The sequence below is a fragment of the Oncorhynchus tshawytscha genome, linkage group LG22, assembly GCF_018296145.1.
Source record: "Oncorhynchus tshawytscha isolate Ot180627B linkage group LG22, Otsh_v2.0, whole genome shotgun sequence".
Classification (NCBI taxonomy): Eukaryota; Metazoa; Chordata; class Actinopteri; order Salmoniformes; family Salmonidae; genus Oncorhynchus; species Oncorhynchus tshawytscha.
The window spans coordinates 41656044-41728132 of NC_056450.1; the positions used below are offsets into that span (position 1 = coordinate 41656044).

At 44.4% G+C, this 72089-nt stretch overlaps 3 protein-coding genes across 3 annotated transcripts in view; 1 reads left to right on the forward strand and 2 right to left on the reverse strand.

Annotated features, from left to right (window-relative positions):
• Nucleotides 1–12356: 12356 nt before the first annotated feature.
• LOC112222310 (dnaJ homolog subfamily C member 5-like) lies at nucleotides 12357–44675 on the reverse strand. The gene is made up of 5 exons (XM_042304304.1): nucleotides 44460–44675; nucleotides 15346–15511; nucleotides 13746–13959; nucleotides 13361–13532; nucleotides 12357–12710 (listed from the first exon to the last, which is right to left on the reverse strand). The coding sequence occupies exons 2-5, from the start codon at nucleotides 15456–15458 to the stop codon at nucleotides 12607–12609; spliced, it is 603 nt and encodes a 200-aa protein (XP_042160238.1). The 5' UTR covers nucleotides 15459–15511; nucleotides 44460–44675; the 3' UTR covers nucleotides 12357–12606.
• A 1553-nt stretch (nucleotides 44676–46228) lies between these two features.
• Nucleotides 46229–58350, forward strand: adrm1 (ADRM1 26S proteasome ubiquitin receptor). Its single transcript, XM_042304285.1, has 10 exons — nucleotides 46229–46368; nucleotides 47885–48141; nucleotides 48535–48651; nucleotides 49503–49626; nucleotides 49719–49887; nucleotides 50337–50479; nucleotides 57058–57189; nucleotides 57447–57604; nucleotides 57740–57842; nucleotides 58056–58350. The coding sequence occupies exons 2-10, from the start codon at nucleotides 47932–47934 to the stop codon at nucleotides 58139–58141; spliced, it is 1242 nt and encodes a 413-aa protein (XP_042160219.1). The 5' UTR covers nucleotides 46229–46368; nucleotides 47885–47931; the 3' UTR covers nucleotides 58142–58350.
• A 3202-nt stretch (nucleotides 58351–61552) lies between these two features.
• The window catches only part of lama5 (laminin, alpha 5), a gene marked incomplete at its 5' end in the record, with an annotated part of 282983 nt that continues 272446 nt past the window's right edge, over nucleotides 61553–72089 (reverse strand). Inside the window, 6 exons of the mRNA XM_042304281.1 lie at nucleotides 61553–61972; nucleotides 64901–65020; nucleotides 65239–65463; nucleotides 65791–65950; nucleotides 69129–69281; nucleotides 69546–69750. Of these exons, the coding sequence (XP_042160215.1) occupies nucleotides 61824–61972; nucleotides 64901–65020; nucleotides 65239–65463; nucleotides 65791–65950; nucleotides 69129–69281; nucleotides 69546–69750 (1012 nt within the window). The remainder of the gene's footprint in view (nucleotides 61973–64900; nucleotides 65021–65238; nucleotides 65464–65790; nucleotides 65951–69128; nucleotides 69282–69545; nucleotides 69751–72089) is intronic.

The following is a 72089-nucleotide window of genomic DNA, read 5'->3' on the forward strand; positions in this document are numbered from 1 at the left end:
ACTACCGAGCTTACCAGTTCAACTAGTTAACCAGTTATTCACTACCGAGCTTACCAGTTCAACTAGTTAACCAGTTATTCACTACCGAGCTTACCAGTTCAACTAGTTAAACAGTTATTCACTACCGAGCTTACCAGTTCAACTAGTTAACCAGTTATTCACTAGCTTACCAGTTCAACTAGTTAACCAGTTATTCACTACCGAGCTTACCAATTCAACTAGTTAACCAGTTATTCACTACCGAGCTTACCAGTTCAACTAGTTAACCAGTTATTCACTACCAGCTTACCAGTTCAACTAGTTAACCAGTTATTCACTCAGCTTACCAGTTCAACTAGTTAACCAGTTATTCACTACCGAGCTTACCAGTTCAACTAGTTAACCAGTTATTCACTACCGAGCTTAACAGTTCAACTAGTTAACCAGTTATTCACTACCGAGCTTACCAGTTCAACTAGTTAACCAGTTATTCACTACCAGCTTACCAATTCAACTAGTTAACCAGTTATTCACTACCGAGCTTACCAGTTCAACTAGTTAACCAGTTATTCACTACCGAGCTTACCAATTCAACTAGTTAACCAGTTATTCACTACCTTGCTTACCAGTTCAACTAGTTAACCAGTTATTCACTACCGAGCTTACCAGTTCAACTAGTTAACCAGTTATTCACTACCGAGCTTACCAGGTCAACTAGTTAACCAGCTTACCAATTCAACTAGTTAACCAGTTATTCACTACCGAGCTTACCAGTTCAACTAGTTAACCAGTTATTCACTACCGAGCTTACCAGTTCAACTAGTTAACCAGTTATTCACTACCGAGCTTACCAATTCAACTAGTTAACCAGTTATTCACTACCGAGCTTACCAGTTCAACTAGTTAACCAGTTATTCACTACCGAGCTTACCAGTTCAACTAGTTAACCAGTTATTCACTACCGAGCTTACCAGTTCAACTAGTTAACCAGTTATTCACTACCGAGCTTACCAGTTCAACTAGTTAACCAGTTATTCACTACCGAGCTTACCAGTTCAACTAGTTAACCAGTTATTCACTACCGAGCTTAACAGTTCAACTAGTTAACCAGTTATTCACTACCGAGCTTACCAGTTCAACTAGTTAACCAGTTATTCACTACCGAGCTTACCAATTCAACTAGTTAACCAGTTATTCACTACCGAGCTTACCAGTTCAACTAGTTAACCAGTTATTCACTACCGAGCTTACCAATTCAACTAGTTAACCAGTTATTCACTACCTTGCTTACCAGTTCAACTAGTTAACCAGTTATTCACTACCGAGCTTACCAGTTCAACTAGTTAACCAGTTATTCACTACCGAGCTTACCAGTTCAACTAGTTAACCAGTTATTCACTGCACTGTATATGTTTTCTTATAAAAAAAATAAAAAAAATGTATTGTCAGATTATGTTTAAGTTTTGAATTAAATGCATTAAATGTTGTATCTCTAAATGCCAGGGGATTACAAGACATCATTAAAATAAAATCCCTTCTTTATTTTGTAAACACTCAACTGAAAATGTCATTCTACTCCAGGAGACTCACTCCTTGCGATCCAGATTCTAGTTTTTGGAAGTCACTGTTTATTATAGTCATGGATCTAACCACTCAGCTAATACTATGATATTTCTTCATACGTTTAGAGGTAATATTTCAGAGTCTTGTGTCCAAAGATGGAAGATTGGTTAAATTGATCTCAAAACTAGATACTGCTTGTTTTATTATATGCAATGTGTATGGGTACAATTCTCACACCTCAAATAGGACTTTCTTTTTGGATCTCGCTGATAAGCTGACTGAGCTGCGAAACAAGTACACAAACAAGTATACAAATTCATAGCTTATAATAGCTGGAGACTTCAATGAAACACCCGATAACTCTTTAGATAGATTTACACCTAGAATAGCTCATCACCTAATTTTGCAGTAAACTGACAGTGGTTGATGCATGGCGTTTCTATAATACAAACAAATACAACCAGGTAGGTGAATGATAGTCAGATTCTCATCCCCCCCCATAAACATGCTTATTTGACTGATCATAAAAATTATATCATTGAAGTTTTGAATGCTCTGAAAAGTCCAGTGGCAATCGATGATACTGGAAACTTATTCATTCACTCCTAAATGATCCATAGAACTTAATCAGGGACTCGTTTAATTCAACTGATTTAGAACCAAAGCATGGAAATATTGGAATTCAAAACTAAGATCTATCTGCATTACATGCAGTAAGGAACTAAAGAAGCCAAAACATGTTTAAAAGAAGATGAGCTAATGGGTAAATGTAATGCTCTTTTAGAAAAGGATTCTCTTTCGGCAGAGGCGGAAACAGATTTGAATACATCTCGAATTGAGCTAGGTAAATGGTTTAGCTCATGGGGCGTTTTTTTAAATAACTAGATCAAACTGGTTTAGCTCATGAGGCCTTTATTAGAACTAGATCAAACTGGTTTAGCTCATGGGGCCTTTATTAGAACTAGATCAAACTGGTTTAGCTCATGGGGCCATTATTAGAACTAGATCAAACTGGTTTAGCTCATGGGGCCTTTATTATAACTAGATCAAACTGGTTTAGCTCATGGTGCGTTTTTTATAACTAGATCACACTGATTTAGCTCATAGGGCCTTTATTAGGACTAGATCAAACTGGTTTAGCTCATAGGGCCTTAATTAGAACTAGATCAAACTGGTTTAGCTCATAGGGCCTTAATTAGAACTAGATCAAACTGGTTTAGGGGGCTTTATTAGAACTAGATCAAACTGGTTTAGCTCATAGGGCCTTTATTAGAACTAGATCAAACTGGTTTAGCTCATGGGGCCTTTATTATAACTAGATCAAACTGGTTTAGCTCATGGTGCGTTTTTTATAACTAGATCAAACTGATTTAGCTCATAGGGCCTTTATTAGGACTAGATCAAACTGGTTTAGCTCATAGGGCCTTAATTAGAACTAGATCAAACTGGTTTAGCTCATAGGGCCTTAATTAGAACTAGATCAAACTGGTTTAGCTCATAGAGCCTTTATTAGAACTAGATCAAACTGGTTTAACTCTTGGTGCCTTTATTAGAACTAGATCAAACTGGTTTAGCTCATGGGGCCTTCATTAGAACTAGATCAAACTGGTTTAGCTCATGGTGCCTTATGCCATTTGGACATGGTTCAACTGACTTTTCGGTTCAGAAGCAGACTTTCTATGATCATATATGGCAAATGGACAACACATAGACCTTATGGACAAACTCAATAAAATAAGACAAAAAAAATGAGAAAAAAACAAAAAACAGTCCAACAATCACTTTCAGTTTGTCTGTGATATGTACGCCGAGGAAGTTAAACACTTTCCACCTTCTCTACTAGTGTCCCTTCGATGTGGATAGGGGGTGCTCCAGCTGCTGTTTCCTGAAGTACACGACCAGCTCCGTTTTGTTGACGTTGAGGGGGAGGTTATTTTCCTGGCATTACTCCGCCAGGGCCCTCACCTCCTCCCTGTAGGCCGTCTCGTCATTGTTGGTAATCAGGCTTACTACTGTTGTGTCGTCTGCAAACTTGAGGATTGAGTTGGAGGTGTGCATGGCCACGCAGTCATGGGTGAACAGGGAATACAGGAGGGGGCTGAGCACGCACCCTTGTGGGGCCCCAGTGTTGAGGATCAGCGATGTGGAGGTGTCTAAGATACTAACAGCTTACAGATGGGTAGGCAATTAAGGTCATAGTTATGAAAACTTAGGACACTAAAGAGGCCTTTCTACTGACTCTGAAAAACACCAAAAGAAAGATGCCCAGGGTCCCTGCTCATCTGCGTGAACGTGCCTTGGGCATGCTGCAAGGAGGAATGAGGACTGCAGATGTGGCCAGGGCAATAAATCGCAAGGTCCGTACTGTGAGACGCCGAAGACAGCGAGACAGGACGGACAGCTGATCGTCCTCACAGTGGCAGACCACGTGTAACAAGACCTGCACAGGATCGGTACATCCGAACATCACACCCGCGGGACAGGTAAAGGATGGCAACAACAACTACCCGAGTTACACCAGGAACACACAATCCCTCCATCAGTGCTCAGACTGTCCACAATAGGCTGGACTGAGGGCTTGTAGGCGTGTTGTAAGGCAGGTCCTCACCAGACCCTACTTGCAACAACGTCACCTATGGGCACAAACCCACCAGCGCTGGACCAGACAGGACTGAAAAAATTTGTTCTTCACTGACGAGTTGCGGTTTTGTCTCACCAGGGGTGATGGTCGGATTCACGTTTACCGTCGAAGGAATGAGCGTTACACTGAGGCCTCTACTCTGGAGCAGGATCGATTTGGAGGTGGAGGGTCCGTCATGGTCTGGGGCGGTGTGTCACAGCATCATCAGACTGAGCTTGTTGTCTTTGCAGGCAATCTCAACGCTGTGCGTTACAGGGAAGACATCCTCCTCACACATGTGGTACCCTTCCTGCAGGCTCATCCTGACATGACCCTCCAACATAATGCCACCAGCCCTACTGCTCATTCTGTGTGTGATTTCCTGCTAGACAGGAATGTCAGTGTTCTGCCATGGCCAGCGAAGAGCCCGGATCTCAATCCCCATTGAGCACGTCTGGGACCTGTTGCATCGGAGGGTGAGGGGCTAGGGCCATTCCCCCCAGAAATGTCTGGGAACATGCAGGTGCCTTGGAGGAAGAGTGGGGTAACATCTCACAGCAAGAACTGGCAAATCTGGTGCAGTCCATGAGGAGAAGATGCACTGCAGTACTTAATGCAGCTGGTGGCCACACCAGATACTGACTGTTACTTTTGACCCCCTCTTTGTTCAGGGACACATTATTCAATTTCTGTTAGTCACATGTCTGTGGAACTTGTTCAGTTTATGTCTCAGTTGTTGAATCTTATGTTCATACAAATATTTACACATGTTAAGTTTACCGAGAAAAAAAACGCAGTTGACAGTGAGAGGACTTTTTTGTTGTTGTTGAGTTTACAATACAGAATGCGTAGACATAATTTACTTGCTAAAAAAAAAGGAGCCACAAATGAGACTTGTTTAAGCATCAGAAACATTTATTTTACAACAGCACATCAGATAAATGACACCCGTCTTCTCTTTCAGACAGAAGATAGGATATATGGTCATCTACTATTTACTTCCACTGTATTTACAGGAGAACTCAACCATTTATTCAAATGACCACACACCTAGTTACATACCATTTAAGCTATATATATATATATATATTCATTTATTTAAAAAAAAGATACAAAATAAAACAATGCTTCATTATTATTCTTACCACTATATATTTGCACTAACATTTTTTGTTGTTGTTTTAAACAGTTTAACACGATGTTGTTTCTTTATCCGGTAGAACTTAGTTTTGTATACACATCACATTCTCTCCGACAAGTTGCATGTATTTCAACACCTCAAAAGAGAAAGAAACCAACAGCAAGGATTTGTGGGTAACAGAAATGTCATTTTCATTTGTCAATGTCTTCATGTTAACAGATATTCTGATAATAGAATCAAATCAAATCAAAATGAGTAAGTAGTGGGGCAGGCCAATTAACCAATTAACTACAACCAATTAAAAATGTTTGACTTGATAATTGAACCTTCTAAGAAAGAAAAGAAAAGGAATGTAAAGGAAGATGCTCTCGGACGGATTTTTACTCTTTCTTACACTGGAGCTCAACAAAATGGAGGCTGGTCCCAGACCTGTTTGTGCTCCTGCCAACCCCATTAAAATGTCCTTTTCAAGCCGAGTGCCAATGAGTGACGAGGAGTTGGTATGATAGCACAAACAGACTGGCACTCAGGTTAGGACAAAATGACAAGTGGATAAAATTTTGGATTGACACTGAAAAGTCTTGAGTATAACACAGCCTGCTAACATGAGGTAAAACAAAATCTAACAACAATATATATATAACATCTAAAAACACAAATGAGATCCATCAACGCATTACATCACACATACAACCAACATGCTGCTCAAAGATGATTGGCTAGCGAGTCGGCGTGACTACTGAGGGTGTTGGAACACCCAGAACCTGATGATGCAGCTGCTGCTTCATTGTAGTAAACTGGTCTTTTAGCATGAATCACAAATGGCACCCTATTCCCTATATAGTGCACTACTTTAGACCAGGACCCTATAGAACCCTATTCCCTATATAGTGCACTACTTTAGACCAGGACCCTATAGAACCCTATTCCCTATATAGTGCACTACTTTAGACCAGGTCCCATGAGTAGGGCTCTGGTTAAAAAAAACGTGTTTTTTTAAAGTGTGCCCTACATAGGGAGATACAGCCATACTCTCATATTCAGTCGGACTAAATACAGAGATATAGCCAACAGGCATAACCACCACTTTGGATATATAGAATGTTATTCTCTATTTCGACGACATAAATAAGAAACAAAACAATCTATTGGAGAGAAAAAAAAAAGAGAAAAGAAATCTACATTTTTTTTTTTTTAAACTCAAATATACACAACTTAATAAAATCTAAACCAATACACTTCTCATTACTTCCTCAAAGACAAATCTAAAACCAAGAGTTGAATCGATTGGTGGTAATAGGAATACAGAGGGAGAAGTTCTGAGCACTTTTACCCACCAACACTGAACTCGAGGGCTCCTGGCACAAGCATTCATACACACGTACTCGTGTGCGCAGTATTACGCACACACAGAGTTGCTAAGAGACGAAGTTCAATTGTGTTAGTAAATCCTTCAGAGCTCAAATTAATGTCAAGTTTCAGTACGGACAAACAAGACTGGATTGGACAGAGAGGAGGGTAGAGAAAACAGAGGGCAGTAGCAGTAGTAAAAGTATTGAGAGAAAAGAGGGAGTAGTAGTATTTGAGAGAACACAACAGAGAGCAAGAGGAGAACGATGTTGATGAAGAGGAGAAAGTGGAGGAAGAGGGAGAGCATCCACATGATGACACTGAATTAAACTGAGATACTTTTTCCTTTAAAAAAATGTATGGAAATCATTCTGTCTTAAAGACACTGTCCGTATTCTACTGCAGAGAGCATCAACTAGATTCAACCGCAGGTTCAGATCGTGTGTTTCATCTACAGCAGGGAGCATCAACTAGATTCAACCGCAGGTTCAGATCGTGTGTTTTATCTACAGCAGGGAGCATCAACTAGATTCAACCGCAGGTTCAGATCGTGTGTTTTATCTACAGCAGGGAGCATCAACTAGATTCAACCGCAGGTTCAGATCGTGTGTTTTATCTACAGCAGGGAGCATCAACTAGATTCAACCGCAGGTTCAGATTGTGTGTTTTATCTACAGCAGGGAGCATCAACTAGATTCAACCGCAGGCAGATTATTATTTTTTTTAACTGACGGTCAGGGTGCCAGAACATAATTACAAATTACTTGTACAGACATAATAATTGACTATAAAACATCATTATTTCAAACGTTGGTTACATTTGTATTACGATCACATGTCAACCGCAAGTTGGTGGAACCCTGCTATACCGTAACAGTATAGCAGGGTAACGGTAACAGTCTAGGTAGGTCTAGGTGTAATCAGTGTCAGAACCCTGCTATACTGTATCCATGGTAACAGTCTAGGTAGGTCTAGGTGTAATCAGTGTCAGAACCCTGCTATACTGTATCCACGGTAACAGTATGGGTAGGTCTAGGTATAATCAGTGTCAGAACCCTGCTATACTGTATCCACGGTAACAGTATGGGTAGGTCTAGGTATAATCAGTGTCAGAACCCTGCTATACTGTATCCACGGTAACAGTATGGGTAGGTCTAGGTATAATCAGTGTCAGAACCCTGCTATACTGTATCCACAGTAACAGTATGGGTAGGTCTAGGTATAATCAGTGTCAGAACCCTGCTATACTGTATCCACGGTAACAGTCTAGGTAGGTCTAGGTATAATCAGTGTCAGAACCCTGCTATACTGTATCCACGGTAACAGTATGGGTAGGTCTAGGTATAATCAGTGTCAGAACCCTGCTATACTGTATCCACGGTAACAGTATGGGTAGGTCTAGGTATAATCAGTGTCAGAACCCTGCTATACTGTATCCACAGTAACAGTATGGGTAGGTCTAGGTATAATCAGTGTCAGATCCCTGCTATACTGTATCCACGGTAACAGTCTGGGTAGGTCTAGGTGTAATCAGTGTCAGAACCCTGCTATACCGTATCCACGGTAACAGTTTAGGTAGGTCTAGGTGTAATCAGTGTCAGTACCCTGCTATACCGTATCCACGGTAACAGTTTAGGTAGGTCTAGGTGTAATCAGTGTCAGTACCCTGCTATTCCGTATCCACGGTAACAGTCTAGGTAGGTCTAGGTGTAATCAGTGTCAGAACCCTGCTATTCCGTATCCACGGTAACAGTCTAGCTAGGTCTAATCAGTGTCAGAACCCTGCTATACCGTATCCACGGTAACAGTCTAGCTAGGTCTAGGTGTAATCAGTGTCAGAACCCTGCTATACTGTATCCACGGTAACAGTCTAGGTAGGTCTAGGTATAATCAGTGTCAGAACCCTGCTATACTGTATCCACGGTAACAGTCTAGGTAGGTCTAGGTATAATCAGTGTCAGAACCCTGCTATACTGTATCCACGGTAACAGTCTAGGTAGGCCTAGGTGTAATCAGTGTCAGAACCCTGCTATACTGTATCCACGGTAACAGTATGGGTAGGTCTAGGTATAATCAGTGTCAGAACCCTGCTATACTGTATCCACGGTAACAGTCTAGGTAGGTCTAGGTATAATCAGTGTCAGAACCCTGCTATACTGTAACCACGGTAACAGTCTAGGTAGGTCTAGGTATAATCAGTGTCAGAACCCTGCTATACTGGATCCACGGTAAGTCTAGCTAGGTCTAGGTATAATCAGTGTCAGAACCCTGCTATACTGTATCCACAGTAACAGTATGGGTAGGTCTAGGTATAATCAGTGTCAGAACCCTGCTATACTGTATCCACGGTAACAGTATGGGTAGGTCTAGGTATAATCAGTGTCAGAACCCTGCTATACTGTATCCACGGTAACAGTCTAGGTAGGCCTAGGTGTAATCAGTGTCAGAACCCTGCTATACTGTATCCACGGTAACAGTCTAGGTAGGTCTAGGTGTAATCAGTGTCAGAACCCTGCTATACCGTATCCACGGTAACAGTCTAGGTAGGTCTAGGTGTAATCAGTGTCAGAACCCTGCTATACCGTATCCACGGTAACAGTCTAGGTAGGTCTAGGTGTAATCAGTGTCAGAACCCTGCTATACTGTATCCACGGTAACAGTCTAGGTAGGTCTAGGTGTAATCAGTGTCAGAACCCTGCTATTCCGTATCCACGGTAACAGTCTAGGTAGGTCTAGGTGTAATCAGTGTCAGAACCCTGCTATTCCGTATCCACGGTAACAGTCTAGCTAGGTCTAATCAGTGTCAGAACCCTGCTATACCGTATCCACGGTAACAGTCTAGCTAGGTCTAGGTGTAATCAGTGTCAGTGTCAGAACCCTGCTATACTGTATCCACGGTAACAGTCTAGCTAGGTCTAATCAGTGTCAGAACCCTGCTATACCGTATCCACGGTAACAGTCTAGCTAGGTCTAGGTGTAATCAGTGTCAGAACCCTGCTATACTGTATCCACGGTAACAGTATGGGTAGGTCTAGGTGTAATCAGTGTCAGAACCCTGCTATACTGTATCCACGGTAACAGTCTAGGTAGGTCTAGGTGTAATCAGTGTCAGATCCCTGCTATACTGTATCCACGGTAACAGTCTAGGTAGGTCTAGGTGTAATCAGTGTCAGATCCCTGCTATACTGTATCCACGGTAACAGTATGGGTAGGTCTAGGTGTAAATCAGTGTCAGAACCCTGCTTTACCGTATCCACGGTAACAGTCTAGGTAGGTCTAGGTGTAATCAGTGTCAGAACCCTGCTATACCGTATCCACGGTAACAGTCTAGGTAGGTCTAGGTGTAATCAGTGTCAGAACCCTGCTATACCGTATCCACGGTAACAGTCTGGGTAGGTCTAGGTGTAATCAGTGTTTACCCTTCATTAAAACACACATCTTTCATAGTGTGGTCCACTGCTCCCTTTCTATCTAGTCACATGCTTCTCATATTTCACTAGTCTTATGAAAACTACAAACAAAAATCCTAGGAAAAACGCAACAAAGAAAACCAAAAATCTGTAAGCAGCGCAAGTGTTTAGTCCATAAGCAGAATACCATGTGCCTTTTATCAGTACATGGTTAGGGAGGCAATGGTTCACACGGTCTACAGTACACAACGATAAACTAGTCAACGTTCTTTTGAAGCTTTGGTGTGTGTTTCTGTATAAGATAACCTGTTGACATGGCAGCTGTGGACCTACGAACCGTGGCAAGTCGCAACACAGATATCTTGTCGCTGCCCGAGGAGGGCACCGTGTCGAAACACCTACAGCGGTCAAATCATGGTCCAAACTGAATGGTAGAACATGGCTCAGAACTCAGGAAGAATATCAGACCCACCACTTCTCTAAAATGTAAAAGTGAAGTTGATCGAGCCACTGATGGACAGGTGACCCAGTGTTAACGAAATGTGATTGTTAGTTATGGTCTCTACACAGTCTAAACTCGTACAATATATACTTAACAATTTTTTTTTTTAAAGGCAACATGTAAAATGTTGGTCCCATGTTTCATGAGCTAAAAGAGAAGATCCCAGACATTTTCCATGCGCCAAAAAAAAAAAAAAGACGCGTATTTCTCTCAAATTTTGTTCACTAATCTGTCTACATCCCTGTTACTGAGCATTTCTCCTTTGCCAAGATAATCCATCCACCTGACAGGTGTGGCATATGAAGAAGCTGATTAAATAGCATGATCATTACACAGGTGTACCTTGTGCTGGGGGACAATACAAATCCACTCTAAAACGTGCAGACCCCATGTATGGCGTCGTGTGGGCAAGTGGTTTGCCCCATGGTGGCGGTGGGGTTATGGTATGGGCAGGTGTAAGTTTACGGACAACAAACAAAATTGCATTTTATCGATGCCAATTTGAATGTAGAGAAATACTGTGACAAGCTCCTGAGGTATCTGTGACCAATAGATGCATATCTGTATTCCCAGTCATGTGAAATCAATAGATTAGGGCCTAATGAATTTATTTCAATTCACTGATTTCCTCATATGAACTGTTATTCAGAAAAATCATGTTGCATTTATATTTTTGTTCAGTATATAATACACACACAATGTGGAAGCCGACGTCATGTCCATTAATGCATGTCCAGGTCGCCCTACACTCCTCTCCCCACCCCACCGAGAATGACCCAGTTAAAGTGACCCTACTATCAGAGCATGGTGGCATAAGACTCCTTCTCTCTGGTGGATAGAGAGGAGACGGAGGGGTCGGTGGCTGGGGAGGAGACGGAGAGGCTGGGGAGGAGACGGAGAGGCTGGGGAGGAGACGGAGGGGCCGGTGGCTGGGGAGGAGACGGAGGCTGGGGAGGAGACGGAGAGGCTGGGGAGGAGACGGAGAGGTCGGTGGCTGGGGAGGAGACGGTGGCTGGGGAGGAGACGGAGGGGCCGGTGTCTGGGGAGGAGACGGAGAGTCTGGGGGGAGGAGACGGAGAGTCTGGGGAGGAGACGGAGAGTCTGGGGAGGAGACGGAGAGTCTGGGGAGGAGACGGAGAGTCTGGGGAGGAGACGGAGAGTCTGGGGAGGAGACAGAGAGTCTGGGGAGGAGACAGAGAGTCTGGGGAGGAGACAGAGAGTCTGGGGAGGAGACAGAGAGTCTGGGGAGGAGACAGAGAGTCTGGGGAGGAGACAGAGAGTCTGGGGAGGAGACAGAGAGTCTGGGGAGGAGACAGAGAGTCTGGGGAGGTGACAGAGAGTCTGGGGAGGAGACAGAGAGTCTGGGGAGGAGACAGAGAGTCTGGGGAGGAGACAGAGAGTCTGGGGAGGAGACAGAGAGTCTGGGGAGGAGACAGAGAGTCTGGGGGGAGACAGAGACAGAGAGTCTGGGGAGGAGACAGAGAGTCTGGGGAGGAGACAGAGAGTCTGGGGAGGAGACAGAGAGTCTGGGGAGGAGACAGAGAGTCTGGGGAGGAGACAGAGAGTCTGGGGAGGAGACAGAGAGTCTGGGGGGGAGACAGAGAGTCTGGGGAGGAGACAGAGAGTCTGGGGAGGAGACAGAGAGTCTGGGGAGGAGACAGAGAGTCTGGGGAGGAGACAGAGAGTCTGGGGAGGAGACAGAGAGTCTGGGGAGGAGACAGAGAGTCTGGGGAGGAGACAGAGAGTCTGGGGAGGAGACAGAGAGTCTGGGGAGGAGACAGAGAGTCTGGGGAGGAGGGAGTCTGGGGAGACAGAGAGGTCGGTGGCTGGGGAGGAGACAGAGAGGCTGGGGAGGAGACGGAGGGGCTGGGGAGGAGACGGAGGGGCCGGTGGATATAGGTGATGGTGGGAATTATGCTTGTTTTTGTCAGAGTGAAATGGGGTTTTGATGATAATATCAGGCTAATATTTCAAGTGTCAGCCAAAGAAACCTTCTCTCGGGCAGGACCGAGTCTTGAAGGGCGTGGGGTTTAGGGGGTGTTTAGTTGTATCCGGTGTCGGTCCGGTAGCTGGAGTGGCTGTCTGACGTCAGCCTGGTGGACTCTGTTCCGGACGGCTGCACCATGATGGGATCACCACCAACGTCTGGGGGTAGGGGGGGGAAACAACACACACGTTACAAACCTAAATAATCTGTACGTGTGACAGGCAGGCAGCGGTAACTGAATGTGATTTTCCTGTGTGTTTTATATATATACACATTTCCACATTGAGGTTGGAATAATACTGTGAAAATGATAATGCCCTTTTAGTGTAAGTGCTGTTTGAAAAGATGGCCTGAAATTTCAGCCTGTTTTTGGTGGGATGGAGATTTGGCCTGGCTGGTGACATCATCAGGCGATAAATTAGATAGATCGATCGATCAAAAAAAGAGAGTGCCAACAACTCTTCTTCACTCAGACAACTCCCAGACAGTCCTAGCACAATTCTTGCTTGAGAAATTGCTCTAGGCTAAGAAGCTATTTCTAGTTATTTTTGATCACAGTAGGGTACTTAATTGGTACCCAGAAAGGATTTGATTTAAACAACAGCCTCAGTAAGTCTCTCCATCTCTATTTCTATTGGTTGATGAAGCGCTCTCACCTCTAATTCTATTGGTTGATGAAGCGCTCTCACCTCTAGTTCTATTGGTTGATTGAGTACACTCCTCACCTCTCACCTCTAATTCTATTGGTTGATGAAGCGCTCTCACCTCTCAACTCTAGTTCTATTGTTTGATTGATTAAACTCCTCACCTCTCTCGTCAGGCTGCATCTGTGCCTCCAGGTCTTCAGGGGAGACGTAGAACTCTGGTTCCTGGTCCATGGGAGGCCGCGGTTTACACTTCCCACAGCAGCAGTTACAGCAGCAGCACAGACAGCAGCAGAAGTAGCAGCCAGTCGCCAAGCCACAGAAGATGAACAGGCCCTGCAGAGAAAGGAGACCGTCAGGGAGAGGGAAGGAGGTGAGACGCACAAACTGATGACCATTTTATTGATCTTGAGGGGTGACATTTACTGGGGACTCCATCATAACTCAATATGTCTATAACTACATTTACTGGGGACTCCATAACGACACATCTATCGCTAAAATTTAGGTGTTGACATTCTCCTCTCCAAACACGAGATGTTGTCTTACCTTAGCCCACCAGGAGGAGAGGACAAAGTAGGTGTTGACGTTCTCCTCTCCAAACTGCTCGGCCACGTAGAGTCCCAGGGATCCGTACTTATCATAGATGTTCCTCTTGGTACAGTCGTTGAGGATGGCGTGGGCGTTATTGATTTCCTTAAACTTATCAGCAGCCTCGGGGTTGTCTGGATTCTTGTCTGGGTGGAACTTCAGAGCCAGTTTCCTGATTGGACAGAGAACAGGAAGAGGTTTATGACTGGTGTCTGTGTCAAACATTCCATTCCGTAGTTCTAGAACCCTCATGTAACGACATCACTTCAGCCCTATCACATACACTAAGTGTACAAAACATTAGGAACACCTTCATAATATAGAGTTGCCTTCAGAGCAGCTTAAATTCGCTGGGGCATGGACTCTACAAAGTGTTGAAAGCATTCCACAGGGATGCTGGCCCATGTTGACTCCAATGCTTCCCACAGTTGTGTCAAGTTGGCTGGATATTCTTTGGGTGGCGGACCATTCTAGATACACACGGGAAACTGAGCGTGAAAAACCCAGCAGCGTTGCAGTTCTTTCCACAAACCTGGCACCTACTACCATACCTCATTCAAAAGGCACTTCAATCTTTTGTCTTGCCCATTTACTAGAGGTGGAGAAAGTACCCAATTGTCATACTTGAGTAAAAGTAAAGATACCTTATTAATAGAAAATGACTCAAGTAAAAGTTAGTCACCCAGTAAAATACTACTTGAGTAAAAGTCTAAGTATTTGGTAAAAAATATACTTAAGTAACAAAAGTAAATGTATCCTTATGCTAAGCAAACCACAAATTCAAAATGTAATGTGTACTTTTGGGTGTCAGGTAAAATGTATGGACTAAAAAGTACATTATTGTCTTTAGGAATGTAGTGAAGTAAAAGTTGTCAAATATAAATAGTTAAGTATAGATACCCCCCCCCCCAAAAAAACAACTTAAGTATTTTTAATTAAGTACTTTTACACCATAGCCATTTACCCTCAATGGCACACATACACAATCATTGTCTCAATTGTCTCGAGGCTTACAAATCCTTCTTTAACCAGTCTCCTCCCCTACATCTACACTGATTGAAGTGGATTTAACAAGTGACATCAATAAGGGATCATAGCTTTTCACCTAGATTCACCTGGTCAGTCTATGTCATGGAAAGACTAGGTGTTCCTAAGTTTTTAGTACACTCAGTGTCATTCAGCAACAGCAGCACACCAACTCTCTGTTGACCTCTAGTGGATCTTATCTCACAGTGAACATTTAAAAAAATAATTTAAGTCCACATTCTCTTGGTTGTGTCCTGTGGCGCGTGCCTATAGGACTTCCTGTTGTCCTCTGGCGTGGCTAGCGGTGCTGTGTAGTTACGGTGTGCTGTAATATGTGGTGTAGCGTGCCTATAGCGTTACCTGTAGGACTTCCTGTTGTCCTCTGGCGTGCTAGCGGGGCTGTGTAGTAACGGTGACCTGTAATATGTGGTGTAGCGTGCCTATAGCGTTACCTGTAGGACTTCCTGTTGTCCTGGTATAGTGGTGTATAGTGTTACCTGTAGGACTTCCTGTTGTCATGGTATAGTGTTACCTGTAGGACTTCTTGATGTCCTCTGGTGTGGCGTTCTTGTTGATCCCCAGGACCAGGTAGAGCGAGTCTCCTGACGTAGACAGAGAACGCTGTCTCTGCGCTTCAGCTGCCATGACGACCACTCCTTCTCGCTCTCTCCTTCTGTCTCTCACACTCACTCACCAGTCTGAGAGAGGGGAGGGGGGGGGGGAAACTCAGTGACGGTGAGATTCTAGAAATATCTATGATCAAATAAAACATGACTCTACACTAGCAGACAGACAGAAAGTACACACTAGCAGACAGACAACTGGCCAGGCCACACTAGCAGACAGACAACTGGCCAGGCCACACTAGCAGACAGACAACTGGCCAGGCCACACTAGCAGACAGACAACTGGCCAGGCCACACTAGCAGACAGACAACTGGCCAGGCCACACTAGCAGACAGACAACTGGCCAGGCCACACTAGCAGACAGACAACTGGCCAGGCCACACTAGCAGACAGACGGCCTACCTGGTTAAATAAATAAATAGCCCAGGGTTCCTAAACCTTTTCTTGACAAGGGAACCCCCTCACCCAGGTATACTGGCGAACCAGGGACCACATAGGCTAGGCCTTGTTTTCTTCTTCACGTCTTATCAGGTAAAAGACAATGGCGAGGAGAAGTAAATCAACATTTAAAAATGTATAGATTTGGTAAATAGTTTATTTTGACGTCCCCGTAGTTTTTGGACCCGTGAAGACCTCTAGATCCAACGAGTATCATTTGCTCAATATTAGGAAGTTGAGAAAGTAGACATCACAGCTAGCGATTTTTCACAAAAACATTCAAATAATACAACTTTTTTTTTTTAGTTCTTGAACAGTCATTTTGATAGCTAGTGACTGGCTAGCTAGGTTTTCATCTGTGTCTGGTGTTAGCTAGTGACTGGCTAGCTAGGTCTTCATCTGTGTCTGGTGTTAGCTAGTGACTGGCTAGCTAGGTCTTCATCTGTGTCTGGTGTTAGCTAGTGACTGGCTAGCTAGGTCTTCATCTGTCTGGTTGGTAGCTAGTGAACACCAGACACAGATGAAGACCTAGCTAGTCAGTCACTAGCTACCAACCAGACAGATGAAGACCTAGCTAGCTAACACCAGACACAGATGAAGACCTAGCTAGCCAGTCACTAGCTACCAACCAGACACAGATGAAAGGGGAACATAAGTATCTTTGCCATTAATTAATAGGGTAAACTTTTAATCATGTTAGCTGACACCCTACAGTCAAATATTGGCACCGGTAGAGTAGCTATCGAGCTATATAAACCACGGCCCTCTGCAAACATGCCTTCTCCCGATGTTGACTACAATACGGTACTTATTTAAATTAGGTAAGAGACGGTTCCTATTGGTGTATTAAAATGAGAGTTAGGGTGACGTCACTTTGTCCCTTTAATAATGAATCCAGGTGTTTTAACATGAGGGAAGGGAACCAGTAGCAAGAGTCCCTTTTCCATCATACTTTGATCTTGTTTCCTTCAAATATCCTCGAATTTCATGGAAAAACCTCCCCGCATCTCAGACAAAATAGTCACACGGATTACACACCTAATGCATCATAACAACCTCATAGCATTTGGCCTACATAACATATCCTTGTGAGAGAGAAAGATGCATGTTGGTCTCTGTGGAGGGAGCAAGGCTGCATTCCAGAGAGGTGTGCTTCCTTGCCAAAAGGAGGGGACGACAGTCTTCCTACTAACGAATTGACACACTTCGACCACATCGGTTTCCGGGTCACGGAGGAGAGGACGGATTTTTGCCCCCTTACGAGAAAACCCCAGGCAAACCCTGGCTAGCTGCTGGTAGAAATCACACTTCATCTGTGGCACAGCGCCAGTCGGCTCAACCCCTCACAGCCACCGAGGGCCAGCCGGCTCACCCCTCACAGCCACCGAGGGCCAGCCGGCTCACCCCTCACAGCCACCGAGGGCCAGCCGGCTCACCCCTCACAGCCACCGAGGGCCAGCCGGCTCACCCCTCACAGCCACCGAGGGCCAGCCGGCTCACCCCTCACAGCCACCGAGGGAGTAAACAGAGGAGAGAAGTTGAGAGATCAGTGAAGAGAAATGATGGAGCAGAGGGGTAGCTAGGACTACGAGCCATGGTGTGTGTGTGTGTGTCACGCCGTGGGGCTCGGAGAGACAGACTATTCTCCTCTTCACTGACTGATTGGCACACACAGGAAGAGGCCAACCCCTGGTTCATTGGTTAATTTAGGAACCTGGGAACTCATTCAGGCCAACTAATCTAATCTAACATTACTATGTGTTACTGACTGACTGGTTCTACACACTACCATGGTTCCCTTCCTTTCATCTCTGGCCTGGAAGGCCTCCCACTGATCTACCTGTTCTCCTAGAGAAGGCCTGTACACTTGTTGTTTGACAGTATAATCTGATGGGTCACAGGACTGGTTCAGCTCATGAAAGCCATGCAGCCTATTAGCCAACAGACAAAGGAGTTGACCTTTCCTCACACTTTAAAAAAACATTTTTTTATAGCAAGTCCAAACTCCATGACCCTCTCCCTCTGGGTAATTTTTTTAGGCTATTCATGGCCTCTGTCTCACTTTGCCTGCCTGTTCTGACAGGGCTTGTGCACGAAAATAACCCCGACAGGCAGGCAGTAAGAACAGCCTCACCACCAAGTAGCAGGAGGACAGCCCGCTGGTTCAGGATAATCTGATCATTTCCTCTGAAAGCCCTGTTGGGATTAACCAAGGGTGGAAAGCCCTAGACACTGACTGATCTGAGATCATTATTTTATATGCCTCCATAGTGGTAAGGGTTTAGGCTATGGGTAAGCTAAACTGGTCCTAGATCAGTGACTAAAGGCTAGTGTGTGTGGGGGGCCCATAGCGCTTAAGGGGGAGGGGTTAAAGTGTGGCACACCACCTCAGGTGATATCTGGGCAGAAAGCCGCTTCCTTAATTACACCGTTGCCTCTTATTGATGTGTCAATGTGAATTAACCTACTACCCCCCCCCTCCCCCATGTACAGAAACACACCATGAGTAGCCAGTCATAGCAGCTACCAATGGGGTGGTTGACAATTCTGCCTGGTTAGCAGCTACTCAAGTTAGACGGTGTCAAGCGATGCCATGTTCTGAATAAAGGGAGGTGATATGTGAGAGAAATCAGGTGTTGAGGATAAAAAATAATAAAAAATACGAGACCGTGAGGGATAGATGTAGAGTTGCCGTGGTTACAGAATCCTGTTGCCACAGCTGCCATTAGGAGTCTGTGTGTGTGTGTGTAAGGGCCTGTCCACTAAAACCCTCACCAGATGGTCGACACCCCGTCACGTCGCCATAACAACCCTCACTAGGCCTAAAACACACTGATACAACACAGCTCCAATACACAGACCGAACCAAGCGGAGGCTCCGCTGCCTAGATGGAGCCACTAAAGCCATGCCATTAAACCAGGCATCCTGTCAACCAGCGGCATGTGTTTCTGTGTTTTACAGCTTTCAGACAGTTAGTATGTGTTAGTGTTAGCTATGGGCAGGTCAGTACGCGTTGGTGGTTAGCTGTGTGTTAGCTATGGGCAGGTCAGTACGCGTTGGTGGTTAGCTGTGTGTTAGCTATGGGCAGGTCAGTACGCGTTGGTGGTTAGCTGTGTGTTAGTGTTAGCTATGGGCAGGTCAGTACGCGTTGGTGGTTAGCTGTGTGTTAGTGTTAGCTATGGGCAGGTCAGTACGCGTTGGTGGTTAGCTGTGTGTTAGTGTTAGCTATGGGCAGGTCAGTACACGTTGGTGGTTAGCTGTGTGTTAGTGTTAGCTATGGGCAGGTCAGTATGCGTTGGTGGTTAGCTGTGTGTTAGCTATGGGCAGGTCAGTATGCGTTGGTGGATAGCTGTGTGTTAGTGTTAGCTATGGGCAGGTCAGTACGCGTTGGTGGTTAGCTGTGTGTTAGTGTTAGCTATGGGCAGGTCAGTACGCGTTGGTGGTTAGCTCTGTGTTAGCTATGGGCAGGTCAATACACGTTGGTGGTTAGCTGTGTGTTAGTGTTAGCTATGGGCAGGTCAGTACGCGTTGGTGGTTAGCTGTGTGTTAGCTATGGGCAGGTCAGTACGCGTTGGTGGTCAGCTGTGTGTTAGCTATGGGCAGGTCAGTACGCGTTGGTGGTTAGCTGTGTGTTAGTGTTAGCTATGGGCAGGTCAGTACGCGTTGGTGGTTAGCTGTGTGTTAGCTATGGGCAGGTCAGTACGCGTTGGTGGTTAGCTGTGTGTTAGCTATGGGCAGGTCAGTACGCGTTGGTGGTTAGCTGTGTGTTAGCTATGGGCAGGTCAGTACGCGTTGGTGGTTAGCTGTGTGTTAGTATTAGCTATGGGCAGGTCAGTACGCGTTGGTGGTTAGCTGTGTGTTAGTGTTAGCTATGGGCAGGTCAGTACGCGTTGGTGGTTAGCTGTGTGTTAGCTATGGGCAGGTCAGTACGCGTTGGTGGTTAGCTGTGTGTTAGCTATGGGCAGGTCAGTACGCGTTGGTGGTTAGCTGTGTGTTAGCTATGGGCAGGTCAGTACGCGTTGGTGGTTAGCTGTGTGTTAGCTATGGGCAGGTCAGTACGCGTTGGTGGTTAGCTGTGTGTTAGTATTAGCTATGGGCAGGTCAGTACGCGTTGGTGGTTAGCTGTGTGTTAGCTATGGGCAGGTCAGTACGCGTTGGTGGTTAGCTGTGTGTTAGTATTAGCTATGGGCAGGTCAGTACGCGTTGGTGGTTAGCTGTGTGTTAGCTATGGGCAGGTCAGTACACGTTGGTGGTTAGCTGTGTGTTAGCTATGGGCAGGTCAGTACACGTTGGTGGTTAGCTGTGTGTTAGCTATGGGCAGGTCAGTACACGTTGGTGGATAGATGTGTGTTAGTGTTAGCTATGGGCAGGTCAGTACGCGTTGGTGGTTAGCTGTGTGTTAGTATTAGCTATGGGCAGGTCAGTATGCGTTGGTGGTTAGCTGTGTGTTAGCTATGGGCAGGTCAGTATGCGTTGGTGGTTAGCTGTGTGTTAGTGTTAGCTATGGGCAGGTCAGTACGCGTTGGTGGTTAGCTGTGTATTAGCTATGGGCAGGTCAGTACACGTTGGTGGTTAGCGGTGTGTGTGTATATAGCAGGCTTAGGGAAGTATGTGTTGATTGTTAGGGCTGGGATAATACCAGTAGCTCAAATATTGCAAATCTTTCCATGGCAGAAAAAAACCTGTCCTTTTAAAAACCTTCTGTACGTAACATAGTGTTCTATAACCTGGAAAATAAATACATGTGACTCTGGATGACATCATAATGTCTGGATGACATCATAATGTCTGGATGACATCATAATGATGTTTTGTTTCCAACACCAGGGATGTTATCCTGAATAAGTTAGATCTGCTGTGTGTTTTGTTTCCTTGCCAAGACACTAAAGAGCATGGCGATGTGGCTCGGATCCCGCTCTAGTGACCGTGTCTGATATAGACAGGCCCTTGTATATGGACTGCTAAGTGTGTTTGGGGCAGGTCAGTGTGTTCTCGGACTGTCGTCCTGCGTTACGGTCACAGGCTCAACCCTTCGCTCCATCTCCAGGTTCTTCGTCTTCTACTAACACAGAACAGGGAGATTTTCAGAACTAACAGTGACAGTCAAACAGGGGAGGCCACGTCCTCCTAAAACATGATGACAGCAGATCAGTTTGCCCTTTGTCACACACTCTCCGTATACTAAGCACGGGTATACAACGCACTCTGTACTCACCGTTGCGTACTAACCTCCAGAAGGAGAGGTCAGTGCAGGTGCATCAAAGCTGGGACCGAGAGACTGAAAAAAAGCTTCTATCTCAAGGCCATCAGACTGTTAAATAGCCATCACTAGCCGGCTTCCACCCGGTTACTCAACCCTGCACCTTAGAAGCTGCTGCCCTATATACATAGACATGGAATCACTGGCCACTTTAATAAGGTTTACATACTGCTTTACTCATCTCATGTGTATATACTGTATTTTAGTCAATGCCACTCCGACATTGCTCATCCTAATACTTATATATTTCTTAATTCCATACTTTTAGTTTTGTGTGTATTGTGGTGAATTGTTAGATATTACTGCACTCTTGGAGGTAGGAACACCAGCATTTAGTTCGATATTACTGCACTGTTGGAGCTAGGAACACCAGCATTTAGTTACATATATTACTGCACTGTTGGAGCTAGGAACATTTAGTTAGATATTACTGCACTCTTGGAGGTAGGAACACCAGCATTTAGTTAGATATTACTGCACTGTTGGAGCTAGGAACATTTAGTTAGATATTACTGCACTGTTGGAGTTAGGAACACCAGCATTTAGTTAGATATTACTGCACTCTTGGAGGTAGGAACACCAGCATTTAGTTAGATATTACTGCACTCTTGGAGGTAGGAACATTTAGTTAGATATTACTGCACTGTTGGAGCTAGGAACATTTAGTTAGATATTACTGCACTGTTGGAGCTAGGAACATTTAGTTAGATATTACTGCACTGTTGGAGCTAGGAACATTTAGTTAGATATTACTGCACTGTTGGAGCTAGGAACACCAGCATTTAGTTAGATATTACTGCACTGTTGGAGCTAGGAACACCAGCATTTAGTTAGATATTACTGCACTCTTGGAGGTAGGAACATTTAGTTAGATATTACTGCACTGTTGGAGCTAGGAACATTTAGTTAGATATTACTGCACTGTTGGAGCTAGGAACATTTAGTTAGATATTACTGCACTGTTGGAGCTAGGAACATTTAGTTAGATATTACTGCACTGTTGGAGCTAGGAACACCAGCATTTAGTTAGATATTACTGCACTGTTGGAGCTAGGAACACCAGCATTTAGTTACATATATTACTGCACTGTTGGAGCTAGGAACATTTAGTTAGATATTACTGCACTGTTGGAGCTAGGAACATTTAGTTAGATATTACTGCACTGTTGGAGCTAGGAACACCAGCATTTAGTTAGATATTACTGCACTGTTGGAGCTAGGAACATTTAGTTAGATATTACTGCACTGTTGGAGCTAGGAACATTTAGTTAGATATTACTGCACTGTTGGAGCTAGAAACATTTAGTTAGATATTACTGCACTGTTGGAGCTAGAAACATTTAGTTAGATATTACTGCACTGTTGGAGCTAGAAACATTTAGTTAGATATTACTGCACTGTTGGAGCTAGAAACATTTAGTTAGATATTACTGCACTGTTGGAGCTAAGAACATTTAGTTAGATATTACTGCACTGTTGGAGCTAGGAACACCAGCATTTAGTTAGATATTACTGCACTGTTGGAGCTAGAAACAACAGCATTTAGTTAGATATTACTGCACTGTTGGAGCTAGAAACATTTAGTTAGATATTACTGCACTGTTGGAGCTAGGAACATTTAGTTAGATATTACTGCACTGTTGGAGCTAGGAACATTTAGTTAGATATTACTGCACTGTTGGAGCGTAAGCATTTCACTACACCCGCAATAACAATCTGCCAAAAGGTGTGTATGTGACCAATACATTTGATTAGATTTTTAGCACGTGTCATTTAGTTAAAAGGATTATACCAGGTCCACAACACAGTAGCGGCTCCTGACTGGCCGAGTACGCGGGGCGGGGGCCGAGTGTTCCAAATTTAACAGACATGCATTGCATTGCATTTTCCAGCCCGATTTCCAATTCGATTATCTCTGAGTAGAACAGGAACAGAGTTATAGGCAGACTATCACATCAGACCTCTAGCCTACCCTAGACCATACAGCCCCATCTGTCCGATTTTTAGAAAAGGACGGAAGACAGAAACAGATCATTTGGTCTCATCTAAACATATTTAAATACTGAAATCAAAGTGCTGTAACATATAAATGAAACTCCCAAATCATTCAAAAAAGAAGGTTACAATCAAAAGGTTAGTGCACAGTAAAATGTGGACAGTCGGGCACATCAGAAATTCAGAACCGCTGGAGCAACATAATAAACTATCATCTGCACACTTCATGTTTCATCAAAAGGAGACATCTTTACACTTCCTGTTTTATCAAAAGGAGACATCTTTACACTTCCTGTTTTATCAAAAGGAGACATCTTTGGCCTCCCGGGTGGCGCAGTGGTCTAGGGCACTGCATCGCAGCGCTAGCTGTGCCACCAGAGACTCTGGGTTCGTGCTCAGGCTCTGTCGCAGCAGGCCGTGACCGGGAGGTCCGTGGGGTGATGCACAATTGGCCTAGCGTCGTCTGGGTTAGGGAGGGTTTTGGCCGGTAGGGATATCCTTGTCTCATCGCGCACCAGCAACTCCTGTGGCGGGCCGGGCGCAGTGCACGCTAACCAGGTTGCCAGGTGCACTGTGTTTCCTCCGACACATTGGTGCGGCTGGCTTCCGGGTTGGATGCGCACTGTGTTAAGAAGCAGTGCGGCTTGGTTGGGTTGTGTTTCGGAGGACGCAAGGCTTTCGACCTTTGTCTCTCCCGAGCCCGTACGGGAGTTGTAGCGATGAGACAAGATAGTAACTACTAACAAGTGGATACCACCAAATTGGGGAGAAAATTGGGGAGAAAAGGGGGTAGATATTTTTTCTTATTTTTTATTTTATTTTTTACACTGACCATTGGGAATCAGATCAGAATGAGGCTTGATCCATAAATCAAGCCCCATAAATTAAATAGGATAGCCTAGCCTACAAAACTAAAAACAGTTTTAGTCTCAACTGTGGGAGTCTCCAGTTCACACCCCCAAAAATGGAGTCATATTGTATCTGATGGATATTCAGACGTCTACAGGAAGGAATAAAAAAATATTTGAAGGTGTCGTTGATCCCCGTAGGGTCAGAAATCAAGCTATGAGAGCAATCTTTAAATTTGGGGAAATCAGACGGGCAGTTAGCGCTGCGTTTTAATAGGTGTGCTAGCAGCCCTGTCGCATTGTTCATAGTAGGTACCATGTGAATGCAATAGAAACCGTTCTGCATCTGTACAAGAAACAAAACATCTGGACAAGAGATTCAATTCAGACCGTAAATTCAAAACGTTGCTTATATTAGATTATTATGGAGATGGAGTCAAGGCATGTTGGTGGGCTAAGTCAAGGACGGCTTTAGATAGTTCTTCTAGTCTAGCTTTCCCTGATTTGTTTAAATGAGAAGAATAAGAAATAATTAATCCTCTAAGATAGAGTCTTAAGTTATCCCCATAAGAAAGAGAGGTTGAACCCGTCTGATTTGAAAAAACATAAAAAAATAAACAGTTGAATACTGGGCGTCCTAGCGGGAGTCGAACTGCAGCTCCCCCCCGGCTTTGAACAGGTCATGTTCAAAGCCGTCAATTCGGCGGCCTTGTTCATCCGCAGCGGATCGGACACCATCCAGAGCGGCGTCGATGGCAGTTTGGAGCCGAGTGGCAGCTGTAATTTCAGAGACCAGAAACGTACGGAGGTTCTGAAGATCTGTGTGACCGTATGAGACTAACGGTTAGACTGGAGTCGGCGCTGTTACCATTCACTGTTTGCCATCGCGGATTGAAACGTTAGTTACTGGTCTTCTGCTCCTCAACTCGTGTGACCTTTGAATCAAAAAGATAACTTAGGAACTCATCAATCAAATCTGAGCAAATTTAAGAAAACAGGAACGGAGAGGAGAAAAAAACCCGCAAGGAAATCAAGTTAGCAGTGGCAGCTGTACAGATAGAGAAATCAAAGCCATTTGGATGAGCTAACACTACAGTATATGATGTTCAGTCTCCTTATTCGAGAAATGATTGATAAAAAAATAAAAAAAATAAAAAAAATTCATACACTGTACCCCCCTGGCCTGAGGATGGAAGTTCAACATGTCACTAGATTAATGTTAACTAGCTGGCCCGGCGCATTGTTGCCCCGTGAAAGGAAGTTAGGCTAGCGAGTAAGTAATTTAGCCAGGTAGCCTAGGACAGCAACAACAGCAAAAAGTGTGTACTGTATGACAATTGTTTTTGGTATCTTTTGAGATGTCACTCTATTAAGCATAGATGATAATGACACTGGAATAGTGGAGGCAGCTCAATAGTAGTAGGCAGTAGACCGAACACGTCATAAACATTAACTTGCTGTAGGTCATGTAATGGTTTGTTACATACAATAATGCTTTGTGGACTTCACAGGACAGAGGTTGCGCTACGGTTTTGTGATGAAAACAAAAAGGTGTGGTTGAATTTATTCTGCCACTGTGTCTTCTTATGGTCTCTGCCTCTAGGCCTGTATATCACGGTGTCGAGGCATATGAACTAACAGGTTACAGAGTAAACAATGAAATTACCACAGCACATAGGTTGTACTATGGCTTTTATTGAGGGGGGTAAGATAATGTGACGTTTTTTCAAGTCATGTTTAAAAAAAATAATAATCTGAGCAGTTGATCTAGGCTTGCATTTTGACTCAGAAAAGGGATCTTAACTCAGAAAAGGTTGGTGACCACTGTTCTAGAGTTATACCTGTTAACACTATCAACATTTCCCTTTACTGTGGCAATTGTGATCTAATCAACGCAATATTAGCCACTTTCAATGCAACATAACGAACAACGCAAGAGATTTTGTCATAGGCAGAACTCATCGGAGTGGGATTCTACTGTGCATGACTCAGCCCATACTAGTCGACACAGACCAATGCGGCATAACCAAATCAGAGCTGCAGTAGGCCTATATGCAAATACCATTGCCATATATGGACCTGTGACATTTACTTTGAACTGGACTGTGTTTACAGCATGAGCGGTCGTAGGTAGATGCTCTTGTTTTGAATCACAGCAAGAGCTGCATGTAGCCACGTGTGCACATTTTGTTCATATCTGTTGCAAGTTAGTGAGTTATTAGCCCCGTTAGTGAGTTATTAGCCCCGTTAGTGAGTTATTAGCCCCGTTAGTGAGTTATTAGCCCCGTTAGTGAGTTATTAGCCCCGTTAGTGAGTTATTAGCCCCGTTAGTGAGTTATTAGCCCCGTTAGTGAGTTATTAGCCCCGTTATAGATCATTTGTAGTCAGCAATAGGGGAGTGATCGTTTCATACAAGAGCACAAAACATGTACATTTCTAGACACCTTTGAAAAGCAAGTTAGTTAAATTATATATATATTTTTTGTCTTAAAGGGGCAGAGATGTATTTTGAGAAGGCTTAGGAAGAGGCTAGCATAATAAGTAGGAAGAGGCTAGCATAATAAGTAGGAAGAGGCTAGCATAATAAGTAGGAAGAGGCTAGCATAATAAGTAGGAAGAGGCTAGCATAATAAGTAGGAAGAGGCTAGCATAATAAGTAGGAAGAGGCTAGCATAATAAGTAGGATAATGTTACAGGAATAATGTTACAGTAATAATGTTACAGGAATAATAATAATAATAATAATAATAATAATAATAATAATAATAATGCATTTTATTTTGTAAAGAGGTTTCCTGTATCAAATCACACAACATTTCCAGTCACTTCATTGTCTGAAGGACAAGTGGATCGACAGGTTAATGTCAAGTCCTGCATGTTTTATTCCCCAGGGGTCTCATGGAATGTAGGTTCTACATTGAACACCACACATTGGCTGTTGCTGTAGGCTGAATGATAGAACAGCTATTTCCATGTTAAAATGTTATGGGATGTATTTTTCTCCATTGTTTTTGATGGTAGGCCACTCTGGTAGGCCTACATTATGATCAAATAGCCACAGTAGCCTACTTGGCCAATGTTAACTTAAAGCAGGTACAGCCTCAGTGTTCACAGTAAAACTGTAACTTAGTGGGTACAGCCTCAGTGTTCACAGTAAAAATGTAACTTAAAGCAGCTACAGCCTCAGTGTTCACAGTAAAACTGTAACTTAAAGCAGATACAGCCTCAGTGTTCACAGTAAAACTAACTTAAAGTGGGTACAGCCTCAGTGTTCACAGTAAAACTAACTTAAAGCAGGTACAGCCTCAGTGTTCACAGTAAAACTGTAACTTAAAGCAGGTACAGCCTCAGTGTTCACAGTAAAACTGTAACTTAAAGCAGGTACAGCCTCAGTGTTCACGGTAAAACTGTAACTTAAAGCAGGTACAGCCTCAGCTACAGCCTCAGTGTTCACAGTAAAACTGTAACTTAAAGTGGGTACAGCCTCAGTGTTCACAGTAAACCTGTAACTTAAAGTGGGTACAGCCTCAGTGTTCACAGTAAACCTGTAACTTAAAGTAGGTACAGCCTCAGTGTTCACAGTAAAACTGTAACTTAAAGCAGGTACAGCCTCAGGTACAGCCTCAGTGTTCACAGTAAAACTGTAACTTAAAGTGGGTACAGCCTCAGTGTTCACAGTAAACCTGTAACTTAAAGCAGGTACAGCCTCAGGTACAGCCTCAGTGTTCACAGTAAAACTGTAACTTAAAGCAGCTACAGCCTCAGTGTTCACAGTAAAACTGTAACTTAAAGCAGGTACAGCCTCAGGTACAGCCTCAGTGTTCACAGTAAACCTGTAACTTAAAGCAGGTACAGCCTCAGTGTTCACAGTAAACCTGTAACTTAAAGCAGGTACAGCCTCAGGTACAGCCTCAGTGTTCACAGTAAAACTGTAACTTAAAGCAGGTACAGCCTCAGGTACAGCCTCAGTGTTCACAGTAAAACTGTAACTTAAAGCAGGTACAGCCTCAGCTACAGCCTCAGTGTTCACAGTAAAACTGTAACTTAAAGCAGGTACAGCCTCAGCTACAGCCTCAGTGTTCACAGTAAAACTGTAACTTAAAGCAGGTACAGCCTCAGTGTTCACAGTAAAACTGTAACTTAAAGCAGGTACAGCCTCAGGTACAGCCTCAGTGTTCACAGTAAACCTGTAACTTAAAGCAGGTACAGCCTCAGGTACAGCCTCAGTGTTCACAGTAAAACTGTAACTTAAAGCAGGTACAGCCTCAGGTACAGCCTCAGTGTTCACAGTAAAACTGTAACTTAAAGCGGGTACAGCCTCAGTGTTCACAGTAAACCTGTAACTTAAAGCAGGTACAGCCTCAGGTACAGCCTCAGTGTTCACAGTAAAACTGTAACTTAAAGCAGGTACAGCCTCAGTGTTCACAGTAAAACTGTAACTTAAAGCAGGTACAGCCTCAGGTACAGCCTCAGGTACAGCCTCAGGTACAGCCTCAGGTACAGCCTCAGGTACAGCCTCAGGTACAGCCTCAGGTACAGCCTCAGGTACAGCCTCAGGTACAGCCTCAGTGTTCACAGTAAAACTGTAACTTAAAGCAGGTACAGCCTCAGGTACAGCCTCAGGTACAGCCTCAGGTACAGCCTCAGGTACAGCCTCAGGTACAGCCTCAGGTACAGCCTCAGGTACAGCCTCAGGTACAGCCTCAGGTACAGCCTCAGGTACAGCCTCAGTGTACAGTAAACCTGTCAGGTACAGCCTCAGGTACAGCCTCAGTGTACAGCCTCAGTAAGCCTGTAGGTAAAGCCTCAGGTACAGCCTCAGGTACAGCCTCAGGTACAGCCTCAGGTACAGCCTCAGGTACAGCCTCAGGTACAGCCTCAGGTACAGCCTCAGCTACAGCCTCAGCTACAGCCTCAGTGTTCACAGTAAAACTGTAACTTAAAGCAGGTACAGCCTCAGGTACAGCCTCAGGTACAGCCTCAGGTACAGCCTCAGGTACAGCCTCAGGTACAGCCTCAGGTACAGCCTCAGGTACAGCCTCAGCCTCAGGTACAGCCTCAGGTACAGCCTCAGTGTCACAGTAAAACTGTAACTTAAAGCAGGTACAGCCTCAGCTACAGCCTCAGTGTTCACAGTAAACCTGTAACTTAAAGCAGGTACAGCCTCAGGTACAGCCTCAGTGTTCACAGTAAAACTGTAACTTAAAGCAGGTACAGCCTCAGGTACAGCCTCAGTGTTCACAGTAAACCTGTAACTTAAAGAAGGTACAGCCTCAGTGTTCACAGTAAAACTGTAACTTAAAGCAGGTACAGCCTCAGGTACAGCCTCAGTGTTCACAGTAAACCTGTAACTTAAAGCAGGTACAGCCTCAGCTACAGCCTCAGGTACAGCCTCAGGTACAGCCTCAGGTACAGCCTCAGGTACAGCCTCAGGTACAGCCTCAGGTACAGCCTCAGGTACAGCCTCAGTGTTCACAGTAAAACTGTAACTTAAAGCAGGTACAGCCTCAGGTACAGCCTCAGTGTTCACAGTAAAACTGTAACTTAAAGCAGGTACAGCCTCAGGTACAGCCTCAGTGTTCACAGTAAAACTGTAACTTAAAGCAGGTACAGCCTCAGGTACAGCCTCAGGTACAGCCTCAGGTACAGCCTCAGGTACAGCCTCAGGTACAGCCTCAGGTACAGCCTCAGGTACAGCCTCAGGTACAGCCTCAGGTACAGCCTCAGGTACAGCCTCAGGTACAGCCTCAGTGTTCACAGTAAAACTGTAACTTAAAGCAGGTACAGCCTCAGTGTTCACAGTAAAACTGTAACTTAAAGCAGGTACAGCCTCAGGTACAGCCTCAGGTACAGCCTCAGGTACAGCCTCAGGTACAGCCTCAGTGTTCACAGTAAACCTGTAACTTAAAGCAGGTACAGCCTCAGGTACAGCCTCAGGTACAGCCTCAGGTACAGCCTCAGGTACAGCCTCAGGTACAGCCTCAGGTACAGCCTCAGGTACAGCCTCAGGTACAGCCTCAGGTACAGCCTCAGGTACAGCCTCAGGTACAGCCTCAGGTACAGCCTCAGGTACAGCCTCAGTGTTCACAGTAAAACTGTAACTTAAAGCAGGTACAGCCTCAGGTACAGCCTCAGTGTTCACAGTAAATGGGAGCTGGAAGTTGCACAGGATTTTTCACAATGTTCAAGTCGGTGCACAGCAGACCTGAAATTTTCTCAATGCTTAAAAAAACAAACATTGAGGGAACATTGGCTCCAAATATGAAAATGTATTGAAAAACTGTGCCACTACTAAATAAATACAGGGGAAACCTTGCCTTTACGTGTCCATGAGTCGCAACATAACATGTCTGGTCACCTTGCTTCATTACCTTGATCAACCAATCTATATTATCTCACATTATAATTTAATAAAAAAATGGAAGATGCAGCTGTGATTCACCCACCACAGATCAATGATCATTATCTTAAACTCCATCCACCACCCCAGGGGCCACAATAGCCCAGAAACCATAATCCTAGACAAAGGAGGCCCCGAGGTCATTCCGGATCATTCTGCCTAATGAGACGTAAAACAGATAAATAGACAGAGCTCTGAGTGCCCCGGTTTATAGAAACGAACAATATGGATTTTGTTTTTTAGGGCCGATGACGAAACCGTTTTTTTGGGGGTCCAGGAGGCAGATTGGGCGAAATTTTAGGCCGATATTCAGCATCATTCAATTTTAAAAATGTTTATGACAAATTTAGAATAGACAGCCATCTATGCATAAATGTGTACATTTTAAAATCCCAAAAATAATTTGATTTGAAATGGCAAAACGGCATAGGGCTACTCACAGTAAAGGGGAATGCATATTCAATAGGAATGTGTTCATGCACAGCATTATTGAGCTAGTTTTGGCTGATCAGTGGAGTCTATGGTGCTACAGATGACAATCGGTTTTCCTTCCTTTTGGGACTTATATTAGCCTTGTGATTAACAACATTTGCATAGAGTTTGGAGTTTGCAAAAAGGCACCTGAAGGACTGATTCTCTGGTCCAATGAAACCAAGATTGAACTCTTTGGCCTAAATGCCAAGCGTCACGTCTGGAGGAAACCTGGCACCATCCCTATGGTGAAGCATGGTGGTGGCAGCATCATGCTGTGGGGATGTTTTTCAGCGGTAGGGACTGGGAGACTAGTCAAATCAAATCAAACTATTTGTTACATGCGCCGAATACAACAAGTGTAGACCTTACCACGAAATGTTTACTTACAAGCCCTTAACCAACAGTGCAGTTCAAGAGGGAGACTAGTCAGGATCCAAGGAAAGATGAACGGAGCAAAGTACCAAGAGATCCTTGATGAAAACCTGCCCCAGAGTGCCCAGAACCTCAGACTGGTGCCGAAGGTTCACCTTCCAACAGGACAACAACCCTAAGCCCACAGCCAAGACAACGCAGGCGTGGCTTCGGGACAAGTCTCTGAATATCCTTGAGTTGCCCAGCCAGAGTCCGGACTTGAAACTGATCGAACATCTCTGGAGAGACCTGAAAATAGCTGTGCAGCGATGCTCCCCATTCAACCTGACAGAGTTTGAGAGGATCTGCTGAGAAGAAAATGGGAGAAACTCCCCAAATACAGGTGTGCCAAGCTTGTAGTGTCATATCCAAGAAGACTCGAGGCTGTAATCACTGCCAAAGGTCTTTAAACAAAGTAACGAGTAATGCGTCGGAATGGTTATGTAAAATGTGATATTTACATGTTTTGTTTAAAAAAAAAATACAAATTTCCCAAAAACTTTTTGCTTTGTCATTAACGTTAGCGAACAAGCTAACTGGCGAACAAGCTAACTAGCGAACAAGCTAACTAGCGAACAAGCTAACAGGGTAGAAATGAACCAAAACATTGTTTAGAAAGTTGCTTTTAGTTGCCTGGTTTGCTAGATTGGCATAAACTAAATTCATTTTTAAACAGATGGGTTTATTGGTGTTAAAATACACCCGTTGTGCTATTTTGGACCGCCAGGCTGCTGATGTCAAGCAGCTTGTTGTTTTTGTGTTCATACTTTTTCATAATGACTACCGTACTCACTCTGTTTACTAATACACTACCGTACTCACTCTGTTTGGTACACTACCGTACTCACTCTGTTTGGTACACTACCGTACTCACTCACTACCGTACTCACTCTGTTTGGTACACTACCGTACTCACTCTGTTTGGTACACTACCGTACTCACTCTGTTTACTAATACACTACCGTACTCACTCTGTTTTTGCTACACTACCGTACTCACTCTGTTTGGTACACTACCGTACTCACTCTGTTTACTAATACACTACCGTACTCACTCTGTTTGGTACACTACCGTACTCACTCTGTTTGCTACACTACCGTACTCACTCTGTTTACTAATACACTACCGTACTCACTCTGTTTACTAATACACTACCGTACTCACTCTGTTTGGTACACTACCGTACTCACTCTGTTTGGTACACTACCGTACTCACTCTGTTTGGTACACTACCGTACTCACTCTGTTTGTTTGGTACACTACCGTACTCACTCTGTTTGGTACACTACCGTACTCACTCTGTTTGCTACACTACCGTACTCACTCTGTTTGCTACACTACCGTACTCACTCTGTTTGGTACACTACCGTACTCACTCTGTTTGTTTACTCACTCTGTTTGGTACACTACCGTACTCACTCTGTTTGGTACACTACCGTACTCACTCTGTTTTTACTAATACACTACCGTACTCACTCTGTTTGGTACACTACCGTACTCACTCTGTTTGGTACACTACCGTACTCACTCTGTTTGGTACACTACCGTACTCACTCTGTTTGGTACACTACCGTACTCACTCTGTTTGGTACACTACCGTACTCACTCTGTTTGGTACACTACCGTACTCACTCTGTTTGGTACACTACCGTACTCACTCTGTTTACTACTCACTCTGTTTGGTACACTACCGTACTCACTCTGTTTGGTACACTACCGTACTCACTCTGTTTGGTACACTACCGTACTCACTCTGTTTGGTACACTACCGTACTCACTCTGTTTGGTACACTACCGTACTCACTCTGTTTGGTACACTACCGTACTCACTCTGTTACCGTACTCACTCTGTTTGGTACACTACCGTACTCACTCTGTTTGGTACACACTCACCGTACTCACTCTGTTTGGTACACACTCTGTTTGGTACACTACCGTACTCACTCTGTTTGGTACACTACCACTCACTGTTTGGTACACTACCGTACTACACTCTGTTTGGTACACTACCGTACTCACTCTGTTTGGTACACTACCGTACTCACTCTGTTTGGTACACTACCGTACTCACTCTGTTTGGTACACTACCGTACTCACTCTGTACTCACTCTTTGGTACACTACCGTACTCACTCTGTTTGGTACACTACCGTACTCACTCTGTTTGGTACACTACCGTACTCACTCTGTTTGGTACACTACCGTACTCACTCTGTTTGGTACACTACACCGTACTCACTCTGTTTGGTACACTACCGTACTCACTCTGTTTGGTACACTACCGTACTCACTCTGTTTGGTACACTACCGTACTCACTCTGTTTGGTACACTACCGTACTCACTCTGTTTGGTACACTACCGTACTCACTCTGTTTGGTACACTACCGTACTCACTCTGTTTGGTACACTACCGTACTCACTCTGTTTGGTACACTACCGTACTCACTCTGTTTGGTACACTACAGTACTCACTCTGTCTACTAATACACTACCGTACTCACTCTGTTTAGCACATGGCCTCACATGTGAATCCTTAAAGAGATGGGTGGGTGTTGAGTTGGTGTAGACAAAGAAGAGCTCTCCAGTAGGTACCAAAACATTCAAGGGCAATTTTCTCAAAAGTGGGGATACAACTTCATCAACTTTCAAAGCAGAATTACTTTCCCCATTGTTCCTAAAATGTAGTGTATTATACACAATTTTATAGCTCTGAGTCTCTACTTTTATCCAATGTAAAAAAAAAAACATTTCCAATTTTGCTACATAAGACCCAATTGAACCAGTTAGTCACAAATGCTTTGTTTGTAAATGATTGTCTAAGCTATCGGCAAAAAACTAAAATGATCATCGTGCTGTCTGGTTTGCTTAATATAAGAAATATAAAATTAATTATGATTTATATTGATACTTAGGTATATTTAAAACGAAATACTTTTAGACTTACTCAAGTCATATCTTACTGGGTGCCTTTCACTTTAACTCGAGAAAAAGTAAAAAGACACCCCAATAGAAAATGACTGAAGTATGACAATTGGGTTTTTCCACCACTGTGGTGCCAAAGCTGATAGAGAATGGCCTTTTCTAGGATAACGGCCCAATGTGTGTGTGTGTATATATATATATATATATCTTTACCACAAGGCCCATTAATGAAGACGTCATTCTCCTGCTGCCTTTCCTTATTGTGGAGTAGCTCCATATGCTCTATACATTATGGGTCTGGGGTGGCCTGCCCTGCAGACTGCTCCTCTCTCCATAACCATGTTACCTCAGAGCTATAGGGACAGTCTACTAGGCACACACACACACACACACACACACCTTTTCATCCCTCCCCCAAATCTTTCTGTTTCTTTCCAAACCCCAATCCATCTCCATCATTATCCTAGTCTCTCTGGAGACAGACAGGATGTGGAGACTAATACCTATGTGAGAATGCTGTTCATTGACTACAGCTCGGCATTCAACACCATAGTACCCTCCAAGCTCGTCATCAAGCTCGAGACCCTGGGTCTCGACCCCGCCCTGTGCAACTGGGTACTGGACTTCCTGACGGGCCGCCCCCAGGTGGTGAGGGTAGGCAACAACATCTCCACCCCGCTGATCCTCAACACTGGGGCCCCATAAGGGTGCGTTCTGAGCCCTCTCCTGTACTCCCTGTTCACCCACGACTGCGTGGCCACGCACGCCTCCAACTCAATCATCAAGTTTGCGGACGACACAACAGTGGTAGGCTTGATTACCAACAACGACGAGACTGCCTACAGGGAGGAGGTGAGGGCCCTCGGAGTGTGGTGTCAGGAAAATAACCTCACACTCAACGTCAACAAAACTAAGGAGATGATTGTGGACTTCAGGAAACAGCAGAGGGAACACCCCCCTATCCACATCGATGGAACAGTAGTGGAGAGGGTAGCAAGTTTTAAGTTCCTCGGCATACACATCACAGACAAACTGAATTGGTCCACTCACACAGACAGCATCGTGAAGAAGGCGCAGCAGCGCCTCTTCAACCTCAGGAGGCTGAAGAAATTCGACTTGTCACCTTAAGCACTCACAAACTTCTACAGAAGCGCAATCGAGAGCATCCTGGCGGGCTGTATCACCGCCTGGTATGGCAACTGCACCGCCCTCAACCGTAAGGCTCTCCAGAGGGTAGTGAGGTCTGCACAACGCATCACCGGGGGCAAACTACCTGCCCTCCAGGACACCTACACCAACCGATGTCACAGGAAGGCCATAAAGATCATCAAGGACAACAACCACCCGAGCCACTGCCTGTTCACCCCGCTATCATCCAGAAGGCGAGGTCAGTACAGGTGCATCAAAGCTGGGACCGAGAGACTGAAAAACAGCTTCTATCTCAAGGCCATCAGACTGTTAAACAGCCACCACTAACATTGAGTGGCTGCTGCCAACACACTGACACTGACTCAATTCCAGCCACTTTAATAATGGGAATTGATGGGTAATGATGTAAAATATATCACTAGCCACTTTAAACAATGCTACCTAATATAATGTTACATACCCCACATTATTCATCTCATATGCATACGTATATACTGTACTCTATATCATCTACTGCATCCTTATGTAATACATGTATCACTAGCCACTTTAACTATGCCACTTTGTTTACATACTCATCTCATATGTATATACTGTACTCGATACCATCTACTGTATCTTGCCTATGCTGCTCTGTACCATCACTCATTCATATATCTTTATGTACATATTCTTTATCCCCTTACACTGTGTATAAGACAGTAGTTTTGAAATTGTTAGTTAGATTACTTGTTGGTTATTAATACATTGTCGGAACTAGAAGCACAAGCATTTCGCTACACTCGCATTAACATCTGCTAACCATGTGTATGTGACAAATAAAATTTGATTTGATTTTTATTTGATTTGACTACCACTATCCCAAATCCTCCTGAAATCATTCAACTACAATATTGTGAGACAGCAGAATCCAGTGGATTAACACCAGGCCAGGACCAAATCATCCATCGTCAGCATATTAATACCTCTGTGTCGTGATGTGTGAAGAGAGAGGAAAAACAACAGCAGAAGGGCCAGGCTGACCGGGGGGAGGAGGGAACACCATGTCAGTATTATCTGACTTGGGGGGGGGGAACACCATGTCAGTATTATCTGACTTGGGGGAGAACACCATGTTAGTATTATCTGACTTGGGGGAGGAGGGAACACCATGTCAGTATTATTTGACTGGGGGGAGGAGGGAACACCATGTCAGTATTATCTGACTGGGGGGGGGGAACACCATGTCAGTATTATTTGACTGGGGGAGGAGGGAACACCATGTCAGTATTATTTGACTGGGGGGAGGAGGGAACACCATGTCAGTATTATCTGACTGGGGGAACACCATGTCAGTATTATCTGACTGGGGGGGGAACACCATGTCAGTATTATCTGACTGGGGGGGAACACCTTGTCAATATTATCTGACTGGGGGAGGTGGGAGCACCATGTCAGTATTATCTGACTGGGGGGGGACACCATGTCAGTATTATCTGACTGGGGGGACACCATGTCAGTATTATCTGACTTGGGGGAGAACACCATGTCAGTATTATCTGACTTGGGGGAGAACACCATGTCAGTATTATCTGACTTGGGGGAGGAGGGAACACCATGTCAGTATTATCTGACTGGGGGAGGAGGGAACACCATGTCAGTATTATCTGACTGGGGGAGGAGGGAACACCATGTCAGTATTATCTGACTGGGGGAGAACACCATGTCAGTATTATCTGACTTGGGGGAGAACACCATGTCAGTATTATCTGACTTGGGGGAGGAGGGAACACCATGTCAGTATTATCTGACTGGGGGAGGAGGGAACACCATGTCAGTATTATCTGACTGGGGGGGGAGGAGGGAACACCATGTCAGTATTATCTGACTTGGGGGGGAGAACACCATGTCAGTATTATCTGACTGGGGGGGAGAACACCATGTCAGTATTATCTGACTTGGGGGGAGAACACCATGTCAGTATTATCTGACTTGGGGGAGGAGGGAACACCATGTCAGTATTATCTGACTGGGGGAGGAGGGAACACCATGTCAGTATTATCTGACTGGGGGGGAGGAGGGAACACCATGTCAGTATTATCTATAATAATAATATTATTATCACTGAATGCTGTCATATATACCGGTAGTGGTGGTCAGTGCCTCTTAAAATGAGGGAGGGCGATTGTTTTCTTGAGCATGGTCTTATTTCTATTATTTATTACAGCATTCATATTCCATTCACCCAGTTAAATATAACATCGATAGGTTTAGGCTACTTCATGATACTAGAAGTTTATCTATACCCATCATGAGGTTGCTACAACAAGCACACAGGTCGAGACACATGGACAGACTAGGACACATTCAATACTGCCTTGCACATTCTTGCCTGCATCTAGTAGTAACACCCCTTTTAGTAAAACCATAGCCAGCTAGCTAACCTAGCATCCCTCTCTGTTGGAGAGTCATAGCCAGCTAGCTAACCTAGCATCCCTCTCTGTTGGATAGCCATAGCCAGCTAGCATCCCTCTCTGTTGGATAGCCAGCTAGCTAACCTAGCATCCCTCTCTGTTGGAGAGTCATAGCCAGCTAGCTAACCTAGCATCCCTCTCTGTTGGATAGCCATAGCCAGCTAGCATCCCTCTCTGTTGGATAGCCAGCTAGCTAACCTAGCATCCCTCTCTGTTGGATAGCCAGCTAGCTAACCTAGCATCCCTCTCTGTTGGATAGCCAGCTAGCTAACCTAGCATCCCTCTCTGTTGGATAGCCAGCTAGCTAACCTAGCATCCCTCTCTGTTGGATAGCCAGCTAGCTAACCTAGCATCCCTCTCTGTTGGAGAGTCATAGCCAGCTTGCTAACCTAGCATCCTTCTCTGTTGGAGAGTCATAGCCAGCTTGCTAACCTAGCATCCTTCTCTGTTGGAGAGTCATAGCCAGCTTGCTAACCTAGCATCCTTCTCTGTTGGAGAGTCATAGCCAGCTAGCTAACCTAGCATCCCTCTCTGTTGGATAGTCATAGCCAGCTAGCTATCATCCCTGTACATAGACATGGAACACTGGTCCCTTTAGTAACGGAACACTGGTCCCTTTAGTAACGGAACACTGGTCCCTTTAGTAACGGAACACTGGTCCCTTTAGTAACGGAACACTGGTCCCTTTAGTAACGGAACACTGGTCCCTTTAGTAACGGAACACTGGTCCCTTTAGTAACGGAACACTGGTCCCTTTAGTAACGGAACACTGGTCCCTTTAGTAACGGAACACTGGTCCCTTTAGTAACGGAACACTGGTCCCTTTAGTAACGGAACACTGGTCCCTTTAGTAACGGAACACTGGTCCCTTTAGTAACGGAACACTGGTCCCTTTAGTAACGGAACACTGGGCGGAACACTGGCCCCTTTAGTAACGGAACACTGGCCCCTTTAGTAACGGAACACTGGCCCCTTTAGTAACGGAACACTGGCCCCTTTAGTAACGGAACACTGGCCCCTTTAGTAACGGAACACTGGTCCCTTTAGTAACGGAACACTGGTCCCTTTAGTAACGGAACACTGGTCCCTTTAGTAACGGAACACTGGTCCCTTTAGTAACGGAACACTGGTCCCTTTAGTAACGGAACACTGGTCCCTTTAGTAACGGAACACTGGTCCCTTTAGTAACGGAACACTGGTCCCTTTAGTAACGGAACACTGGTCCCTTTAGTAACGGAACACTGGTCCCTTTAGTAACGGAACACTGGTCCCTTTAGTAATGGAACACTGGTCCCTTTAGTAATGTTTACATACGGTTCTACTCATTTCATATGTATATAATATATTCTAGTCAAGTCCATCCTTGCTGTACATATACTATGCTTCCCACATTTTCTACAGATATACTACATATTCTATCCATGTATTCTACTCATATACTATCCATATACTACATATTCTATCCATATACTACATTCTATCCATGTATTCTACACATATACTATATATTCCATCCATATACTACATTCTATGTATTCTACACATATACATTGTATCCACATACTGTTCATAATGTCTATCCATCCCATCACACACATATACTGTACATACACATATAGGGGGAAAAAAAATACTATTTGTTGACTTATTAAGAGTACAGTAATATTTCTGTCATTTTCGTAAAGCTCCAATTTTCCCCCTTTTTTAGGAAACATTCACCCCCATTGACCGTTATGACGGAGAGAAAAATCAGAGCTTTCTATTGGTCCCCTTCTTACCAAGGCTTTATAATTATATGGTTAATTATGGCTGGCACTGGTTACCATCTGCCACAATATCACGTTGCCAACTAAGGTATATTAGGGGATAGTAGGCCGAGTTGGACAAGGATATCTGAATGATCACAATGGAAGTAGCCTAAATATTCATTATTTTATAGAATCTTTTTTTTTGTTTTTTTGACTGTGACTAAAATGTCAGTGACAAACTAAACAAAACTTGTCCAATTTTAGTCAACTGATGGATGAAAAAACAGGATGAAATGACTCAAATATGACCAAAGACTAAAAAGGTATATTAAAGACAAATAATTAAAATAGCTGCCAAAATTATCACTACTCAGGATAATAAAGAGTGGGCTATATGAACTATGATCCCTAGACCTAAAAGAGACAGTTCTGCTATTATTAAATGTTAATTTTAATTAAATGTCCCAGACACTTATACAGAGATCAGTTGATTCACTTTCAATGGTCTCTCAGTTCCATAATGGATGCAGATAAACACACAGACAGCGTAACCCAGACAAATATACACTGAACAAAAATATACAAACACAACATGGTCCCATGTTTCATAAGCTGAAATAATAAAAAACTTTTTAAAAAGATACCAGAAATGTTCGATACACACAAAAAAAAAAGAGCGTATTTCAGTCAATTTTTGTGACCAAATTTATTTACATCCCTGTTAGTGAGCATTTCTCATTGGCCAATATAATTCATCCACCTGACAGGTGTGGCATATCAAGAAGCTGATTAAACAGCATGATCATTACACAGGTTCACTTTGTACTGGGGACAATAAAAGGCCACTCTAAAATGTGCAGTTGTCACACAACACAAAGCCACAGATGTCTCAAGTTGAGGGAGCGTGCAATTGGCCTGCTGACTGTAGCTTTATCCACCAAAGCTGTTGCCAGATAATTTTGTATTCATTTCTCTACATTAAGCGGCATCCAATGTTGTTTTCAGAGAATTTGGCAGTACATCTAACCGGCCTCACAACCGCAGACCACGTTTAACCACACCAGCCCAGGACATCTACATCTGGCTTCGTCACCTGCGGGATCGTCTGAGACCAGCCACCCGGACAACTGATGAAATAATTTATAGACAAAGTGTCAGAAACTGTCTCAGGGAATCTCGTCTGCTTGCTCGTCGGGCTCACCGGGGTTTTGACGGGACTGCAGTTTGGCGTCGTAAATCAACTTCAAATGCTTCGATTGCTACTGGCACGCAGGAGAAGTGAGCTCTTCACAGATGAATTCCGCTTTCAACTGTACCGGGCAGATGACAGGCGTTGTGTGGGCAAGCAGTTTGCTGATCAAATCTAATTTTATTTGTCACATACACATGGTTAGCAGACGTTAATGCGAGTGTAGCGAAATGCTTATGCTTCTAGTTCCGACCATGCAGTAATATCTAACCTAACAATTTCACAACAACTACCTTATACACACAAGTGTAAAGGAATAAATGTCAACGTTGTGCACAGTGTGCCCATGGTGGCGGTGGGGTTATGGTACGGGCAGCATAAGCTACGGACAACAAAACACAACTGCATTTAAATCGATGGCAATTTAAATGCACAGAGATACCGTGACGAGATCCTGAGGCCCATTGTTGTGCCATTCATCCACCGCATTCACATCCTGTTTCAGCATGATAATGCACGGCCCCATGTCGCAAGGACCTGTACATAATTCCTGGAAGCTGAAAATGTCCCAGTTCTTCCATGGCCTGCACCTTCACCAGACACGTCACCCATTCGGCATGTTTGGGATGCTCTGGATCGACGTGTACGACAGCGTGTTCCAGTTCCTGCCAATATCCAGCAACTTCACACAGCCATTGAAGAGGAGAGGGACAACATTCCACAGGCCACAATCAACAGCCTGATCAACTCTATGAGAAGGAGATGTGGCGCTGCATGAGGCAAATGGTGATCACACCAGATACTGACTGGTTTTCTGATCCACCCCCCTAACATTTTAAAGGTATCTGTGATCAACAGATGCATATCTGTATTCCCAGTTATATAAAAATCCATAAATTAGGGCCTAATAAATATTTAAATTGACTGATTTCCTTATAAACTCAGTCAAATCTTTGAAAATTGTATGTTGCATTTATATACACTATATACTGAGCAGCTGCACAAAGGCTATACGCGTGAAATGAAATTACTCAACCTATTCCCCCTGTGGGTCCAGGTCAAAACTAATGCAGTATATAGGGAATAGGGTAAACAAGACTGCCAGGCAGCTAGCGTGCCCTACTGTGCTCCGGCCTAAATGCTGAGTAGATGGTTTCCCTTTCAGTCCTATCAGCTGTCCCACAACCAAGGCCTTCCTCCTTGTGTACAATCAATGTTAACAAAGTAACATGACACAGGAGGTACAAGCTCCGAGGTAAACACAGCTGCTGAAACCTCTGTGTGCACACACACACACACACAAACACACCCTGCTTAGCTCAGCTCTCTAATTTAACATTTTGGAATAGACCTCTGAAGCAAAAGCATCCAATTAATTAACTAAATGGGCAGCGGCCAACCAAATTGCACCCTTTTCCCTAGATTGTTTACTACCCATAGGGCCCTGGTCAAAAGTAGTGCACTCCCCATAGGGCCCTGGTCAAAAGTAGTGCACTACCCATAGGGCCCTGGTACCATTTGAGACAGAAACACAGTATTTTCCTCAATGGGATGCTTACTGTGCATTATGTTGATAGTGTACAGTGCTGATTTACAAACCCTATTGTGGGCCCTTTCCACATGTGGAAGCAGCAGCTTAGCGAAGAATGTCATTCGGCGACAGAAGAGTGAGTGTGCGAGAGCAGGGACAATGGAAGTGAAAGTTGAACAACGTATTGGGACAGAGATCACAAGACACGAAGATCAACTAGTTAAACTGCTCTCAACATGCCTGAAAGGAGAAGTAGGCCCATCCTCTCTGGTACCATGGATAGAAACTAGCCAGTAATGGAGGGTAAACGCAAGTAAACACAGTTTACCCACCTTTTCCTCTCTCTTCCTCTGGGACAGTTTGTGCGCCCCCCCCTTCTGGGACAGTTTACCCCACCTTTTCCTCTCCCTCCCTCTGGGACAGTTTACCCCACCTTTTCCTCTCCCCCTTCTGGGACAGTTTACCCCCTGGGACAGTGTGCCCCCCTCTGGGACAGTGTGCCCCCCACCCATAAAAAGCGTTACTTTTTTTCCACCACGACCGGCAATCAGACTTTACCCACCAATTTTATTACCACTACATCACTGGTAACCACCACAAACATATGTTGATCTTTGAGTTGCCTAATTGAGGGAGTCATTTTTCTGGGTCAACAACATTCAAACAATTACTGTAAGTTAATGGTCAGCTCCACCCACAGCTTGCCTGAAGCAGTAAGACTGTCAATAGCACAAGTTTTAGGCCTATACACACAATGAACTTGTTGACACTAGCTAGGTCGCTAGCTAGGCCGCTAATCCACACCCTCAAATGAGCTCAAATGAAGGTTGGACATATTTTTTACTTAACTAGGCAAGTCAGTTGAGAACAAATTCTTATTTACAATGACAATGGCCTACGCCAGCCAAACGCAAACCAGGACGACGCTGGGCCAATTGTGCGCCGCCCTATGGGACTCCCGATCACGGCCGGTTGTGATAGAGCCTGGAATCGAACCAGGGTCTGTAGGGACACTGAGATTCAGTGCCTTAGAACGCTGCGCCACTTGGGATGCAGGATTGGATGTGTGACATGCCTAATAATGAACCACACATTTGATTTATGATATCCTCTATAGTCACTAAGTCAGCCCTTGTCAGAGTCAGTGATGCCTATCTTTTTGATGACAACATAATGAAACAACTCCCTTTTAAAAACACGATGCTAAATGTGTGTTGGTTTTTGGAGGAAATTGCAGGCATATCCATGCTATGTGTTGCGATCTACATCACTAAATCTTGCATCCAGTCTGTATGAGAAGTAGCTTATTTCCATTATAGTGACCAGAATCCTTTGTAACTCGTGTTGTGGAATAAAGGGCTTGTTTGGCCCACAGACTTACTGTATGTGTGGGTTGGCCTCACTGGACTCAATATATAATACGTTTGAGCTGTTCTTCTTAAATGGCAAAGGCATGACATTCTAACCTGGCTAGTACTGGCATCAGCTGATCAGTTAAATAGCTAACAGGAACTAGATTCATGTAAAAGGGTCCAAAGCAAGGCAAAATAAATCAGACCTATATCCGATTTTGTTTAACTAGCTGGCTAAAGAACATAACGAATCTTTGATCAGGGGGACCTTAACATGACTTAGTGTTATATATATATATATATATATATATATATATAAAAAGTAGATAAAACATTTGTTTTGACAAACATCGACAACAACTGACGTTAACTAGCTAGGTAGTTAGATATAAATCACCGGTTCCATTTACAGCAAATCCAGTATTACTCAACTCACCGGGGTCCATGTTAGTTGGATATTAAATTTGAGACGTTTATCTAGTTAAATAGTTAGCTAGCTAAGTAAGTTTAGCTATATTTTAGTTAACGTTAACCGGGCCATAATGAATTGGCTTTTTTAATTTTTTTTTTTTTAAAAACGTTATAAAACCAACCTATAAGCAATCTCCCACTAGCTGTCTATAAAATAAAGATAGGAAGACAAAACGGTAAAGCGGATAATCTCTTGCTTACCGTATCAAAAAGGGAAACACATTCTCTATGTTGGGTTAGTGGGTTACTAGATTAGCTAACACCATCCACCCATTCACTAACATTAGCTCTCTAATCCAAGGCCGGGTGGAGAAGCATACTACCATGCCACTCCGGGGGGGGATATAGGAAATATACTATCCAAATGCAATTCTTACCGTTGAGCTACTTTGGGCACAGTTGATCTTTCGATTTTGAAAAAAGGTATCTATGTTTGTTCGCATACCAACAACAAAAAAAAAAAAAGCAACAGTACACACGCTAGCTTCCTTTTGGTTGAGCACTCAATAAATAAAATAAAATAAATAAAGAGCACGTAGTAAACTAGCTAAACTAGAAGCGGTCCTGGTTGGCTGTCAATCCCTCCCACATCCGGGGGCTGCGTTCATCACGAAAACATATAACGGAAACAGTGTTGTACTGAACGACCATTATGTAAATTAAATTAAAATATTTTTAAAAAAACAACGGAGGGGTTTGCTTCGTTCCGTTTGTTTCCGTTTAAGATATATTTTGCAACAACATTGGCATAATGAATTACACCCTTTGTTCAAGTACATAGAATAACGTTTTGGAGAAATCGTTTCCCGCAATGTAGCACAGGTTCAATTGAAATGTTATAGGCACCCCGGGTGTTGGAAAAGTGGGAGGTATGAGGGAATTCGTACAGAAGTCATATTAATAAAATCAAAATATTCCCTCGTTTTGTCGTTCAAAAAATAATTGTATTGTAATCACGATATAACAAAAGTTGTTCACACAAATTATTTTCTGATCTCGACAAAAACGAGGGATTTTGTTTTTCATGTCCTTTTTCTGTTCTTCCGCAAATCCGTCCTGAGTGACGTAATCGAGAAAAATTGAGTAGTGTTTCCCCCTTTTCCCAAAGTCCACTTTACAATATCTTTCTATAACATGTCTGATCTATCCTTCAACGTCTCTAAAAGCTAGTCTTTGATGGAGAAATACATGAACCCGTTCCTGCATCAGATTTTGGAACTTTATTGATAGGTCTAACCTGGCATTGTTTTGTAACAAGTCTTGCTTAGGTAGGCTTGTTACTAGTTTACCTAACAATGATTTATATATATATATACTAGATGTGACTAATAGGAGGCGCTGTTTTGAAGCCTCCATCTTGACACTCCTCCACCGTTGTAAAAATGTATTTTGATGTTATTGAAATACATTTATTAATATCTACATTTTTTTTAACGTGTTTATTCTATTCCAGACACCTTAATGCATACTTTTAAATCAAGTACAATGTTATTGGTCACATACAAATATATAGCAGATGTTATTGCAGGTGTAGCAAAATGCTTGTGTAAGAAATATTATGTGAGCTAAACATACAAATATATACAACCTTTTCCTTAAAGTATAATTTCTGGAAAGTTCTACTGTTACTGTCCCCATTACAAAAATATTTAAATACATGTAATTTTATCCTTGAAAAAATGTAATTGAAATACTGTAGAATTCCATTCATTCCTATGGAGGACTACTTCCCAGCAGTTGCCGTGCATATGAGACATTGGTGTCAGAAGTGGGATGGCGCCTGTGAGGCCACCAGAGAGGCATGCACATGTAGAATTAAATAGAACTATGACCATCCTAGAGTTCTATTGTCACGTGTCTTTGGTAGCCTCGAGACCCACATTTGACACTAGTGTAGCAAACGAGGACAAAGCCTATCTAAGCAAGGGGCATTCGTTGTAATACACTTTATTTGTAATGGTAAAGTCATATTTGACTTTCCATTATACACTTTTTTTTTATACACTATTGGAAGCCTTTAATCTCTGTTTACAAAATCTCACAGGACAACACATTTTTACATTTTTTAATTGAGCAGTATATCCTTGGGTTTAAGATCCAGGAAAATAAAAACCACACAGGAAATCCAATGTGCTTGCCATTTCTATTTGAGTGGCGATGGTCACGTTTTCTACTGGTAGAATTGCGAAAGAGTCACCATAGAAGAAGAGAACAGTTCACGCAAACCCACGAAGAAGAGCAACGAGGAAGTCTGATACATAACTTTTGTTGCCAGCTAAACTTCAGGTAATTCAATAAAAAATTGTATACGGTATGTGAAATGTAGAAAGATGAATTATTCAGTTAAATTTGAGAGAACATCGATATGTGTTTTTCTTGAGAATGACGGTTTTGAAAAACTAGTCCCGTCCTCAGCTTAAGAGTTTTTAGCTTTGTCATGAGCTAACGTTAGCTAGCTACTTAGCTTATGCTAACTAGCTAGCAGGTATCATGACACAGCCAGACACAAGCGAAATGTTGTTTTAGATTATACGTTTCCATCCTATCAATTTCTTATTGATAGTTAGCCAAACAACATATTTTGGTTGATTTTGTCTCGTCTTGAAACTGCAGTTTAATTGTCCAATCAAATATTTTTCTAGCTTAGTTACACTGAACAAAAATAAAATAAACGCAGCATGTAAAGTGTTTTTCATGAGTTGAAATAAAAGATCCCTGAAATGTTCCATACGCACGGAGTTTTTCCTCTGAGATTTAGCACACAAAGTTGTTTACATCCCTGTTAGTGAGCATTTCTCCGTTGCCAAGAGTATCCATCAATCTGACAGGTTAGAGTTTTTTAAAATTTTATTTAATATTTTATTTAACTAGACAAGTCAGTAAAGAACAAATTCTAATTTTACAATGACTGCCTACCCTGGCCAAATCCCCCCTGTAATCGAACCTGGGTCTGTAGTGATGCCTCTAGCACTGTGATGCTGTGCCTTAGACCGCTGCGCCACTCCGGATCCCACCACAGTTGTGGCATATCAAGAAGCTGATTAAACAGCATGATCATTACACAGGTGCACCTTGTGCTGGGGACAGTAAAAGGCCACTCTAAAATTTGGAGTTTTGTGTCACCACACAATGCCACTGATGTCTCAAGATTTGAGGGTGGGTGCAATCAGCATGCTGACTACAGGAATGTCCACCAGAGCTGCTGACAGAGAATTTAATGTTCAATTCTCTGCTATAACCAGCCTCCAACGTCGTTTTAGAGAATTTGGTAGGTACGCCCAATCGGCCTCACAACTACAGACCATGTGTAACCACGCCAGCCCAGGACCTCCACACCCGGCTTCTTCACCTGCGGTATTGTCTGAGACCAGCCATCCGTCAGCTGATGAGTAATTAACTGAGGAGTAATTATATCTGTAATAAATCCACTTTGTGGGGGAAAAAACTCATTCTGAATGGCTGGGCTTAGCTCTCAAGCCTATGCCCACCCATGACTGTGTCCCTGCCCAGTCATGTGAAATCCATAGATTTAGGGCCTAATTCATTAATTTCAATTGACAGATTTCCTTTTATATAAACTCAGTAAAACCTTTGATATTGTTGCATGTTGTGTTTTTATATATTTTTGTTCAGTATATAATGTCCAAGTAATTACACACTACATTTTCAATAGTAGTCCAAAATTACGTGACACTGCAGAACAATACTATGTCGTTAATAGTCATTTTTAAGCATGCTCGTGCAACTGTCTGCTAGGTCAGGAAAACATTTTTTTATTTTTTATTGTCTCCTCCCACTTCAGAATTAAACCAACAAGCCTACGTGTCTGTCAACAACCCGAGGATCATCATGTCTTCAGGTGCCCTATTCCCCAGCCTGGTGTCAGGCTCCCGGGGCTCGTCCAGTAAATATCTGGTGGAGTTTCGTGCCGGTAAGATGACCATGAAGGGTAGCACAGTGACACCGGACAAGCGTAAGGGCAGTGTGTACGTCCAACAGACGGACGACTCCCTCATCCACTTCTGCTGGAAGGACCGGGGATCTGGAAATGTTGATGATGTGAGTGGATTGCTGGATTCAGATCAAGTTGAATCAGATCAAGTTGAATCAGATCAAGTTGAATCAGATCAAGTTGAATCAGATCAAGTTGAATCAGATCAAGTTGAATCAGATCAAGTTGAATCAGATCAAGTTGAATCAGATCAAGTTGAATCAGATGGCGTAGTGTCTCTAGACTGGTCCCAATTTTGGTTTGCCCAAAGATGGCAGCAATGGAGATTGTAAAACTGCACAAACAGAATCTTGTACCAGGCTATGATGTCTCTGGTAGTGAAACAGTATATAAACTGAAGAATATCTAATGACTTTATACAATATTAACCCAGTAAAAAGAAAAGGTGATGGTTTCCGGTAAGTTTTATAATATCCTTGCTTGTTTGTTTTTGATTCCAGGACCTGATCATCTTCCCTGATGACTGTGAGTTCAAGAAGGTGAGCCAGTGTACCACTGGGCGGGTGTTTGTGCTCAAGTTCAAGGCTGGATCCAAGAGGCTGTTCTTCTGGATGCAGGTGAGGGTTGAATTAACATTACACATAACATTTAACATAATACCATTTCTTTTGACATGGAACTATAGCAGGCAAGGTGGGAATTAATTAGCCTGGTGGTCCCAGGTCTGTTGGTACTGTCTTGCCAAATGTGTGACAATGACCATAGGAGTTTGGCAAGACAGTATAAATTGGTCTGGGACCAGTCAAGGAAATTATGGGATTTTTGTTAGACCCTTAAAGGCCCAAAGCAGCTGTTTTTAAATATATTTAATGTTTTCTTGGGAACAATTCAGTATCTTACTGTAATAGATTAACATTAAAATGTGCAAAAAATATAACAAATGAGCCAAATAACTATTTCTCAAGCTAGAACTGAATCCTAGCTGTTATTGGTAGAGAGATTTGGAATGCTCTTTGTTATTGGTCTGTTAACCAATTATTATTTATTTTTTTACGTATGGTGAGGTCACCATGGAATGCTGCATTGTCGGAACTAGAAGCACAAGCATTTCGCTACACTCGCATTAACATCTGCTAACCATGTGTATGTGACAAATACATTTGATTTGATTTGGAAAAAAACTCCCGCCCCATGCAAACCTGTTGATTTAGAAGGTCCAGTGTTGATAGTTAAAAATACAATCAGAAAATAACGCCGATCATATGTTTACACACTATTACAGTGTTAGTTTCATCAGCTGTTTTTAAAATATGATATAAAACACTTTAAAAAATATATATATTTTTTTACTTCACATGGCCTTTTTATACTTTATTCATTCTTTATGATGTTATCCATTTCTCTTGTCACCAAGAGTCAATACTTTTGATATTGATCTCTTAATGTTATTGATTCCTGTGATCACCAGGAGCCTAAATCGGACAAGGACGAGGAGTATTGCCGTAAGGTGAACGAGTACCTGAACAACCCTCCCATGCCTGGAACACTGGGCAGTGGAGGCAGTAGCAGCCACGAGCTGTCTGCTCTAGGAGGTAGGACACACACAGACCACTCAACATTTTTATAACAATTTATTTGAATTGTTTCGTCTCTTAAGTTCAGAATTTTTTTTTTTCTCCCCCAGGTGAGGGTGGCCTGCAAAGCCTCCTGGGTAACATGAGCCACACACAGCTGATGCAGCTGATTGGACCGACTGGTCTGGGAGGACTTGGTGGTCTAGGGGCCCTAGCAGGACCAGGTCTGGCCAGTCTGTTAGGCAGTGGAGGCCCTGCTACCAGCTCCTCATCCTCCAGGTAAGAGGCCCTAGCAGGGTGGAGGGAGGGGGAGGGCGTGTGATACGACTTTTACAGCTGTGCTGCGGTCGAGGCGGAGCAGAGTACCTAGATCAGCACAGCCGTGCTGAAGAAGCTGTTCCTTCGGCTCCGTAGCCAGCCAACTACACAGCTAAAACAATCACGTCAGACTGAAGTTGGAGAGACAGAAAACCAGCTGCATTAAATTACATTTTTACCAGTTCTGTTGACATGGTTTTTGTGTATATCCATAAACAGTTTGATGCATTATTTCACCTGTCTCAACTGCTGTCTCGTCCTGACGCTTTCATTCTCTGTGGGCCGGTTGAGATCGCATTTCAAAATTGAAACAATGTTGCAAAGGTCAGAGCGCTAGATACAAGCTATGCTACGATCACAGTACGCGTCATAACAAATCATTATAATCCGCTCTTCCCTCCCCACCACAGCTCTCGTAGTCAGTCTGCGGCCGTCACCCCCTCCTCCGGTTCCACCACCACCAGGATCAGTTCGACCGTGGCCCCCACCACCCCAGTTACCCCTGCTGCCACCTCCGCTGCCTCCCCCACTGTCACCCCCACCACTCCTGCTGGTACTGTTATTACCATATCTTCTGTCTATAGTATTGCACCTTATTGGTTTATTGGTTATTACCTTTTATATTTTATTGTCCCGTTTACACCCCGCTGTATTCTGTCTGACGCAACACAGTGGAGTGTAAATGATGCAGTGTGTGTGTGTGTGTGTGTAATATATCACACACTACATGACCCAAAGTATGTGGACACCTGCTAATCTAACATCTCATTCCAAAATCATGGGCATTAATATGGAGTTGGTCCCCCCTCTTTGCTGCTATAACAGCCTCCACTCTTCTAGGAAGACTTTCCACTAGGTGTTGGAACATTGCTGCAGGGGTTACTTGTCTCCATTCAACCACAAGAGCATTAGTGAGGTCGGGTACTGACGTTGGGCGATTAAGCCTGGCTCGCAGTCGGTGTTCTAATTCATCCCAAAGGTGTCCGATAGGCTTGAGGTCAGGGCTCTGTGCAGGCCAGTCAAGTTCTTCAACACCAATCTCGACAAACCAATTCTGTATGGACCTCTCTTTGTGCACGGGGGGATTGTCATGCTGAAACAGAGGGCCTTCCCCAAACTGTTGCCACAAAGTTGGAAGCACAGAATCATCTAGAATGTCATTGTATGCTGTAGTGTTAAGATTTCCCTTCACTGGAACTAAGGGGCCTGAACCATTATTCCTTCTCCACCAAACTTTACAGTTGGCATTTTGTCAGGTAGCATTGTCCTAACATCTGCCAAACCCATCTTCCAAGCGTATTTCATCACTCCAGAGAACATGTTTCCACTGCTCCAGAGTCCAATGGCTGAGAGCTTTACACCACTCTTGGCTTTGCAAAAGGTGATGTTAGGCTTGTGTGCAGCTGCTCTGCCATGGAAACCCATTTGATGAAGCTCCCGACAAAGTTCTTGTGCTGACGTTGCTTCCAGAGGCAGTTTGGAACTCGGTAGTGAGTGTTGCATCTGAGGACAGACCATTTTAACGCGCTATGCGCTTCAGCACTCGTCGGTCCCGTTCTGTGAGCTTGTGTGGCCTACCACTTCGCGGCTGAGCCGTTGTTGCTCCTAGACGTTTCCACTTCACAATAACAGCACTTAAAGTAAACCAGGGCAGCTCTAGCAGGGCAGAAATTTGACCAACAGACTTGTTGGAAAGTTGGCATCATGTGACTGTGCCACGTTGAAATTCACTGAGCTCTTCAGTAAGGCCATTCTACTGCCAATGTTTGTCTATGGAGATTGCATGGCTGTGTGCTCGATTTTATACACACCAAAGGTATTTATATAGCCCTTCTTACATCAGCTGATATCTCAGTGCTGTACAGAAACCCAGCCTAAAACCCCAAACAGCAAGCAATGCAGCTGTAGAAGCACGGTGGCTAGGAAAAACTCCCTAGAAGGCCAAAACCTAGAGAGGAACCAGGCTATGAGGGGTGGCCAGTCCTCTTCTGGCTGTGCCTGGTGGAGATTATAACAGAACATGGCCAAGATGTTCAAATGTTCATAAATGACCAGCATGGTCAAATAATAATAATCACAGTAGTTGTTGGGTGCAGCAAGTCAGCACCTCAGGAGTAAATTTCAATTGGCTTTTCATAGCCGATCATTAAGAGTATCTCTACCGCTCCTGCTGTCTCTAGAGAGTTGAAAACGGCACGTCTGGTGAACAGGTCAGTGTTCCATAGCCGCAGGCAGAACAGTTGAAATTGGAGCAGCAGCACGGCCAGGTGGACTGGGGACAGTAAGGAGTCATCATGCCAGGTAGTCCTGAGGAATGGTCCTAGGGCTCAGGTCCTCCGAGAGGGAGAAAGAAGGAGAGAATTAGAGAGCACACTTAAATTCACACAGGACACCGGATAAGACAGGAGAAGTACTCCAGATATAACAAACTGACCCTAGCCCCCGACACACAAACTACTGCAGCATAAATACTGGTGGCTGAGACAGGATGGGTCAGGAGACACTGTGGCCCCATCCGAGGACACCCCCGGACAGGGCCATACAGGAAGGATATAACCCCACCCACTTTGCCAAAGCACAGCCCCCACACCACTAGAGGGATATCTTCAACCACCAACTTACCATCCTGAGACAAGGCTGAGTATAGCCCACAAAGATCTCCGCCACGGCACAACCCAAGGGGGGCGCCTACCCAGACAGGAAGATCACATCAGTGACTCAACCCACTCAAGTGACGCACCCCTCCTAGGGACAGCATGAAAGAGCACCAGTAAGCCAGTGACTCAGCCCCTGTAATAGGGTGAGGGGCAGAGAATCCCAGTGGGAAGAGGGGAACCGGCCAGGCAGAGACAGCAAGCCGCGGTTCGTTGCTCTAGAGCCTTTCCGTTCACCTTCCCACTCCTGGGCCAGACTACACTCAATCATATGACCCACTGAAGAGATGAGTCTTCAGTAAAGACTTAAAGGTTGAGACCGAGTCTGCGTCTCTCACAAGGGAGAAAGCCCTGCCTCCAGCTGTTTGCTTAGAAACTCTAGGGACAATTAGGAGGCCTGCGTCTTGTGACCGTAGCTTACGTGTAGGTATGTACAGCAGGACCAAATCAGAGAGATGGGTAGGAGCAAGCCCATGTAAAACCTTGAAATCAGCCCTTGCCTCAACAGGAAGCCAGTATAGGGAGGCTAGCACTGGAGTAATATGATCACATTTTTTTGGTTCTAGTCAAGGTTCTAGCAGCCGTATTTAGCACTAACTGAAGTTTATTTAGTGCTTTATCCGGGTAGCCGGAAAGTCGAGCATTGCGGTAGTCTAACCTAGAAGTAACCAAAGCATGGATTCATTTTTCTGCATAATTTTTGGCCAGAAAGTTTCAGATTTTTCGAATGTTACGTAGATGGAAAAAAGCTGTCCTTGAAACAGTCTTGATATGTTTGTCAAAAGAGAGATCAGGGTCCAGAGTAACGCAGAGGTCCTTCACAGTTTAATTTGAGACGACTGTACAACCATCAAGATTAATTGTCGGATTCAACAGAAGATCGTTGTTTCTTGGGACCTAGAACAAGCATCTCTGTTTTGTCTGAGTTTAAAAGTAGAAAGTTTGCAGCCATCCAATTCCTTATGTCTGAAACACAGGCTTCTAGCGAGGGCAATTTTGGGGCTTCACCATGTTTCATTGAAATGTACAGCTGTGTGTCATCCGCATAGCAGTGAAAATTAACATTGTTTTTGAATGACATCCCCAAGAGGTAAAATATATAGTGAAAACAATAGTGGTCCCAAAACAGAGCCTTGAGGAACACCAACATTTTTAGTTGATTTGTCAGAGGACAAACCATTCAGAGACAAACTGATATCTTTCCGACAGATAAGATCTAAACCAGGTCAAAACTTGTCCGTGTAGACCAATTTGGGTTTCCAATCTCTTCAAAAGAATGTGGTGATCAATGGTATCAAAAGTGCAGTCTCAGTGCTATGATGGGGTCTAAAACCAGACTGAAGCATTTCGTATACATTGTTAGTCTTCAGGAAGGCAGTGAGTTGCTGCGCAACAGATTTTTCTAAAAATGGACAAGAATGGAAGATTCGATATAGGACAATAGTTCTTTATTTTCTCGGTAAAGGTTTGGCTTTTTCAAGAGGCTTTATTACTGCCACTTTTAGTGAGTTTGGTACACATCCGGTGGATAGAGAGCCGTTTGTTATGTTCAACATAGAAGGGCCAAGCACAGGAAGCAGCTCTTTCAGTAGTTTAGTTGGAATAGGGTCCAGTATGCAGCTTGAAGGTTTAGAGGCCATGATTGTTTTCATCATTGTGTCAAGAGATCTAGTACTAAAACACTTGAGTGTCTCTCTTGATCCTAGGTCCTGGCAGAGTTGTGCAGACTCAGGACAACTGAGCTTTGAAGGAATACGGAGATTTAAAGAGGAGTCCGTAATTTGCTTTCTACTGATCATGATCTTTTCCTCAAAGAAGTTCATGAATTTATTACTGCTGAAGTGAAAGCCATCCTCTCTTGGGGAATGCTGCATTTTAGTTCGCTTTGTGACAGTATCAAAAAGAAATGTTGGATAGTTCTTATTTTCCTCAATTAAGTTGGAAAAATAGGATGATCGAGCAGCAGTGAGGGCTCTTCGATACTGCACGGTACTGTCTTTCCAAGCTAGTCGGAAGACTTCCAGTTTGGTGTGGCGCCATTTCCGTTCCAATTTTCTGGAAGCTTGCTTCAGAGCTCGGGTATTTTCTGTGTACCAGGGAGCTAGTTTCTTATGACAAATGTTTTTCGGCATGCAACTGCATCTACGGTATTGCACAAGGATAAATTGAGTTCCTCGGTTAGGTGGTTAACTGATTTTTGTCCTCTGACGTCCTTGGGTAGGCAGAGGGAGTCTGGAAGGGCATCTAGGAATCTTTGGGTTGTCTGTGAATTTATTGCACGACTTTTGAAGATCCTTGGTTGGGGTCTGAGCAGATTATTTGTTGTGATTGCAAACGTAATAAAATGGTGGTCCGATTGTCCAGGATTATGAGGAAAAACATTAAGATCCACAACATTTATTCCACGGGACAAAACTAGGTCCAGAGTATGACTGTGACAGTGAGTGGGTCCAGAGACATGTTGGACAAAACCCACTGAGTCGATTATGGTTCCGAAAGCCTTTTGGAGTGGGTCTGTGGACTTTTCCATGTGAATATTAAAGTCACCAAAGATTAGAATATTATCTGCTATGACTACAAGGTCCGATGGGAACTCAATGAGGAACGCTGTATATGGCCCAGGAGGCCTGTAAACAGTAGCTATAAAAAACGATTGAGTAGGCTGCATAGATTTCATGACTAGAAGCTCAAGAGGTCTTTTTATTTTTTGTAAATTGAAATTTGCTATAGTAAATGTTAGCAACACCTCCGCCTTTGCGGGATGCACGGGGGATATGGTCACTAGTGTAGCCAGGAGGTGAGGCCTCATTTAACACAGTAAATTCATCAGGCTTAAGCCATGTTTCAGTCAGGCCAATCACATCAAGATTATGATTATGATCAGTGATTAGTTCATTGACTATAACTGCCTTTGAAGTGAGGGATCTAACATTAAGTAGCCCTATTTTGAGATGTGAGGTATCACGATCTCTTTCAATAATGACAGGAATGGAGGAGGTCTTTATTCTAGTGTCATTGCTAAGGCAAACACCGCCATGTTTAGGTTTTCCCAACCCAGGTCGAGGCACAGACACGGTCTCGATGGGGATAGCTGAGCTGACTACACGCTGTTAGCCAGTCTGCCACTAGCACACTGGCTTGCAACCTAATTTCATTGTGGAGCTAGAGGAGTTGGAGCCCTGTCTATGTTGGTAGATAAGATGAGAGCACCCCTCTAGCTAGGATGGAGTCCGTCACTCCTCAACAGGCCAGGCTTGGTCCTGTTTTTGGGTGAGTCCCAGAAAGAGGGCCAATTATCTACAAATTCTATCTTTTGGGAGGGGCAGAAAACGGTTTTCAACCAGCGATTGAGTTGTGAGACTCTGCTGTAGAGCTCATCACTTCCCCTAACTGGGAGGGGGCCAGAGACAATTACTCGATGCCGACACATCTTTCTAGCTGATTTACACGCAGAAGCTATGTTGCGCTTGGTGATCTCTGACTGTTTCATCCTAACATCGTTGGTGCCGACGTGGATAACAATATCTCTATACTCTCTACACTCGCCAGTTTTAGCTTTAGCCAGCACCATCTTCAGATTAGCCTTAACGTCGGTAGCCCTGCCCCCTGGTAAACAGTGTATGATCGCTGGATGATTCGCTTTAAGTCTAATACTGCGGGTAATGGAGTCGCCAATGACTAGAGTTTTCAATTTGTCAGAGCTAATGGTGGGAAGCTTCGGCGTCTCAGACCCCGTAACGGGAGGAGTAGAGACCAGAGAAGGCTCGGCCTCAGACTCCGACTCGTAGCTTAATGGGGAGAACCGGTTGAAAGTTTCTGTCGGCTGAATGAGCGACACCTGTTGAGCATTCCTACAGCATTTCCTTCCAGAAACCGTGAGAAAGTTGTCCGGCTGCGGGGACCGTGCGAGGGGATTTATACTACTATCTCTACTGCTGTTTCATCCTTTCCTACACTGAAATTACCCTTGCCTAATGATTGCGTCTGAAGCTGGTTTGCAGCACAGCTATCCTCCCCGTAAGGCGATCGTTCTCCTGTATATTATGAGAACAGCGACTGCTATTAGAAGGCATCATGTTAATGTTACGACTTAGCTTCGGCTGGTGGAGGTCCTGACGAACCATGTCCAGATAAAAAGTTGCGTGAGGGGGGAAAAACAAAAAAATATAAACGGTAATTAAAAAATAAAAACCGTAAAGTTGTCAGGTAGCAAAGTAAGGTTGGCAACATGTAAACAGGTGTGGCCGAATCCACTAATTTCAAGGGGTGTCCACATACTTTTGTATGTGTATACACACACACATTTAGTTTTATTGAATATGTAGAAAGAGGGGGGAAGATGGAGAGCAAAAGGGCAATGGTTAAGAGTCACCTGCCGACACTGTAGACATTTTGTGTTTGAGGTTTCGGCTTTAGCACCCTAGGCCACGTCCCGTCTGACGAATAAACGTTGATTTGATTGGATTTGTTGCTGCAGCCCAGACCCCCGTAGTGCCGGCAGCCGTCGGCTCCCCCACCCAGCCCATCCAGCTCAGCGACCTGCAGAGCATCCTGGCCACTATGAACGTGCCGGCCATGTCGGCTGCCGTCGCTGTGCAGGGAGGTGACGGTAAGCGGACGACAGAAATGGAAATTGATGGAGAGAAGTAGTATACATTCTACAGATAATTAGTGGCTTTGTTTTTCTCACTTTTTGTAACAATTAGCTTGTTTTTAGATGGCTAAATCTTCTTTTTTAAAGAGAGTGTAGTTGAATAATAAAGTGTAGGCAATACATGACTGCAGTTCACGTGGACATTTTATTTAGATTTTTATCTTTATGAATTAATAGTGTATATTTCATCATTGTGTTGACCCTCTCCTCAGTGGACCTGGCCAGTGTGTGTACCCCAGAGATCATGGCTCCTATCCTGTCTAACTCTGAGGTACAGCAGAGGCTCCTACCCTACCTGCCCTCGGGAGAGTCTCTACCTCAGAGTGCAGAAGAGATCCAGAACACACTCACCTCGCCACAGTTCCAACAGGTTAAGGATTTTTTTAAACGGACAGTCTATCTCCTAGTTTATAGAGAAACATTTGATTGGGTATGACTGCCAAAGGACCTCAACATTCCCTTAAATGCTAAACTCCTCTCTCTGTGTGTGTGTGTCTCTTCCCAGGCGATGAGTATGTTCAGCAGTGCCTTGGCATCAGGACAGCTCGGACCTCTCATGAACCAGTTTGGTCTGCCCTCAGCGGCTGTTGATGCAGCAAACAAAGGAGGTGACCCCCCCCCCCCCCCCCACACACACGTCATAATTTACACATCCTCACACAAGCAGTAAGCACATGTGGCAAACAGGGGGCAGCAGTTGCCTTGAAGTCAGAGACAGGCTCGTAACCAGAGGTTGGCATCAATATACCATCTGCTGCCCCCTTGAGCAAAGCACTGAAACACCCATGTTTTGTTTGTTTAAAAAAAAAAATCTGTTTTAGATGTGGAAGCGTTTGCCAAAGCCATGGAAGGGACTGACAAGGATAAAGACAAGAAGGACGATGACGAGGACATGAGTCTGGATTAGAAGATCTGACCTGGAGTCTCTTGACACACGTCCTTCTGTTTACTTACCGCTAGTCTGGAGTGTTGCCTCAACGAATATTTAGCATTTCTCAGATGCATCTTTACAGAAAATGCATGTGCCAACGAATCAATCGTCTTTGAATAGCTTGTGTGTGTGTGTGTGTTCAATGCATTTACATTAACATTAAATTAATAAAATTATGAAAATTACCAATGCCTTTCTCTAATTTAAAAAAAAAAAGCAAACAATTGAGCACAAAAAAATACAAAGAAGACATTGACCCATTTTTGTATCAGGTAAGACTTTATTTTAAAAATGTATTTAGCATAGCTATTCTTAGGGGGGAATCGGCTTACGTTATCTGAGTGCGATATTTAAGCAATAAGGCACCTCGGGGAGTGTGGTATATGGCCAATATACCGCGGGTAAAGGGCTGTTCTTAGACACGACGCAACGAGGCGTGCCTGGATACAGCTCTTAGCCCGTGGTATATTGGTCGTATACCACAAACCCGAGGTGCCTTAATGCTGTTATAAACTGGTTACCAACGTAATTAGAACAGCCAGGGTATGACAATTTGTACTATCAGCATTCAGGGCTCGAACCACTCAGTTTATAATAACATATAAACAGTAGTAAAAGTTTTAAACTCTTGTGATATAATCCATACATTCCCCCCCCATTATACTAACTATATAAAATGTGCATTTATTCTATAGAATACAGTACATGTGATGTGGATCAACGATAACACTGATTATAGTATTTAAAGCTGGACTCCTTAATGGTGAAACTGACATGTTTGTTTTGGATATAACAACCGAAGTTTAAGTTACTGCCAACAATGAACCCCCCCCAATGCTCGATGGAACAGAAGAATATGTACTACTACGATTGATTTGTACCACACTGCTTGACGGTACCTCACCTGACCGTTTCATCCATAAAAGGGGGGGACCACGGTGCTGTTTCGCCTAAGGGACGTACCACAGTATTACTGAGGGGCGGTTTCATAGACCTACATTAATATTCTCAAAATGAAAGATTTTTTTTTTTTTGAGCTATGGTCAAGCTAAATCGAGTCAATGTATGTAAAACAGAATCAAAATGATCACAACCACAATTTTCTACTAAAGGGATTCTTTATTTATGTATATATATATATATATATATTTTAAGCACTTTCCAGAACTAGTTAGTCGAAGTGGATTCTATCCATGGCCAAACAACGACAAGATTTTTCAGTGGTCTGTATAAAATAAGTGCAGTTTGGTCCAGGTAAGTTTAGGGCTCGATTCAACCCGGATCACGGAAGTTATAGCGCGATTTGAATTTCAAGCGTTATTTCCGATTGAGCCGACACAATGCAGCATTTACTGTGAACGCAGGAAGATTGCCTTTAAATTGATATCACACTGGATCTTCAGAATGATTGCCTTTAAATTGATATCACACTGGATCTTCAGAGCTATGGATCGAATCGAGCCCTTTAAATGTAGGTCTGTGAAAGCAGCCCAGAGAGATGTAGATTACTATTAAAGTTACAGTACTAAGATACTTAGCTATCTTATTCTCTAGCCCAGGTACCAGTCTGTTTGTGCTATCATTCCACACGAAGGACTGGACTTCAGACTACTCAAGCGCTAGCACTTAGTTAATTGCAAACCGGAAATCAAGACGTGGAAAAATAAATACATTTAAATTAACTAATGTACGTCACCCACCACCAGTGATTTGTATGGTAGACATCGTGTTTTATATGGTTTATATGGTGACGAGTAGTAAGGGGCATCGGAGCAGGGCTGCGTTCAACAGGCTAACAAAGTGGTTGCAATGTTCAGATAGAAATACAATTTCTAGAACCGACATGCCTCTCTGATGTGTAGAATACAGTATCACGCCAGCTCTATTCATAACACTTCTGTCTGCAAAGCTCCACAACATTGTCCTACTGAACTTGATACTTCAGAGAGGTGAAACAATTAGTAAAAAAGAGAACTGGTCTATTATACAGTTGTCGCCAAAAGTTTTGAGAATGACACAAATATTAATTTCCACAAAGTTTGCTGCTTCAGTGTCTTTAGATATTTTTGTCAGATGTTACTATGGAAAACTGAAGTATAATTACAAGCATTTCATAAGTGTCAAAGGCTTTTATTGACAATTACATGAAGTTGATGCAAAGAGTTCATATTTGCAGTGTTGACCCTTCTTTTTCAAGACCTCTGCAATCTGCCCTGGCATGGTGTCAATTAACTTCTGGGCCACATCCTGACTGATGGCAGCCCATTTTTGCATAATCAATGCTTGGAGTTTGTCAGAATTTGTGAGTTTTTGTTAATCCACCCGCCTCTTGTGGATTGACCACAAATTCTTAATGGGATTAAGGTCTGGGGAGTTTCCTGTCCATGGACCCAAAATATCGATGTTTTGTTCCCCGAGCCACTTAGTTATCACTTTTGCCTTATGGCAAGGTGCTCCATCATGCTGGAAAAGGCATTGTTCATCACCAAACTGTTCCTGGATGGTTGGGAGAAGTTGCTCTCGGAGGATGTGTTGGTACCATTCTTTATTCATGGCTGTGTTCTTAGGCAAAATTGTGAGTGAGCCCACTCCCTTGGCTGAGAAGCTACCCCACACATGAATGGTCTAAGGATGCTTTACTGTTGGCATTACACAGAACTGATGGTAGCGCTCACCTTGTCTTCTCCGGACAATAATTTTTCCGGATGCCCCAAACAATCGGAAAAGGGATTCAATCTGAGAAAATGACTTTACCCCAGTCCTCAGCAGTCCAATCCCTGTACCTTTAGCAGAATATCAGTCTGTCCCTGATGTTTTTCCTGGAGAGAAGTGGCTTCTTTGCTGGCCTTCTTGACACCAGGCCATCCTCCAAAAGTCTTTGCCTCACTGTGCGTGCAGATGCACTCACACCTGCCTGCTGCCATTCTTGAGCAAGCTCTGTACTGGTGGTGCCCCGATCCTGCAGCTGAATCAACTTTAGGAGACGGTCCTGGCGATTGCTGGACTTTCTTGGGTGCCCTGAAGCCGCCTTCACAACAATTGAACCACTCTCCTTGAAGTTCTTGATGATCCGATAAATGGTTGATTTAGGTGCAATCTTACTGGCAGCAATATCCTTGCCTGGGAAGCCTTGCAGGTAACAATGGTTGACAGAGGAAGAACAATGATTCCAAGCACCACCCTCCATTTGAAGCTTCCAGTCTGTTATTCGAACTCAATCAGCATGACAGAGTGATCTCCAGCCTTGTCCTCGTCAACACTCACACCTGTGTTAACGAGGAAACACTGACATATCAGCTGGTCCTTTTGTGGCAGGGCTGAAATGCAGTGGAAATGTTTTTGGGGGGATTCAGTTCATTTGCATGGAAAAGAGGAACTTTGCAATTCATCTGATCACTCTTCATAACATTCTGAGTATATGCAAATTACCATCATCGAAACTGAGGCAGCAGACTTTGTGAAAATTAATATTTTGTGTCATTCTCAACTTTTGGCCACGACTGTACAGCTGTAGATATATTAGACTGAGCTACATGAAGACAGTATACATGGCAGATAATCATATTGGTTCTACATAGGTATTTCTATCTGAATTTTCTGTAATGTCCTTATGAACATGACCCAGAGCTAGCTGGCTGTAAACAGGGCTAAAAGGGGTCTACATGGCTGGACAGCCCTGTGTGCCCACAGCTCCGTGTACTGACAGGGGTTTAGAAAGCATGGCTGGTCGCTGGTTCAGGACTGCTCTCCGAACACAACCATGGAAGGAGGGCAGGGCATCGGGGAGGCCCGGCACATCAACACCATCTAGAGGAGAGAGAAGAAGACCACAGGAAATGCTGAGTTGCAACACGGAAAGATAATTTAAGATGGGTTTGTATGTGTGGAAAAAACACTCTCCATTTCACTTATCTGTATCCCGCAAGGTACCCATAACCAGTTTAAGATTTAAAACCATGGTATCATTACCTTAACTATTCAAATGTTTGACTTCTGAGATAAATGTTTGTCATGTTAGTCCGGACCCCTGTGAGCATTGAAGGTCCCCAAGAACACAGGGGCCTCTATCATTCTTAAATGGAAGAAGTTGTGAACCAACCACCAAGACTCTTTCTAGAGCTGGCCTCCCTGGCCAAACTGAGCAATCGGGGGAGAAGGGCCTTGGTCAGGGAGGTGACCATGACCCCAATGGTCACTCTGACAGAGCTCCAGAGTTTCTCTGTGGAGATGGGGAGAACCTTTCAGAAGGACAACCATCTCTGCAGCACTCCATCAATCAGGCCTATATGGTAGAGTGGCCAGTCGGAAGCCACCCCTCAGTAAAAGGCACATGACAGCCTGCTTAGAGTTAGCCAAAAGGCACCTAAAGACTCTCAGACCATGAGAAACAAGATTCTCTGGTCTGATGAAGCCAAGAGTCACGCCTGGAGGAAACCTGGCACTATCCCTATGCTGAAGCATGGTGGTGGAAGCATCATGCTGTGGGGATGATAATGCCCGGCCTCATGTCGCAAGGATCTGCACACAATTCCTGGAAGCTGAAAATGTCCCAGTGCTTCCATGGCCTGCATACTCACCAGACGTGTCACCCATTGAGCATGTTTGGGATGCTCTGTATCGACCTGTCAACCTTCCAGTTCCCGCCAATATCCAGCAACTTCACACAGCCATTGAAGAGGAGTGGGACAACATTCCACAGGCCACCAATCAATGACTGGGGGGATCCTAGATGTGTTTTGACTATGGTATTCCCTTACGACCAGGGGTGAATCTATTTATGAAAATGTAAGTTGATAGATTTCCCAAAGAAGCATCGCAGCGGGCTGTATTGCCTGCATGTATAGTAACGTTATCAGCCCCCACAACTCAAAACATCTTCCCGTGGCCAGCCCCCCCAACCCAAAACATCTTCCCGTGGCCAGCCCCCCCAACCCAAAACATCTTCCCGTGGCCAGCCCCCAACCCAAAACACAGCCCCCCTCAACCCAAAACATCTTGGCCATGCCCCCCAACCCAAACCATCTTCCCGCGGCCATGCCCCCCAACCCAAAACATCTTCCCGTGGCCAGCCCCCCCCCAACCCAAAACATCTTCCCCTGGCCATGCCCCCCCCAACCCAAGCCATGCCTCCTACAATTTAGTGCCGGTTTGCTTCGTTCTACTACACTGACTGTCCTCCTTCCCCAGTGGTTAGCATGCTATTTCAAGTGCCAGTCGATTAGGGTTTGCGGCCTGGCCCGGTCAGCCATACAGGAATGGAACTCATACATTACATGGCTACTTCACAGTCCCTTCACCGTGGTCAGTCTCCAGCGGATGTTTCTCTTTCCTCCACTATCCTTACATTGGATGTGAGATCATTTATGGCATGCATGCCCAATGTAGACATACAGTATCATGGGATTAGTATTGGCCTCGTGGGCGTGTCCAATGTAGACATACTGTATCATGGGATTAGTATTGGCCTCGTGGGCGTGTCCAATGTAGACATACAGTATCATGGGATTAGTATTGGCCTCGTGGGCGTGTCCAATGTAGACATACAGTATCATGGGATTAGTATTGGCCTCGTGGGCGTGTCCAATGTAGACATACAGTATCATGGGATTAGTATTGGCCTCGTGGGCGTGTCCAATGTAGACATACAGTATCATGGGATTAGTATTGGCCTCGTGGGCGTGTCCAATGTAGACATACAGTATCATGGGATTAGTATTGGCCTCGTGGGCGTGTCCAATGCATTTGACATACAGTATCACTGAAACAAGTTTAGCCTCCTGGGCGTTGTTTACTTTTGAATCGCATTTGTTAGAAAGAGGGGCAGTGTCATTTAAGATACTGAAACAAGTTTAGAAACAAAAATCCTCAGAGCAAAGTGGGTTTGTTTACTTTTGAATCGATACTGTTAGAAAGAGGAAAAGCAGTCACACATCTAAGAGGCTAACCATGTGGGAATCAATTGATAATAATTTAGGCTAACCATGTGGAAGGATGCCAGATTAGACTGAAGAGGCTAACCATGTGGAAGTTTGCCAGATTAGACTCATAATGAGGCTAACCATGTGGAAGGATGCCAGATTAGACTCATAATGAGGCTAACCATGTGGAAGGATGCCAGATTAGACTAACCATGTGGAAGGATCATGTAATGAGGCTAACCATGTGGAAGGATGCCAGATTAGACTCATAATGAGGCTAACCATGTGGAAGGATGCCAGATTAGACTCATAATGAGGCTAACCATGTGGAAGGATGCCAGATTAGACTCATAATGAGGCTAACCATGTGGAAGGATGCCAGATTAGACTCATAATGAGGCTAACCATGTGGAAGGATGCCAGATTAGACTCATAATGAGGCTAACCATGTGGAAGGATGCCAGATTAGACTACTACAGCTACTGTACATGCCGTCATGAAATGGATTAGTGCCCTAGCCTTGTAATGAAGATAGGCCTTAAGGATGACATGCTCAGGAGAGTGACATTATTAACAAATATCACCGTCACGAGGGTGTGCAGAAAATGAATATGTTAAGGTTAATTTAATTTAAATTTAAAATACATGTTGCTTGAAATTAAATTGTAATTTGTTTGCTTCATGTTGTGCATCATCCTGGTGTAATTATATGCAGTTTCAACATTATCACCACAAGGTGTCAGCGCTGGCATTTGTATTACTGTCTAGCTCTACTAGCTATGTGTAAACAAACAGCTAGCTGGGGGGGGTCCCTCACCTGGTGCTCCACCCAGGTACACAGCCTCCTTGGCCCCTGATGGTCGGCCTTGTTTGGGCCCCACACTGTGTTCGCTGGCTGCATCCACATGGAGTTGGAGCACGTTGCTCTTCTTCACAACTACAGGGAGAACAACCAGAACACAACATATCACTCGCACAGCCAATCAACCAATCAATTAACAAAAAAATACAATTATTAGAGAATTTTAAACATTAATATCATATTGTTGCAAATCTCGAATGACAGGACGTTACAATGCTAAAGAAGGTGAAACTATTAATTCCTTTAAACATCAATGTGTGTGTGTGTGTGTGTGTACACAATATAACACTCACTTTTGATACTGTGCCAGCGTCCGTCACACAAGGATTCCTCTGGTGTGAAGGAGGTATAGAACTCTCCGCTGCCACAGTTTACTGTGACAGTTACGGCTCCCTGATAGAGGTAGAGGCTGAGCTGTTGTCCAGCCCTGGAACCAGCATGCAGCAGGAGACCAGAGTCTGACACCGGCCTGACCTCCAGCTGGACCTCCAGGTCCCGGCCCAACATCAGGGACTCATCTAGACAGAGAGAGGTTATTCAGACTCAGACTTGACACGGTCATGTGTTTTTTTGTTGTTGTCTCAAAGTTCTGGATTTTTTTTCTTTTTTTTCCATCTGTTATTTTCTTGATGGGTTGCAAACCTCACCCCCCTTCCCCAAATCAACATCCCAAATTTTAAAGATCATTGTAAAAAAAAAAAATCCAATCCAACATTTTCAAGAGTAGCCAATTGAATCAAAATGGTTTCAGATAGGGTGTAACAGAGTTAGACAGCGAGAAGAGACGAGATCGTCTATACCTATAGCCATGAGTCCTCCCTGGGAGGAGATGAGGTATACTGTACCTATAGCCATGAGTCCTCCCTGGGAAGAGAAGTATGCCCCAGGCTGCAGAGCGGTCTGGAAGCAGGGTACAACCCCCAGGCTGGTGGAGGGACTGGCTGGGCTCTCCTCATTCAGCTCCAGGTCCCTCACACAGCCCACAAACCCTCCTGAACCTGGCATCTACATGAAGGGAAACACACCATTGTTAAGGAACTAAATACCAGAGTGTTATGTCTTTATTTATTCATTTATATTGTATGTTTTACTTAATTCCTCTTTCCTCTCTTTCCTCAAAACAGAATAGGAGAATAATTAGAGAGGGGAGGGAACTTGGACCTTCTCCGAGAAAGAGACAAGGAGATACAATGAAAAAGAAAGACAAATTTGGTATTGATATGTCTAATTCTAAATTATTCTGCTGTAGATGGGATCTGAGTAAAGGAGGGGAAAGGAGAGTAAAGGAGAGCAGAGGAAAGGCTGAATTACTGAGAGGAAAGGAGAGTGGAGCAGAGCAGAGGAAAGGCTGTATTACTGAGAGGAAAGGAGAGTGGAGCAGAGCAGAGGAAAGGCTGTATTACTGAGAGGAAAGGAGAGCGGAGGAAAGGCTGTATTACTGAGAGTAAAGGAGAGCGGGGGAAAGGCTGTATTACTGAGAGGAAAGAAGAGCGGAGGAAAGGCTGTATTACTGAGAGTAAAGGAGAGCGGAGGAAAGGCTGTATTACTGAGAGGAAAGGAGAGTGGAGCAGAGAGAGGAAAGGCTGTATTACAGAGAGGAAAGGAGAGTGGAGCAGAGCAGAGGAAAGGCTGTATTACTGAGAGTAAAGGAGAGCGGAGGAAAGGCTGTATTACTGAGAGGAAAGGAGAGTGGAGCAGAGCAGAGGAAAGGCTGTATTACTGAGAGGAAAGGAGAGTGGAGGAAAGGCTGAATTACTGAGAGGAAAGGAGAGTGGAGCAGAGCAGAGGAAAGGCTGTATTACTGAGAGGAAAGGAGAGTGGAGGAAAGGCTGAATTACTGAGAGAAAAGGAGAGTGGAGCAGAGCAGAGGAAAGGCTGTATTACTGAGAGGAAAGGAGAGTGGAGGAAAGGCTGTATTACTGAGAGTAAAGGAGAGTGGAGCAGAGCAGAGGAAAGGCTGTATTACTGAGAGGAAAGGAGAGTGGAGCAGAGCAGAGGAAAGGCTGTATTACTGAGAGTAAAGGAGAGCGGAGGAAAGGCTGTATTACTGAGAGGAAAGGAGAGTGGAGCAGAGCAGAGGAAAGGCTGTATTACTGAGAGTAAAGGAGAGTGGAGCAGAGCAGAGGAAAGGCTGAATTACTGAGAGGAAAGGAGAGTGGAGGAAAGGCTGAATTACTGAGAGTAAAGGAGAGCGGAGGAAAGGCTGAATTACTGAGAGGAAAGGAGAGTGGAGCAGAGCAGAGGAAAGGCTGTATTACTGAGAGGAAAGGAGAGTGGAGCAGAGCAGAGGAAAGGCTGTATTACTGAGAGGAAAGGAGAGTGGAGGAAAGGCTGAATTACTGAGAGGAAAGAAGAGCGGAGGAAAGGCTGTATTACTGAGAGTAAAGGAGAGCGGAGGAAAGGCTGTATTACTGAGAGTAAAGGAGAGCGGGGAAAGGCTGTATTACTGAGAGGAAAGAAGAGCGGAGGAAAGGCTGTATTACTGAGAGTAAAGGAGAGCGGAGGAAAGGCTGTATTACTGAGAGGAAAGGAGAGTGGAGCAGAGCAGAGGAAAGGCTGTATTACAGAGAGGAAAGGAGAAGCAGAGCAGAGGAAAGGCTGTATTACTGAGAGTAAAGGAGAGCGGAGGAAAGGCTGTATTACTGAGAGGAAAGGAGAGTGGAGCAGAGCAGAGGAAAGGCTGTATTACTGAGAGGAAAGGAGAGTGGAGGAAAGGCTGAATTACTGAGAGGAAAGGAGAGTGGAGCAGAGCAGAGGAAAGGCTGTATTACTGAGAGGAAAGGAGAGTGGAGGAAAGGCTGAATTACTGAGAGAAAAGGAGAGTGGAGCAGAGCAGAGGAAAGGCTGTATTACTGAGAGGAAAGGAGAGTGGAGGAAAGGCTGTATTACTGAGAGTAAAGGAGAGTGGAGCAGAGCAGAGGAAAGGCTGTATTACTGAGAGGAAAGGAGAGTGGAGCAGAGCAGAGGAAAGGCTGTATTACTGAGAGTAAAGGAGAGCGGAGGAAAGGCTGTATTACTGAGGAAAGGAGAGTGGAGCAGAGCAGAGGAAAGGCTGTATTACTGAGAGTAAAGGAGAGCGGAGGAAAGGCTGAATTACTGAGAGGAAAGGAGAGTGGAGCAGAGTAGAGGAAAGGCTGTATTACTGAGAGGAAAGGAGAGTGGAGGAAAGGCTGAATTACTGAGAGGAAAGGAGAGTGGAGGAAAGGCTGAATTACTGAGAGGAAAGGAGAGTGGAGGAAAGGCTGAATTACTGAGAGTAAAGGAGAGCGGAGGAAAGGCTGAATTACTGAGAGTAAAGGAGAGCGGAGGAAAGGCTGAATTACTGAGAGTAAAGGAGAGTGGAGCAGAGTAGAGGAAAGGCTGTATTACTGAGAGGAAAGGAGAGTGGAGGAAAGGCTGAATTACTGAGAGGAAAGGAGAGTGGAGGAAAGGCTGAATTACTGAGAGTAAAGGAGAGCGGAGGAAAGGCTGAATTACTGAGAGTAAAGGAGAGTGGAGGAAAGGCTGAATTGCTGAGAGTAAAGGAGAGCGGAGGAAAGGCTGAATTACTGAGAGGAAAGGAGAGTGGAGGAAAGGCTGAATTACTGAGAGGAAAGGAGAGTGGAGGAAAGGCTGAATTACTGAGAGTAAAGGAGAGCGGAGGAAAGGCTGTATTACTGAGAGTAAAGGAGAGCGGAGGAAAGGCTGTATTACTGAGAGTAAAGGAGAGCGGAGGAAAGGCTGAATTACTGAGAGTAAAGGAGAGCGGAGGAAAGGCTGAATTACTGAGAGTAAAGGAGAGCGGAGGAAAGGCTGTATTACTGAGAGTAAAGGAGAGCGGAGGAAAGGCTGTATTACTGAGAGTAAGGAGAGAGCGGAGGAAAGGCTGTATTACTGAGAGTAAAGGAGAGCGGAGGAAAGGCTGTATTACTGAGAGTAAAGGAGAGCGGAGGAAAGGCTGTATTACTGAGAGTAAAGGAGAGCGGAGGAAAGGCTGTATTACTGAGAGTAAAGGAGAGCGGAGGAAAGGCTGAATTACTGAGAGTAAAGGAGAGCGGAGGAAAGGCTGTATTACTGAGAGTAAAGGAGAGCGGAGGAAAGGCTGAATTACTGAGAGTAAAGGAGAGCGGAGGAAAGGCTGTATTACTGAGAGTAAAGGAGAGCGGAGGAAAGGTTGTATTACTGAGAGGAAAGGCTGAATTACCGAGAGATGTGAGCTGGTGAGTCCTGAGGGAACTCCTCCGATGTAGAGAGGGGGACTGAGCTGGTTCTTCTCCCCCCCTGAGACCCTCTTAGACTGGGCATCGATCCCATCAACAATCAAACCGACCTTCTCTCCCTCCCTCTTCACAAACACCTGAACAAACACACACATACACAAGTCAGATACACATAAACCTCAGTCTAAATCTTGATTTAGAAATCAGGAAAGAAGGGACAGAGCGACGATGAGACAGTCTGGCAACATAGGACAGATACTTCCGTACTGCAGAGCAGGGCTTGTAAGGGAGCATTTCACCTGTTGTATTCGGTGCATGTGATTTTTTATATTGAAATAAAGAATCTAAATACAAGGATCTGATCCACGTGACAATGATCATGTCTTTATTACATGACATACCGTGTGCCACTGTCCGTCGTTGCACTTCCTGTGGCTGCGGATGGTGGTCTTCCTCTTCCCTCCGTTGATGAGGAGGAGCAACAGGTGACCGTCTGAGACAGAGAGGGTCATCACAGAGCTGCTACTAGAACGTTCTGGTGATCCTGACACATAGAACACCAGGCCGTCTGACGAGTTCACACGCAGACCCATGGAGATGTGAGGCCTGGGGGGAGAGAAGGGGACAGGAGGGTTACAGGTGGTAGAGGCGGGACAGGTCAGTTACAGGTGGTAGAGATGGGACAGGTGAGTTACAGGTGGGAGAGACGGGACAGGTGAGTTACAGGTGGTAGAGACGGCACAGTGACAGGTGAGTTACAGGTGGTAGAGACGGGACAGTGACAGGTGAGTTACAGGTGGTAGAGACGGACAGTGACAGGTGAGTTACAGGTAGTAGAGAGACAGGGGACAGTGACAGGTGAGTTACAGGTGGAGAGAGAGAGAGACAGGGACAGTGACAGGTGAGTTACAGGTGGTAGAGACGGGACAGTGACAGGTGAGTTACAGGTGGTAGAGACGGACAGTGACAGGTGAGTTACAGAGAGGGACAGTGACAGGTGAGTTACAGGTGGTAGAGAGACGGACAGTGACAGGTGAGTTACAGGTGGTAGAAACGGGGGACAGTGACAGGTGAGTTACAGGTGGTAGAGACGGGACAGTGACAGGTGAGTTACAGGTGGTAGAGAGATGGGACAGTGACAGGTGAGTTACAGGTGGTAGAGACGGGACAGTGACAGGTGAGTTACAGGTGGTAGAGAGACGGGACAGTGACAGGTGAGTTACAGGTGGTAGAGAGACAGGACAGTGACAGGTGAGTTACAGGTGGTAGAGACGGGACAGTGACAGGTGAGTTACAGGTGGTAGAGATGGGACAGTGACAGGTGAGTTACAGGTGGTAGAGAGACGGGACAGTGACAGGTGAGTTACAGGTGGTAGAGACTGGGACAGTGACAGGTGAGTTACAGGTGGTAGAGACTGGGACAGTGACAGGTGAGTTACAGGTGGTAGAGACGGGACAGTGACAGGTGAGTTACAGGTGGTAGAGACGGGACAGTGACAGGTGAGTTACAGGTGGTAGAGACGGACAGTGACAGGTGAGTTACAGGTGGTAGAGACGGGACAGTGACAGGTGAGTTACAGGTGGTAGAGACGGGACAGTGACAGGTGAGTTACAGGTGGTAGAGACGGACAGTGACAGGTGAGTTACAGGTGGTAGAGACAGGGACAGTGACAGGTGAGTTACAGGTGGTAGAGACAGGTGGTAGAGGGACAGTGACAGGTGAGTTACAGGTGGTAGAGACGGGACAGTGACAGGTGAGTTACAGGTGGTAGAGAGACGGGACAGTGACAGGTGAGTTACAGGTGGAGAGGGACAGTGAGACAGGTGGTAGAGACGGACAGTGACAGGTGAGTAGAGAGGTAGAGACGGGACAGGACAGTGACAGGTGGTAGAGAGAGAGGACAGGTGAGTTACAGGTGGTAGAGACGGGACAGTGACAGGTGAGTTACAGGTGGTAGAGACGGGACAGTGACAGGTGAGTTACAGGTGGTAGAGACGGGACAGTGACAGGTGAGTTACAGGTGGTAGAGAGAGACAGGTGGACAGTGACAGGTGAGTTACAGGTGGTAGAGACGGACAGGACAGGTGAGTTACAGGTGGTAGAGACTGGGACAGTGACAGGTGAGTTACAGGTGGTAGAGACGGACAGTGACAGGTGAGTTACAGGTGGTAGAGACGGACAGTGACAGGTGAGTTACAGGTGGTAGAGACAGGGACAGTGACAGGTGAGTTACAGGTGAGTACAGGTGGAGAGACGGGACAGTGACAGGTGAGTTACAGGTGGTAGAGAGGGACAGTGACAGGTGAGTTACAGGTAGGTAGAGACAGGTGACAGGTGGTAGAGGACAGTGACAGGTGAGTTACAGGTAGAGAGAGACAGGACAGTGACAGGTGAGTTACAGGTGGTAGAGACGGGACAGGTGAGTTACAGTGACAGGTGAGTTACAGGTGTTACAGAGAGACGGGACAGTGACAGGTGAGTTACAGGTGGTAGAGACGGACAGTGACAGGTGAGTTACAGGGTAGAGAGACGGGACAGTGACAGGTGAGTTACAGGTGGAAGAGACGGGACAGTGACAGGTGAGTTACAGGTGGTAGAGACGGGACAGTGACAGGTGAGTTACAGGTGGTAGAGACGGACAGTGACAGGTGAGTTACAGGTGGTAGAGACGGACAGTGACAGGTGAGTTACAGGTGGTAGAGACGGACAGTGACAGGTGAGTTACAGGTGGTAGAGACGGACAGTGACAGGTGAGTTACAGGTGGTAGAGACGGGACAGTGACAGGTGAGTTACAGGTGGTAGAGACAGGTGGACAGGTGACAGGTGAGTTACAGGTGGTAGAGACGGGACAGTGACAGGTGAGTTACAGGTGGTAGAGACGGACAGTGACAGGTGGACAGTGACAGGTGAGTTACAGGTGGTAGAGACGGACAGTGACAGGTG

Bases quoted from the DNA above. Each gene is read 5' to 3' on its own strand.
- LOC112222310 (XM_042304304.1), bottom strand. From the start codon at position 15,458: ATGGCAGCTGAAGCGCAGAGACAGCGTTCTCTGTCTACGTCAGGAGAC. The intron at 13,533-13,745 runs GTAAGACAACAT...CTTTCTCTGCAG, and splicing joins TCTCCTCCTGGTGGGCTAAG to GGCCTGTTCATCTTCTGTGG. The intron at 12,711-13,360 runs GTGAGGAGTTTA...CCCTACCCCCAG, and splicing joins GATGCAGCCTGACGAGAGAG to ACGTTGGTGGTGATCCCATC.
- adrm1 (XM_042304285.1), top strand. From the start codon at position 47,932: ATGTCTTCAGGTGCCCTATTCCCCAGCCTGGTGTCAGGCTCCCGGGGC. The intron at 49,888-50,336 runs GTAAGAGGCCCT...TCCCCACCACAG, and splicing joins ACCAGCTCCTCATCCTCCAG to CTCTCGTAGTCAGTCTGCGG. The intron at 57,605-57,739 runs GTTAAGGATTTT...GTCTCTTCCCAG, and splicing joins CCTCGCCACAGTTCCAACAG to GCGATGAGTATGTTCAGCAG.